General features: G+C 39.4%; 3 protein-coding genes and 1 pseudogene across 4 annotated transcripts in view; all 4 read left to right on the top strand.

Annotated features, from left to right (window-relative positions):
- The first annotated feature begins 1,987 nt into the window (after window positions 1-1,987).
- On the top strand, window positions 1,988-7,979 carry LOC121799787 (ATP-citrate synthase beta chain protein 2-like). Its single transcript, XM_042199258.1, has 17 exons — window positions 1,988-2,140; window positions 3,097-3,215; window positions 3,310-3,412; window positions 4,089-4,154; window positions 4,237-4,360; window positions 4,460-4,594; window positions 4,832-4,892; window positions 4,984-5,060; window positions 5,282-5,437; window positions 5,536-5,664; window positions 5,756-5,888; window positions 5,971-6,098; window positions 6,223-6,328; window positions 6,451-6,527; window positions 6,653-6,723; window positions 6,833-7,117; window positions 7,562-7,979. The coding sequence occupies exons 2-17, from the start codon at window positions 3,116-3,118 to the stop codon at window positions 7,635-7,637; spliced, it is 1,827 nt and encodes a 608-aa protein (XP_042055192.1). The 5' UTR covers window positions 1,988-2,140; window positions 3,097-3,115; the 3' UTR covers window positions 7,638-7,979.
- A 5,396-nt stretch (window positions 7,980-13,375) lies between these two features.
- LOC121799786 (phytochrome B-like) lies at window positions 13,376-19,014 on the top strand. 2 transcript variants are annotated; one of them, XM_042199256.1, is made up of 4 exons: window positions 13,376-15,719; window positions 16,369-17,176; window positions 17,441-17,734; window positions 18,412-19,014. In XM_042199256.1, the coding sequence occupies exons 1-4, from the start codon at window positions 13,625-13,627 to the stop codon at window positions 18,629-18,631; spliced, it is 3,417 nt and encodes a 1,138-aa protein (XP_042055190.1). In that variant the 5' UTR covers window positions 13,376-13,624; the 3' UTR covers window positions 18,632-19,014. The 2 variants fall into 2 exon arrangements, with proteins under 2 accessions (XP_042055190.1, XP_042055191.1); XM_042199257.1 differs by lacking the exons at window positions 17,441-17,734; window positions 18,412-19,014 and having other exon boundaries at window positions 16,369-16,836; window positions 16,920-17,166.
- Window positions 19,015-31,790: 12,776 nt separating this feature from the next.
- On the top strand, window positions 31,791-47,091 carry LOC121801084 (annotated as a pseudogene).
- Window positions 47,092-58,741: 11,650 nt separating this feature from the next.
- The window catches only part of LOC121801444 (probable enoyl-CoA hydratase 1, peroxisomal), a 2,269-nt gene continuing 62 nt past the window's right edge, over window positions 58,742-60,948 (top strand). Inside the window, exons 1-3 of the mRNA XM_042200934.1 lie at window positions 58,742-59,226; window positions 60,272-60,554; window positions 60,792-60,948. The exon at window positions 60,792-60,948 is cut by the window's right edge and continues 62 nt beyond it. Coding sequence (XP_042056868.1) covers window positions 58,745-59,226; window positions 60,272-60,554; window positions 60,792-60,896 — 870 coding nt within the window. The 5' untranslated portion in view covers window positions 58,742-58,744 and the 3' untranslated portion in view covers window positions 60,897-60,948. The remainder of the gene's footprint in view (window positions 59,227-60,271; window positions 60,555-60,791) is intronic.

Genomic DNA, 60,948 nt, shown 5'->3' with positions numbered 1-60,948 from the left:
ACATATTAGATGTCCACTAGTGAGTTTGCTAACATATTTTATGGTATGTGTAATAGAAACCTTCATGCACAAATATTTACTTAGGAACTCAACAAAGTTAAATTTAATAATAACATAGAATTTGAATCTAGTTACACATTAAATTGCATGAGTATTAAACACTAAGAACTTGAATCTCGCTATTCCCTATTCAAATTTTTGGCTAAGCTAATCAATAGAAATCAAACAACGATAAATTCATAGTTAGCTATTTAAGTTTAGGAGATTAGTAATTTGTGGTGTTGATGGGACAATATATGTTTACGTAAGAGTGTTCTTAAAATTTAAGATCTTGTTAATTTATCAAATTTATTATTTTCCATATTGGGCCCAAATTGGAAACCAAAACTATTATTAGTAATTACTCCCTCTATCTATGATCAAATGTCACATATCTGACCGACACTAGTTTTAAGAAATTGTTTAGTTTATAAGTAAATTGAGTAAAAGAAGTTAGTGGAATGTGTGATCTACTTTTATATATTGATTTTATAATAAAATGTAATTAAAATGAGTTAGTGTAATGTAAAATCCACTTATCAAATGTACTAAAAGTGAAATGAGTCATTTATGGACGGATGAACAGAAAAAGAAAAATAAGATATTTAATGATGGACATGGGGAGTGAGTATTGTAGCGATTAGATTTTTAATTTATAGAGGTATATGCGTTGTGGTTTTGTAACTTATCTTCCAGCCAAAGGGATTGGATAAGACAAATATGCCCTTCAATTTAGGTGCACAACCACTTACATGTGTCAAGTGTGCACCAATCAAGAATATTAGATGACTCTTTTACCCTCACCAAATAAAAAGCAAAGTATACATATCTTTATTTAAAATGATTAATGTGGAAAATTACTAATATACATATCTTTGTGAGGGCCGAGTGGAAAAGAAAGGGCCCTCTTTGATCACATTATATCATGAAAAAACCTAACTATTTATTTACACACATCAAATGTGACATAAAATAATTGCCTGTTGAGTGAGCTTGTGAGCAAAAAATTATACTCTTATAGAAATAAACTAATTTTTTTCATCCATCTATTTAAATAGTTCATATCTATTTATAAAAATCTTTTCTTTATATATTCTACTTTAATTATCATTCATAGGCTCTATCATGCACTATGCTATTTCAACTACTTTTTCTTATTCTCTCTTAGTTTACGCATTAAAACTTGAGGCACGCATCCAATGTTATTCATATATTGATATACCCAACTTGTAAGAGCTTTAGAGTGGATGATTTTATCAACCAAGTTAAATTTTGTCATCGCATTGCATCATAATACCGAAAAGTTTGTGGTTAAAATTCACAATAAAAAAATAAAAAGAATAATAAATCCAATTAATTAAAAGTAAATGAGCTCGAGGGTATTTAAGTAGTTACGTTAAATTTTGATACCTTATTTAACTCGTGAATTTATAATTCTATTTCCAACTCCCATGCAAGTCCAGCCCACCACTATCACCTAACTTTTCCAACCTTCCCACTCTTACAAGCATTCAATTTTAGAAAATAAATACAATAAATACATACTACTAATAGATTAAACAACTAAACACTTGAGCAACTACCCACCAACACATGTGTACATTGAAGTTTATTACACGATACAAGTCAATTAGAGGTGTGCAATAATTTAAATTTCAAACTAATAATTACAATTAGTAAAATAAAGAAACCTTAAATCATCGATTTGAACATTTAAGCTGAAATTAATAATTCAATATTTTTTAGAAAATAAATATACCAACTCGATTCATAAATTCATGTGTGAATAAGAAGTTGGCTTGCTATTTGCTGACTGCCAAATTCACATGGCGGCCACTTAATGGAAATTTGGATATCAATTTGGAAATTAAACATTGAATTTTTAGATCCAAATCAAATAAAATTATTTTATTCAACTGTTGATAGCACACCTTCTATTAACAAACTAACAACCCACTCTTCATTCCCTATATCTGTATATAAATATGTATGCATAGTCACTACAATCCAGCCACCTCCTACTCTTCTCCTACACAGTAACAGATTAGATTTTACTACTGAATCTTCGTCGTAGGCGTTGGAGTTTGATTTGACTGAAAAGGTAGCTGCATTTTCTCGATTTCATTTTTTGGTTTTGTATTTGGTGGAGTTTTGTGATTTATGCCGTTTGTGTTTGATTTTCGGATCTTGCAGATCTGTTTTTATTATATTTTGTTATTTTTATGCTGATTTGTGATTCCTGTTAATGTCCTTTGTGGATAGAGGATTTTGAATCATCGGATCTCAGTTTGATTTTTTAAGTATTATTTGTTGATGTTTTCGAGGAAATCTGTGTTGAATTTTATTTATAGTGTCATTTGAGCTGATGCTTTTTACTCAAGCTGTTTGTGGTGAATTCAGTGGATCGTATGTGTAATTGTATTGGTTTATTGATTTCATAATAGTGTTTATGCCGTTGAAGGTCGAGAATGTGTGAATTCGATTAATGATCTGAGCTGTGCCTGAGAAAGTTTGGATGGAGAGAGTTAGGAATGCATTGAATTTGTTCGAGAATGTGCTAGAATACAAGGATCGGAACAGTAAAGAAGACTTATGTAGTTAGGGAGTGATCTGCTTGAAAATCGATGTTTCTGTTGTTGGAAGTGATGATCATCGTATTAAAGTAGTGTTGGTATTCAAAATAGTGTTCTAGATCTGCTTGCTTGGGGATTTGCGATCGTTTATAGGAAATTTGTCCCATGTTTTATACATGATTGTGATCATGAAAGTAGTGTGTAGATTATTTTACCTTGATCTGTTTAGTAGTAGGACTGGTATGAAAAATGCATGTTGATGCTGCAAATTTGGCATGTTTAACCATATGATAGGATAAAAAAAATGAAACCTCGAAACTGTTTCTTCGTTTATAAGACTCGCTAGAAGGGGTTATATAATAAAAGGTTAGGGAATAGCTGCATATTTTTCCTTCTCATCACTTGGGAGGAAATTGCTGTGCAGCTTTGGTAGCGATTGATTTGGTAATTCTAGCTTGTATTCTGATGTTGTAGTTGCATGCAGGAGGTGTTTTGTCAACACCATGGCGACAGGACAGCTTTTCTCGAAAACCACTCAAGCATTGTTTTATAATTACAAGCAACTGCCGATTCAGCGGATGCTTGATTTTGATTTCCTTTGTGGTAAAAAATTAACTGAACCATTCTATGTCAACTGCTTTTGAGATAAGATGGGGTTCTTATATTAACAATAATTTCTCTTTTTTTGCGAGTTCAGGCAGGGAAACACCATCTGTTGCTGGAATTATAAATCCTGGTTCTGAGGGATTCCAGAAACTATTTTTTGGTCAAGAGGAAATTGCGATTCCAGTCCATTCTGCGTAAGTTTTGCATTCTCTTATGCAGTTTTTGCATTCATCGCCTTGGTTTTAGATGTTAAAGTGGCCTACCTAGAATTTGTATCTGATGCAATATAACAGGCATAAAGATATAATGCCCATGTTTTCAGTTTGTATGAATAAAAGCCATAGAACTTTACCTATGATTTGCTAATGATTGGCATTTGAACATTTTTAAATAAATAAATGCATGTGTATATTTTAGTATGACACCACACCATTCTCTTGATGGGATGGTTAGATAGATAAAACCTAAGCAAACCTTCTTCTACAAGATTACATTTTAGATGTAAATGGGTTTTATATACTTGAAAATGACTAACAAGATATCAATATATAAAAATGTTATACCAAATATGTCCACGTGACAGTTCCAACTCTGTTCTGCTGTAAGATTGAGTCCCTCAACCCCCCAACCCAAGGAAAACAAATAAAAAAAGGGGATTACCATGCTGTAGAGAAGACCATCTTGGCATTATTTAAGGTTTTTACATGTATCTGCAGAAACTTCCTTACCTTAATAGTGAAAATGAGGAGAGCTTCCGTTATATGAATTATTTAAGAATCTTTATGATGGGCTATATTATTGCTCCCCCCTTTTTATCCCCCCTCTCATCAAATCGTAAGACATGAGATTGACTTTACTCTTCTGTTGCAGTATCGAAGCCGCTTGTGCTGCACATCCGACAGCTGATGTTTTCATTAACTTTGCATCATTCAGAAGGTTTGTCTTGCCTATGTCAAAAGATAATGTGCAGATTTCCTGCTTATTTTGTCTTTCTGAAACTGTACTTTCCATCTTGCAGTGCTGCAGCTTCATCTATGGCTGCTCTGAAGCAGCCAACAATCAAAGTTGTGGCCATTATAGCTGAAGGTGTCCCTGAGTCTGACGCCAAGCAGTTGATTGCATATGCCAAAGCAAACAACAAGGTAAACTATTTTGTTGTCTTCCGGAGTTTATCATTTGAACTCTATTTCGTTTCTTTATTTAGAGCAGTATATATTAATTGCAAACGTGAACTTGGTTAGGTTGTCATTGGTCCAGCAACAGTCGGAGGTATTCAAGCTGGTGCATTTAAGATCGGTGATACTGCTGGGACAATTGATAATATTATACAGTGCAAGCTGTACAGGCCGGGGTCTGTTGGCTTCGTATCAAAATCTGTGCGTGACCATTGCTTAGCCTCCTTTTGCTATGATTCATATACTTTCCATCTGAAGTACAAAGATATATCTTGCATATATAGTCAACCAGTTTAATACCTAAGTTATTATCAGCCAATTACTTGATATGTTGAATCTCTTGGCATACTCCCTGCTACATCTGAATTTAAGTATCTACGATGGAAGCATGTTTCATGATATTCACTGCAGCTTCTAACTTTTATGTCTGAACTACAGGGTGGAATGTCTAATGAATTATACAACACAATTGCTCGTGTCACGGATGGGATATATGAAGGTTGGACAGTTTTCTCTACTGTATTCTAATCCCATTTAGTTGCTTTTGTTGTGTAAAATAGTCTAAATCCATGTGTATTATGACTCGATAGGTATTGCAATTGGAGGAGACGTTTTTCCTGGCTCAACACTTTCTGATCATGTCTTGCGATTCAACAACATTCCTCAGGTATTAAACACCCACACCCTGCTGCAGTTGTTTTCTTATCGTCTTGGTTTGAAGTTGCCCTTGAAGTAAAATTAATAAACAAACTCGGTTGTGCTAGTTCCTTTTGGGAATTGGTATGGTCTGAAAGATGCAGAATATGTCTTTTACATTGTCAGTCACTTTATTAGAAGTGGTCACATCTTTATACTTTGGTTTAATTCTGGTTTATTGAACAAAACTAGGTTAAAATGATAGTTGTTCTCGGGGAGCTTGGTGGACGTGATGAATATTCCCTAGTTGAAGCCCTTAAACAGGGGAAAATCAGTAAACCAGTCGTTGCATGGGTCAGTGGAACTTGTGCTACACTCTTCAAGTCAGAAGTACAATTCGGTCATGCGGTAAGCTAATACCTTAAGTTCATGCTTGTAGAGCCGTGATTTAGAGCATTCTACGACGTGGGATATATATCTCAGACTCTGTTATTATTTGTAATCAGGGGGCAAAGAGTGGTGGAGAGATGGAATCTGCACAGGCCAAGAATGAAGCACTCAGAGAAGCTGGAGCTGTTGTTCCCACTTCTTTTGAGGCATTTGAAGGTACAATCAAGGAAGCATTCGAGAAATTGGTATGTACTTGGTAATTGCTTAATGCTTAAGCTAGAAATTATTCTTCTTTCTATTCGGCATATGGCTTAAATGCTTGGTTCTTTATATTAGGCCGAGGCAGGAAAGATTTCCCAAGTAAAGGAAGTAAAACCCCCTCAAATACCGGAGGATCTTAGCAGTGCCATTAAGAGTGGAAAAGTTCGAGCTCCAACACATATTATTTCGACAATCTCTGATGATAGAGGTACGAGGGTGTTCTCTAGGGTGTACATGCTATATTACTGATATCTATTTGAGTGCCTAAACTCGACTCTTTCAAATGGCAGGTGAAGAGCCAATGTATGCTGGTGTCCCTATGTCATCCATTGTTGAACAAGGATTAGGTGTTGGTGACGTCATCTCTTTGCTGTGGTTCAAACGAAGCCTCCCACGTTACTGCACACGCTTTATTGAGGTATTCTTTACTATCTTTTGTATTGACCTGACTATCATTGCAATCAATCCCAAGAGGGGGTTTTGTTTTCCTTTTCATTTGTTGTTTGAATTTACACCTCGACTAATATACGGTTTCATGTCAGATTTGTGTCATGCTGTGTGCTGACCATGGTCCCTGCGTCTCTGGTGCTCACAACACCATTGTTACAGCCAGAGCTGGAAAAGACCTCGTTTCCAGTCTTGTCTCAGGTAGGTCGCAGATCTATCTCTGCTCAGTGCTCACATAACAAAAGAAAAATAGTCCTGTCAAAACAGCTAGGCTTTTGAGGTTTTATCTCATGGTCAATGAGTAATCTGTCGTTGCAAAACAGGTTTATTGACAATTGGACCACGATTTGGTGGTGCTATTGATGATGCTGCTCGTTACTTCAAGGATGCTTATGACAAGGTGAGTTTCCACACAAGTGACAAAAACAATAAGCTTCTCCTGTATTGTGTTTTAAGTGAGCTTGTACCTTCTCTTCCCCGACCTTTCTTGGATATGAAGCATGTTGACATGGTTTCTCCTCTCAGGGTCTTACTCCTTATGAGTTTGTCGAAAGCATGAAAAAGAAGGGCATTCGCGTTCCTGGCATTGGGCACAGGTAACATTAACAAGATCCTCGATATCTCAGTTTTGTTTTCGTGTCTTTAAGTTTTACTTTTCTCCAAATTTGACCTGGAATATAAATTACGTTTCCATGGTTTCAACAGAATCAAGAGGGGTGACAACAGAGATAAGAGAGTCGAGTTACTTCAACTCTTTGCACGCACCAACTTTCCATCTGTGAAATACATGGAATATGCAGTTGAAGTCGAAACCTACACCCTTTCAAAGGCGAACAACCTAGTCCTCAACGTCGATGGTGCCATTGGTTCCCTATTCTTGGACCTTCTTGCTGGTAGTGGCATGTTCACAAAGCAAGAAATTGATGAGATTGTTGGCATTGGCTACCTCAATGGCCTCTTCGTGCTGGCTCGTTCCATAGGTCTCATTGGGTGAGTTTTACTTCTCCATTTTTAGGAACTCTTATCTAGAGCTGTCAAACCCAATCCAGTCCAGCCTGAGCCCGTGGGGCCAAAGGTAGAATCTGGACCGGGCTGATAAAAATCCGCTGGATCTAACAAAAACATGGCCTAGCTCAACCTAAAAATCGGGCTTTTTCGGACCAAATGATATGTTTTGGACTTTCCCTATTCTGAGCCATACCTAAAAATGTGGCCTAGTCCGTCTCAAGATCAGGTCGGTCTTTCGGGCCAGCCCAGTTCTGATATGAGACTGTTTTCAGGTCATGATCCAGATCAAATATTACAAAACACCATAAAATAACAAAAATGCCATTGATTATGAGCTTAGCTTTACTTATTTGACTGCATTTCATCTTCTTCAAGCTGCAACACAACAATATTCATCTGATCATTCCGTTTTTCTCCGATTATCAGGCACACTTTTGACCAGAAGCGACTGAAACAGCCTCTCTACCGTCACCCATGGGAAGATGTGCTCTACACCAAGTAAACATACATTTCAATGCCTGCCTAGAGCAATGAGCATTACTGTTCAAAGTTTTCCTGTTGTCAATTCATTGTGTCGATTTTTCGGTTTTCGTGCTGGCCAAAATTTGCCATGGATCAGAATGTGCCGTAGGGGAGGAAACTTGCCTTTATCGGGATGTTCTTGTGCTGTAGTCATTAAGAAAATCAAATAGAAAATCATAATCTCAGGTGTGCTACTAGTTTTGATGTATCTTAACTTGGGAGTGTCTGCAGTTTATGCTTCTCTCTCCACATTGCTTATTGTTGTCACTCTTTAATAATACAATAACATCTTTGTTGGTATAATATTCTTCTATATATTCAATCTTGTCTTGTAATGATTTTACAAATTCTAGGAGCTAATGATCATATAGACATAAATAATTTCTTTCGAATAAATTTATCTTATAAATTCAGATATTCATAATTTATTTCAAATAAATTAATCTTATTCTCGAATGAATGAATGTACATATTTATTACATTGTACTCTAGTTTCAAAGTAAACTCCACTAAACTAGTACTCCTAATAAATTACTCCCTCTGTCCCGTTACAAGTGAGACGTTTCTTTCTGACCGTTGTTTTACGAAAATAATAATAAATAGTTAAATTGGAGAGAAAGGAAAGTAAGAGAGAGAATAATATAAAAGAGAGTCGTATATACAATATTATCTTATTTAGTATACTTTATCTCTAGTTTAACTATTTAGTTACTTATAACTATTACTAACAGTCTAGCTCATTAGGTTATTAATAATCTTATGCACGAGATAACAAACTAAGTAGTGTCGAAATCAATCTTGAACTGTTATATTCACGAGCTTTCACAATTAAGATTGGACGAATAATTATAAAAATAATTTCTCCAAAAAAGTTTGTAGACAAAATGGTAGGTCCATGAGAATTTAATTTCATAAATGTTGGACCTCACCTAGGACTAGGAATGGGATAAGATCACAAAAGTAAATATTTACCTTTAGCTAGAGTAAGACTTCTTGTTGTATTTTATATTTTATTTCAATATATACATAATCACAATATATTTTTTGGTTAGCTTAGCTATGCTATTTGTCATTTATAATACCTCTCAAGAAGAAAATTATTCGACCTGGTTTTTACATGGTTTTGGATTTAATGAGGGCAACCAATAATACTTCACTGCCACTCTCCCCTCATTACACACTGAACAATTTTATAAAACATGCGTCAAATTATACAAGTACCACTATTTTTTAATTTAGTTAAAAGTAAAAATTAGCTAACTTTATTTTCTCAATATGCAAACCACTTGACTTGAAAATGTATAAATGTCCTTTATTTAAAATAATTTTCTTTTTAATTATTTTTTTTTCTTTTTATATCTTGTCGATCTTGTTGTCACAGCAACCACAATTGTCAATACTCTCTTTTAACACTTGTGTTTTGTAGCTTCGAATGTGCTTGCACCCAAATCATAAATTCTAATCATGTATACCCAACTTGTTAGCAACTGTCCTCGATATTGCACGCACGTGTTTAATATAACGATATGAATTAACTGATCTTATACCAACGTACTGAACTTGCATGAAGCTGCCCTCAATAGTGCTTGCCTATGTTGATATGTATGATATGAATTCGACCAATTCATAGTGTTGCCTTTCTAGTTTCTATGATGAAGTTTTATCCTTGTTGGGAACTCAGTTTTCGAATACACCTTTAGGCCATGTTTGGTTGGCGGGAAAGTAAAGTTGGCAGGGAAAATTATTCTTGGGAAAATGAATCCCGGGAATATGATTTCTAATAACTTTACTTTCCCGTGTTTGGAAAATATCAAGATTTGAAAGTATATATTTGATTTAAACACTAAACTAAAAATATACTTATCATTTTTTATTTATAAAAAATAATAATATATATTATTTAATAAATTATTAATTACAAATGATTATAATTATATTATTTTATTTATTATTACGATGAATAGTTTAAATATGGATTATACATCATAATATATAATAATATAATAATAAATAAGATTATTATTATTATCATTATATTTACTTAATTTTTAATTGAATAAATTTTATAATTTAAAATTTCACTACAATTTTATTGTTAATTACTAATTTATAAATGAATAATTATTATATTATTATATAATTATAATTATATTTAATTATTTAATAAATTATTATTATTATTATGATAATAAAAATAAAAATAAATATTAATAATATAGTTATAATTATGATAATTTGAATTATAATTATTTATTATCCTGAAATTAAGTATGGTTTATACTTTTAAATTATTTTTAAAACATTGTAATAAATAATAACAATAATAATGATGATGATAATAATAATAATGATAATAATAATAATAATAACAACAATAATAATAATAACAACAATAATAATAACAATAATAATAATAACAATAATAATAATAATAATAATAATAATAAACTGTACTATATTGCATTAAATATGTAAGAATCCTAAAACTGGGAAAAAGAATACCTAAGAAAAGTTAGGATTTAGAATCCTAGAAAGTTGTACTAACTTTCCTTGTTTCATGATTTTGATTACTTTCCCAACTTGATTAAAAATGGAAACAAACACAGGAATTTAAAATTTAAAAAATCAGATTACTTTCTCAGACAGAATCCTGGCAACCAAACATGGCCTTAGGGTATTCACTATAAGCCGGACACTTCCAATAGCCCCGTCACTTTTTTTTGTCCACAGTCCCAGTTTATTTATCGGCGCCCACAAAAAAAAAGTGTCCGCAGCTATCAGTGGCGTATCCAGGATTTTGGATTCGGGGGTACGAAGAAATATCTGAACAATCTTTTTCCTTGTCTTAAATACAAATGTCTTGTATAGACGCGAATATAACGACTAAACAAGAAATTATATAGTTTAGAACTAAATTTTTTGGACATAAAATATTTGAGAAGTTTAAATCACTTTTTATAAGATAATAGTAGTACTAGTTTTTAGAAGTGAACCTTGTGAAAATAAATAATTTAAGCAAAATATCTATAATTTTAGAAAATAAAAATATAGATATTTTATTAGGTATAAAATTTTCATATAGATATGAATATAATTGCTACACCATAGTGTATAAGTAATTTTTTTTATTAGTTGAGAATTTGATCAAGAAGTATATAAACTTATTATTTCTATTGTTTTAGCAAACAAAAAAAAGTAGATCTATTCTTTCAATTGTTTGAAAAAACTAAAAAAAAGTAAATCCATTATTTTAAAGAAGAAAAAGGTTATAGAAATTTTAATTATTTGAATATAATAAAACATGAAAAAAAGTAAACAAATTGTATTTTAACAAAACAGAAAAAGATTTGAAATAAGTAAAATGATATAGAAACTTTAATCGTTAGAATAAATGAATCGAGAAAAAAAGGTATAGAAATCAAAACATAAAAGAATTGAGAAAAAAAGGTGTTAGAATAAATGAATCGAGAAAAAAAGGTATAGAAATCAAAACATAAAAGAATTGAGAAAAAAAGGTATAGAAATCAAAGAATGAAGGAAAAAAGGCGCAGAAATCAAAACAAAAAATATGAGTTAAGCAACTATGGGGATTTGAACTCAAACCCTAAGCTTTGAAAATGGAAAGCACAACCACTTGGCCAAAGAAGCCTTTTAAATAAATTATCTCAATAAAAGGTATTAGTATTCGAATTTGGGGGTACAGTTGTAACCCCTTGTTCCAAGGTGGATACGCCACTGGCAGCTATAAGCCGGACACTTCCAATAGCCCGCCAATTTTTTAGCCACTTTTCATTTTATTTCATTTTCGTTTATTTTAAATCAATTGTAATTAAAATTATCGGAATGTAAATAATTAGAAAGCGAGGTAATACTGAAATGTAAAAAAAGTATTGAGACCAAGTATTCCATAATACAATGAATATTTGGTCCCAATACTTTTTTTACATTTTAGTATTATCTCTGTTTCTAATTGTTTACATTTCGATAATTTTAATTACAATTGATTTAAAATAAACGAAAAATGAAATAAAATGAAAAGTGGCTAAAAAAGTGGCGGGCTATTGGAAGTGTCCGGCTTATAGCTACGGACACTTTTTTTTGGAAGTGTCCGGCTTATAGCTGCGGACATTTTTTTTAGAGTAGTGCTAAATGGCCACATTATGGCCAGCCATAATATTAAAAAATTATTAAAATTATGTGTAATTAATACAGTTCATGAAATTTATGCATCTAGAGAGTAGCAATTTTTTAAAGACTAATATACCCTTAAATATTAAATACTACTTATGTAGAAGTAAAATAAATTTTAAGGACATTATATTTATAAATATTATTAAGTGACACAATATACTTCTACGACAAAATTGCAAGGAGGCTTTATGTTATAAACAAATTCTCAAATTCAAATTCTCTTTTTTTCAATTTACATTAACTGAATTAATCCCAAAATGATAATTACGAAAAATAAATTTATAATTTTAATCAATTTCAACTACACTAGTAATATTTAATTCTAACAACATAATCTATCGTAATTAAAGACATGCATTGATAATGAAATTTACGCAACAACAATTATTTAATCTTCCCATAATTGGATAAATTCTTTTAATTAATAACTAAAAATTTAATTTTAACTAATTTTTTATTTAAAATACATTTAATCATAATATTCAAGTAACGTATAAATATTAGTATTAATAAAAATATTATTTAATATTTTTCGAAGAAGTGTACTTCAATATTAAAAATTTAATGTCATATTTCGATACTATAAATTAATTTATTATATATGTATAATATTTATAATTTATAGTATATAAATTTATAATATAATTTATTGTACATAAATATTATAATAGATTTTTGTAATACTTCATGATATAGAGGTGTATATATACTATTTAGTGTATACATTGTAGTATTGCTAGTTAAGAAATATATTCTACTATAAATTCAAATGTTGTGTTTTTTATTCATTTTTAGTTATAGAAAAAATGGACAAAAATGACGTTTGACTTTTAAGCAACTTATTAAAGTAATGAGTCCTGTAACTTTTACCAGGGAAGTTTTGATTGATCTCTTATTAAATCAATTTATTCTTAATTCAATTTTCTATGTGAAGATTAAATTGAGTTGATATTCAAATGTTGGATCGATACATAGTTAAAATAGATGTTTTAATTAATTTTATATTGAATTGATAGTTTCAAATAACCTTAAATTTTTGAAAAAAGTATAAAAAAATTTTAAGCATATTACTACTATAGTATTAGATAACTTCATCATTATCTTATTGATTATATATTATGGAGTATAGTAATAACTAAATTAAAATAACTATTACTCCATTAAGATGATACAATTATAATAAAAATAAAAATAAAGTAGTAAAAAAGTTGAGTAACAAATTACTCTAAAAAGAATGGAATAAATGAATTAAAAAGAAACTACAATTAAAGACTAAGGCTAAGGGTAATATTGTCAATTGAATTAAGCATTAAATGAGACAATTAAATTATTAATATCCAAAAATACATATATTTACTTAAATGTCATTTATGGCCAGCCACATTATGGTCACATAGCTTTATCTTTATTTTATGGGTGCGGACAAATAAACTGGGGCGGTGGAAAAAAAAATGATGGGGCTATTGGAAGCGTCGGGCTTGGCTTATAGTGGACACCTGCGACTGTTAACGGCACGGAAAACAAGAAGCTGCATCAAAACAAAACCCACTCGAGAAAAAAATTCCTTGAAAATATGATCTATCCCATGATTCCTTTCCCCTTTATTCTGCAATCCTCAATCCATAATTTCTCGACTACGAAAAAGAGCTGATCCCAAAGATTTCGACAAAATGAATGGCAAGCAAGCACGGTCACATGTATATGATCTAGACTGATCGCCCAATTCAGCTCAATTTCTCCTGAATTCGAGCATCTGAACACAAGGTGTTTGATGAAATGTCTACCTCAGAAAGCAAGGAGATTAACCGAAATCAGAGCTCCGCAGCTCAATCCTCAGCTGCAGGAGAGCAGCGCCGCAATTCCCCCACGAATAAGGGTAAGGGCGGCGATTCAGTCAGCAAGGCTATGGCGCAGTACACCGTGGACGCGAGGCTGCACTCGGTTTTCGAGCAATCCGGTGAGTCTGGGAGATCCTTTGATTACACTCAAAGCTTTAGAACCGGCAATCAATCCGTCTCCGAGCAGCAGATCACAGCTTATTTCTCGAAAATTCAGCGCGGAGGTCACATTCAGCCGTTTGGCTGTATGATAGCCGTCGATGAACGGAGTTTTCGCGTCATTGCTTACTCGGCAAATGCCTGCGAAATGCTGTCCTTGATGCCTCAGTCAGTTCCAAGTCTTGAAAAGCTCGAAACTCTGACAATTGGCACTGATGTCAGGAGCTTCTTCACTCCTTCGAGCTCGGTTCTGCTCGAGAGGGCGTTTGGGGCGCGGGAGATCACTTTATTGAATCCAGTCTGGATTCATTCCAAGAACTCCGGGAAGCCCTTTTACGCGATTTTGCATAGGATAGATGTAGGGATAGTGATAGATTTAGAGCCTGCTAGGAAAGAGGACCCTGCTCTTTCCATAGCTGGAGCTGTACAGTCTCAGAAGCTTGCTGTGAGAGCCATTTCACATTTGCAGTCTCTCCCTGGTGGGGACATTAAGCTTTTGTGTGACACGGTAGTTGAGTGTTTGAGGGAGCTAACGGGGTTTGATCGGGTTATGGTTTATAAGTTTCATGAGGATGAGCATGGTGAGGTTGTGGCGGAGTGTAAGAGAGCTGATTTGGATCCATATCTTGGATTGCATTATCCCTCAACGGACATTCCTCAGGCTTCGAGGTTTCTTTTTAAGCAGAATAGAGTTAGGTTGATTGTAGATTGTTCAGCTAAGCCGGTCACAGTTATTCAGGACGAGGCATTGATGCAGCCTTTGTGCTTGGTAGGTTCAACACTGAGGGCGCCTCATGGTTGCCATGCTCAGTACATGGCGAATATGGGGTCGGTTGCTTCTTTAACTTTGTCCGTTGTTATCAACGGAAACGACAAAGATGGTGTTGGAGGGAGAAACACAATGAGGCTATGGGGATTGGTTGTTGGTCATCACTCTTCTGCTCGCTATATCCCATTCCCTCTTCGTTATGCTTGTGAGTTCCTAATGCAGGCTTTCGGACTTCAACTGAACATGGAGCTACAGTTGGCATCACAGTTTTCGGAGAAGCGTGTTTTAAGGACGCAGACTTTGTTGTGTGATATGCTGCTTCGAGATTCTCCTAGTGGGATTGTTACACAGAGCCCTAGCATTATGGATCTCGTGAAATGTGATGGGGCAGCTCTTTACTACCAAGGGAGGTATCACCCTTTGGGAGTCACACCTACTGAGGTGCAGATTAAGGATATTCTGCAATGGTTGCTGGCGTCTCACGAGGGTTCGACTGGTTTGAGCACGGTTAGTTTAGCTGATGCAGGGTATCCTGGGGCTGCCTCTTTAGGCAATGCTGTGTGTGGAATGGCTGTTGCATATATCACTTCACGGGATTGCTTGTTCTGGTTTCGTTCCCATACTGCGACGGAGATGAAATGGGGCGGAGCAAAGCATCATCCGCAGGATAAAGATGACGGCTTGAGAATGCATCCTCGCTCCTCATTCAATGCGTTTCTAGAAGTTGTTAAGAGCCGGAGTCTTCCATGGGAGAATGGGGAGATGGATGCAATTCACTCTCTCCAACTAATTTTGAGAGAGTCATTTCAAGATGGCTACGGAAGCAATTCTAAGGCGGTTGTAGCGAGACAGGGAGAGGACTTGGAGTTACAAGGGATTGAGGAGATTAGTTCTGTAGCCAGGGAAATGGTTAGGTTGATAGAGACTGCAACGACTCCTATATTTGCCGTTGACTGTGAAGGCCGCATAAATGGGTGGAATGCAAAAGTTGCTGAGTTAACCGGACTATCCGTTGAGGAAGCAATGGGGAAGTCCTTGGTTCACGATCTTGTTCATGAAGAATCCGAAGAAGTGGCTGACAAATTTCTGTTTCATGCTCTTAGAGGTAATCATCAGTAACTCTTTTTTAGCTTTGATCCATAGGATGTTCCCCTTTTTTATTACTAATTACTAAATTATCCTTAAAACATAAAAGCAAGCTTATAATAGATGGGAAATGATATGTTGCATACCTTATGTGAGCACCAAGCTCGTTTTAGCCACGTTTAGTGTTGTTTGATTTGTTTTATACATTTCGTTTACTTTCAATATATTTCATAAAAATCAAAGCTTAATTTGTCATCTATTCATTTATTTGAAGTTATAGATAAAACAAACTAATCGTGCTTTGATTTTATAAAATTGCAAAATAAAAAATGTCAATACTAATTTTTAATACATTAGAATCAAACTAAATGTATAAAACAAAACAAACAATGCTAAACGTGCCTTAAACGAGCATGGTGCTCACGGATGATGCCCACTCAAGGTATGTATCATATCATTTCCCTAGAATAGATATAATCAAAAAAATTAAGCATAGAGAGTTTACGATGGAAAGAGATGAGTGTGATATAGTAACATGCTATTACACTATCGCCCTTTAGATCAAATACATAATAGGGATATAATAGGCAAATCAACTTTTGTAAATAGGGCTCATATATGATAGGTATAGGTTTTGTCGTAATGCTCTTATACCATAAGTAATGCAGGCAAGGAAGAAAAGAATGTAGAATTAAAGTTGAGGACATATGGTACTGAAACAAGCAAGAAGGCTATATATTTGGTGGTCAATGCTTGTTCTAGCAGGGATTATACAGACAAGATAGTTGGTGTGTGCTTTGTTGGTCAGGATGTCACGGGTCAGAAACTGGTGGTCGATAAGTTTATCAATATTCAAGGCGATTACAAGGCAATTATACACAACCCGAACACTCTAATTCCACCTATATTTGCTTCGGATGAGAACACATCTTGCTATGAGTGGAACACCGCTATGCAGAAGCTGACCGGGTGGAGTAGGGAGGACATCATTGGAAAGATGTTGGTCGGGGAGATATTTGGGAGTTGTTGTCGGCTCAAGGGACCGGATACGTTGACAAAATTCATGATTGTCTTGCACAAAGCACTCGGAGGTCAGGATACGGACGAGTTCCCGTTTTCCTTTTTTGACCGAAGTGGTAAGTATGTAAATGCTCTGTTGACTGCCAACAAGAGGGTGAATGCAGAGGACCATATTGTCGGAGCCGTTTGTTTCTTGCAGATTGCAAGTCCCGAGCTGGAACATTCCATCAGAGTCCAGAGGCAAAAGGAAAAGAACAGTGTTTCAAAGATGAAAGAGCTCGCTTACATTTGTCAGGAAATTAGAAATCCATTAAGTGGTATACGTTTTGCTAATTCGGTTCTGGAAAGCACGAATTTGACAGAAGACCAGAAACAGTTTCTTGAGACCAGTGCTGCGTGTGAGAGGCAGTTATTAAAGATTATGAAGGATGTTGAACTTGAAAAAATTGAGGATGGGTACGTTTCTTAGAATGTTTGTGTTGAGTTTTGATTTTAGTCTTAAACTCAGGCATAAGAGAGCATAGAATTTACTAAATATTTTCCTTATCACTGATGGCTTCATAGATTTTGAAAAAAAAATTAACGATTATTTTGTTATTTTGGGTAAAAGCTTATCTTTCTATTTTTGTTGCTGATAGACTTGTTTCTTTTGACTTTTATTGAAGCTTGTTATAGTTTTTGTCTTCTTGGTTGTGTTGAACTGGACTCATCTTTTGTTAGTTCAATGGAGCTCGAGAAAACTGAGTTTCTACTTGGGAGTGTAATCGATGCTGTTGTTAGCCAAGCAATGTTTTTGCTTAGAGAAAGAGGTCTGCAGTTGATCCACGATATACCAGAGGAAGTCAAGACACTCGGAGTGTATGGTGATCAATTTAGAATTCAACAAATCTTTGCTGATTTCTTACTGAACATGGTACGGTATGCACCAACCTCAAAAGGTTGGATAGAAATGCAACTCAGTCCAAACTTGAAGCAAATTTCTGAATCAATTGCCACTGTGCACATTGAATTTAGGTAATGACAACTTTTCGTTGCTAATCTCGTTTATTATCATCTTCTCAGCATTTTACTCACATGAAATCACTTTTTTACTTTTATTCAAGTATCCTCCCTGGTATTGGCACATTAGGTAGCCCAGCTGTTTCCTGACAGTCACTATTCGAGATAATTATTAGTTGCGAGTATAACCTCTATGTCTTAAGATGTGTGGCTTGGTCTGATATATTCAATTTGATGAACTTTTGAAGTAAATAAAAATTCCAGAAAATATGAATTCATGTGGATGTAGGTTATGATAACAGTTTGGATTTTGGGATGTTTAGGTTGGTATAATTGAATATCACAATTCACAACGCCTTCAACATGACACAAGTACTCAAATATTACCATGGTGGTTGATATATGAAATTGTGTAGTTTCTACCTAGGAAATTTGAACCTTGGCCTGTTTTCTGATTAGCATGAACTATATTCACCATAATGAGTGAACTGTATGCTGCATCTTGTTTTGAAATTGTTTTGAGTTTTCATAGTTTGACAGAACTTAGTCCGACGTTTGACTTCCTCGTTGGATAGCATTTTGGTGCCATAGATTTGACAATCTCCTTCACAACCTTTGAGTGATTGGCAATACATATTGATTGTACATTTGACTCAAGTTTTCATTATCTTAATTTTCTTTATATGGTGAAGGATAACGTGCCCTGGCGAAGGTCTTCCTCCTGAACTCGTCCAAGACATGTTCCAAAACGGGCGATGGGCAACTCAGGAAGGCCTAGGATTGAGCATGTGCAAGAAACTCTTGAAGCTTATGAATGGAGAAGTTCAATATATCAGAGAATCAGACAAATCTTTTTTTCTCATCGTACTCGATCTTCCTATGTCCAGCAGGGCCTTAATGTGTATCGACTGATTTGGAACGATGGCATCCCACACTCAACCTCTGAGACTTTGCACGCCGGGCTCTTGAGGAGACGCATTGTCGAGCTTTCACCTTCCAGGTCATTTTTGCCAACTTCAAAATTTTGTTGATACACACCGAATATGAGAGGGGAGGCAAAAGATGATCGCATGTGTGATGTGTGTGTATATATATAATAATATATTTTGCTTTTATTGTGAAGAGGTAGAGTAATATGCTAAATGTTGGCTATACCTATACATTGATAAATGTTGGCTATACCTATAGCATCTTTGTAAGAATTAGTGGTGTTCCTTTTTTTCCATGAGACCTAAATGTTATATTTTCGTTATATTCATATTTTTAATTCGTAACATCTATTAATATTTGGGGCATGTACTACTATTACAAATACACACCAAGGAATGGAAGGTCAAGAAAAACAATGCTTTTTTATTGGTTGTGCTTGGTTAGTGAATTAGAAACATTTTGATTTTATATAGTATATTGTCGGGCTATGATTCATCCTTATATAATGGGTTGAACTAGTTTTCTTTGTGAATGTTATTTTGATGCTAAACGAATTTCATAGTATAAGAATTGGGATATATGGTTGTATTATAAGCACTATCTGGATATCTATAATTCAATTTCAAATGAGGTATAAACACATCAAAATGAAATTAAAATTCCAAAATTATTATATTTTGCATGTTCTCCCGTGAAAGGATAGAGTCAAGTATCGACATGAAGCACTTGTTTTTACAGCAATAAATGTGTGGAGCTACATACCACAAAACTTTTGGCTTTCCAAATGCATGTGAACCATATTAATGAAGTTTTTTCTTGTTATACTCAGTGTAATATCTCATAGGTACAGCCTTTCTGCATATTAGAAAAAATATCGTTTTATAAAGGTTTATGGCTTAGATTCACAATTATATCTTTACCTCTTCTAGTTTTTCTTAAAATTTACTTTTAATTATAAAATCACATGTAGTGAAAAAAGACATTGAATAGAATTCACACGCTAGGGATGATGATTTTCCGAATTGTGACGATCATGGCGCTCCGATTAGTTAGATATGATTGTTGTGGAAGACAAAATAGGGCACATGTTTTTCAATGGTGCGGAATTGCACCCGAATTTCACTGAAGATTCTGAAGAAGGAGGTTTGAAACAAACAATTTCGTTTGTAAATTTTTGGCCAAAACATTTTTAATCCAAAAAGATTGAAACATTAGGTGTTCTTTGCAAATATCCTTAGGATGAGAAATTTTCATTTAAACTCTAAAACCTTGAAACAAAATTTTATATTTTCCTATTTGTTTTTTATTTTTGCATAAGTACGAATAATAATTTAATACTCCTTGTTAAATAAATACTACCAATAATAATTATAATTAATAATAGTGATAATCATACAAAAAACTATTTTAGTATTATTATAATGAGTATTAATAATAAAATTCATGTTAATAATATAATATAATCATATAACAACAATATTAAATAATTAGAAAAAAAAATAAATAATTCTGATAATAGTATTACAAAAATAGCTACAGTAATAGTAAACACTAATCAACTAATTCAAATGACACAAACGTTAAATAATAATTATTCAAAATTATATTTTTATTTTACTATTATTGTTATTGATGGATCCGCGAATTTTTGATGTTAGCAAATGCTGGTAGAGAATGAAAATACAGACACAAAGAATTTACGTGGTTCGATTTACTGAAGTAAATCTACGTCCACGGGAAAAAGGGAGGGCAAGATTGTATTGCTTGATCTGTTTTCTACAGCTTACAAATACAAACTTGCTATTTGCTATATGGTGTTTTATCTCTAGAGAGCTTAACCTCCTCATATCAGATCTAAGTTCCATTTATATCTTGGACTAAGATCGTGGCTTGCATCACCACCCTAAGTCGTGGATGTCGTGTAGGTCATGGCCTAAGATCGTGGATGTAGCGTAGGTCATGGCCTACGATCGTGGCCTGAGTTGACACCACGTGGTAGTGGGTGTGTTGGACATCCTGTATGGGTCCACTAACTCCTTGTTCGGTCGAATACTGAGACCGAACTGCTTTGGTTGCCGATCTGAGAGTAGAGCTTGATGCCGACCTGAGAGCAGAGCTTGATTGGTTGGCTTTTACCGAGCTGTAGGCTGAGGCCGAACTCTTTGGTAATGCCGAACTCATACTCCTGCTTGGGCTTTGGGCTGATGGGCCGTCATTGCTGTTGGGCTTGTTTAGTACGCACCCCATCACTACCCCCCCCGAAAAGCGAAGTGAATCACTTCGGCGAAGCGAGTCACTTCGGCATTCTGGAATACGGGGGGAGGCTGAAGTCGGGGGACGTGCCCTGCGCGTGACTGCATTAAATGCGGCATTAAATGCGACAGTAAAATCTGGCCGTCGAATCCTGAAAAGGTGGGATATGAAACGGTGCGATGATTTGAAATCTTTTCCAAATCTGATAAATACCGCCTTTCTTCATCATTTGAACACCTTTGCTATTGGCTTCTTCTGCACTCTCTATCTTTTGCGTGAAAAATTTCCTTCCGCTTTCAAAAATTTCTTCAGGATTTCTTCAAACTTTCAAAGAGTAAGAACCATGTCTGCTTCTTCTTCGTCTGAGTCTGGTAGCGGTAGAAAAGGGGGTAAGGGGTCTTCTAGCCGGAAAGAATCCGGGGAGAAGACCGTAGAGTATTTTCACAGTATCTTGAGTAAGGATACTGTGATATCCCTTTACGAAAAATACTCTTTTCCTGGGGGGAAGGCGGTGGTTCCCGACGATGATCATAGGGCTAACGATCCGCCGGAGGGTTATGCCACCGTTTACGAAGCCTGCTTAGAATGCGGGCTTCGTTTCCCTCTTCCCCCACCTTTTGTAGAGTTTCTTGATTTTTTTCAACTCCCTTTAGGTCAGGTGACTCCGAATTCTTGGAGGCACTTGTCGGCTTTTGCTGCCGAACTCCGTAGGTTAGATAAGGATCTGTCTCTGCGGGCAATCCTTAATTTTTTCCAATTTAAAAGGAAGGGATCTTGGTTTTACTTGATCCCCTTACAGCCTTTTAGGGCATTCTGCAAAACCAAGTGGCCGAAATGGCAAAACCGCTTCTTTTTTTATAATAGGACAGCGGCTCCGGGCTTCCCCTGGAGAGGGCCGAAGTCCGTGATTCCTCACCCTCGGTTAGAACCATTGGCCGAGCTCGATGACGAGCTCAACAAGATTCCCATAGTTAGGAAACAATACACGGAGTCTGAGCTCGTCAAGGGCGACGTCGTGTTCGACATCTCGTCTTCGGACGAAGAGGCCGAGGGTGAGGATTTCTCTTTACCTTTATGTTCTACTGCTTTAACGAAGAAAACTAACCTTGCTTTCTTGCTTTTTGGCAGTGTACATGCTGAACAAGGCTACCCGAAAATCTTCGGAGTCCAAGGAGCCGGAGAGGCCGAAAACCGCCAGCTCGGCGTCTGATGCCGAGAGGACTCCGAAAAGGCAAAAAACCTCTTCGGATCCGAAGAAGCCGGAGTCAACTTCGGCAAAGGGGAGGGGGAAGGCCCAGAAGCCCCCGAGAGCGCCAGAGAAAGACGCGGTCTTGGCGCCTCCTTCGGAACATATCTGTGAGCCGTTTTTATGGCCCACGGACTTCGCCGAGGTGAATTCTCTTCTTGATTTTCTGGCCTTGCTTTTTTTTTTCTGTATTTTTTGTGGTCCCTTTGTTGACTTTTTTCTTTATTCATTTTCAGAGGAACGATATGCTCTCCAAGCTCGTCGCCGTCGAACTCTCCAAAGCGTCCAATGACTATGCCGAGATGCAGAGGAAGTTGGCAGCTGCTTGTCATCGGGCCGAACAGGCTGAGGCTAACTTTGAGAAGGCCAGAGCTGCTAGGATTTCGGCCCAGGATGAAGCTCAGTTTGCCAAAAACCAGCTCGTCATCCAGCGAGAGCAGGCGAAGCGGAGCGATGCTGCTGCCGTGGTTGCCCAAGGGGAGGCTCTCCGTGTTTACACGGAGAAACTCTTTTTGAGCAGCCAGTTCTCGGCCTTTGTCGGTAGCCTGGTAAGGCTAATTGCCGATAAGGGCGAGCAGGGGGCCGACGTCGTGCTGCCTCTGTACAGCCGAGAGATAGCAGCTCGGCTTCAGAATCTGCCGCTCCTTGAGGAGCTCGCTTCATCTTCGGTCCTGCTTTCTGCAGACCGAGTCCGGAGTTGTCGAGCTGATCGGGACGAGAACCTGGAGGCTATCTTTGCCTCCGTGGGACCCGTTTCACCCGCTTCGACTTACAACGGAGAGGGTGAGGCCGAGCCGCTGGAGCGGGAGGCCGAAGTCGATCAGGCCGGGCATCCGGAGAAGGAGGCCGATCAGGAGGCGGAGGCGAGGCCGGCAGGAGGCGAGGCCGAGGCTGAGGTAGCCCAGGAGAAGGAAGCTGTACCAGACCGAGGAGCCGGAGACGAAGCAGGCGGAGTATGATTTCGTCTCCCTTCTCTTAGTCTAGTTTCTTCCTTGTAAAATGGCCTTGAAGCCCTAGTGTAAAAAATTTTCCTTGTGAATGAAAAATTCTCTACATTTGTCTTCGTATAGCTTTTCGTACTCGCCTTTATTCCTGTTGTATTTTACTATCTGCTCGGTATAGCTGCCGAACTAATATAGCTGCTTTGTACCCAAGGAGATGGAGATACTTCACTGGAAACGGCTGTACTCTTCGGCTTTGGACGAAGCTGAGAGAAGAGCTATAGCCGATCAGACGAAGAATGACGAGCTTCTGGCTCGTTTAGTGAAGCTGGAGGCCGATATCAAGGACTTAGAGTCCGATAAGAAAGATCTGGAGGCCGAGCTGAATACGGCCATTGCTGAGAGGACTGCGTATGAGGATTACATCCGTGTGCGCGGGGGAATGACCATATCAGAAGTTCAGGAACGAGTTGACGAACTGTGGGAGGAGTATAATGTACTCCGGAGGAACAATGCGCTGGAGAGCTCGGCTTGCCAACAAGTCGTGAAATCATTGCGGCGCTGGGCTTCTCGGTACGACATTGTTCTTGCCCGGCGTCCCTCAATTGAGAGATTCCTCCGGCATATCGCGCCAACAGATGCTCGCACTCCAGATCAAACCTCTGGTTCCCTTGTTCAAAATCCTACTCCCAGCCAACAACGAACTCCGGAACAGCCGGAAACGTCAAGACGAGAACGGGCTCAGGAGCAACCGGAATCGTCAAGACGGGGACGGACTGAAATTCGCCGAGGAGTTGTGACTATGAGCGAGCAAGATCAGCAGATGCTTATTGCAGAGACTCTTCATCGCCGAGGTGTTAGGACTTCTCGGGCTCGGGGAAGAGGCGTTGGGTCGAGGATAGCATCTCGTCGACCTGCTTATTCTTCATCTGCTCGGAACAACCGAACTCGGCTTCCAGAGGATTTTGCAGATAGGTGGCTTAACTTCAGCAACCCTGGACAGTAGAATAGTCCTTTGTAATAGCGTAACGCCATTTTGTAGGGTAGCGGAGTTGTATGCTGAACAAGATTTGATAAATGAAATTTTGTTTTCGCTTCTAACACTGTATTTACAGCTTAGCGAAAAAATTTCATCGTACTTGTCCTCGGTCTTATGAAGTAAATTTCTTTGACCGGACTTGGTCCTTGGTCTGATGAAATAAACATCTTTGACCGGACTCGTCTTTGGTCTGATGAAATAAACATCTTCGACCGGACTCGTCTTTGGTCTGATGAAATAAACATCTTTGACCGGACTTGGTTTGTGTTCTAATTTGGCGATTTTTGTCGCCGGGATCGAACTTTCCCTTGTCCTAATTCGGCGAGTTTTATCGCGTGGATCGGACTTTCCCAGTTAACCGAAGTGGTCTTATGCAGTAAACCTCTTTGACTAGACATGGTCGTCCCCGGTCTTATGAGGTAAACTTCTTTGACCGAACTTGGTCGTCCTAATTCGGCGAGGTTTATCGCGTGGATCGGACTTTCCCTAATTGCAGTTCGTTTCAGACGAAGTGCTTATTAAGCTGAATTGCGGTCTTGTATCCTCCTTGGAAGCTTGGACTCACAATAGTCTTTAATAATCGATCTAAAAAGGGGATCAGTCTTTAAAGAACGATATACCTTGGTACCATTTGTAAGAGACGACAAGCACATAGAGACAAAACACATAGGGAAAAAATGAAAAAGACGAAGGAAAAAAACTTTAAACCTTTTTTTTTTAAAACGACAAGTAAAAGGTACAAGTAAAAAACAAACAAATAAAAACACATACCCCTATGACCGAACTAGACACGAGACGGACTGACCGGACTTTGTCTCTTACAAGTGGAACTTCTTGAGGTTGGAGACGTGCCATGTTCGGGGTACTTGTTCTCCTGACATGTGAGTCAATTTATAAGACCCTTTGCCGAGGACTTCGGACACCCGATATGGACCCTCCCATGTGGGTTCGAGTTTGCCCAGCTTTTCTGCTCGGCTTACTTCGTTGTTTCTCAAGACGAGATCTCCCACTTGAAATTGAAGCTTTTTCACCCTTTGGTTATAATACCGGGCTACTTGCTCCTTATACTTGGCTGCTTTTATGCACGCCAATTCTCTTCTTTCTTCGGCGAGATCTAGTTCTGCTCTCAGTCCGTCGTCATTCATTTCTGAGGAGAAATTTAGGGTTCGGGGACTGGGTACGCCGATCTCCACCGGAATTACGGCTTCAGTGCCGTACACCAGGCTATACGGAGTTTCACCGTTGGAGGTTTTGGGTGTAGTTCGGTAGGACCATAGGACTTGAGGGAGATTTTCTACCCATTGTCCTTTGGCTTGTTCTAACCGAGCTTTTAACCCTTTCACCAGAATCCGGTTCGTTACTTCCGTTTGTCCGTTTGCTTGGGGATGGGAGACCGAAGTGAACCGCTGTTGAATGTTCAGCTCTTGGCACCAATTCTTGAACGTCTTGTCGGTGAACTGAGTCCCATTATCCGAGATGAGGATGTGGGGTATGCCAAATCGGCACACTATGTTCTTCCAGACGAAGTCCAATGCCTTTGAGCTCGTTATCGTAGCTAATGGTTCAGCCTCCACCCACTTCGTGAAGTAGTCCACGGCAACGATAAGGAATTTCATTTGCCGAGGAGCTTGAGGAAGTGGTCCCACTATGTCTATGCCCCATTGCATGAAAGGCCAAGGGCTTTGCATAGTGTATAGATCGGTCTGCGGCATCCTTGGGACATTTGCATGAATTTGGCACTTCGTACACTTCTTGACGAGCTGCACTGCCTCTTGTACCATGGTTGGCCAATAATATCCCCATCTCAGAACTTTTTTAGCTAAAGCTCTGGCTCCGATGTGGCTACCGCACGATCCTTCATGAACTTCTCTGAGGATGTAGTCCGTCTCTTCTGGTCCTACGCACCGCAATAACGGCTGGAGGTAAGACTTTCTAAAGAGGACTCCTTCATGAAGTTCGTACCGAAGAGCTCGGCACGTGATCTTCCGAGCTTCTCTCTTATCCTCGGGCAATTGTCCTTGATCCAGATACTGCAAGATCGGCGTCATCCAGTTCGGCGAGCTGGATACAGAATGTACCTCGGCTTCATCAATGCTTCGATGCATTAATTCTTCCGCCTTTGAGCTCGGATCTGAGGCCAACTTACTTAAGGTATCTGCTCGGCTATTTTCCGCTCTGGGAATGCGGATTATCCGAAAATAGGAGAAACTTCGGCTGATGCTTTGCGCTTTGTCCAAATACTTCTTCATTCTCTCGTCACGGGCTTCACTTGTACCCAACATGTGATTTACTATGACTTGTGAATCACAATGGACTTTGAGAGATTTGACGAGTAGACTTTGCGCTAACTGGAGTCCGGCCAGGAGGGCTTCGTACTCGGCTTCATTATTAGTAGTGGGGAATAGGAAACGAAGTGAGTAGGTTACCTCGTGTCCGTCGGGAGCGACAAGTAAAATACCAGCTCCACTTCCCATCTTGTTTGAAGCTCCATCTACGAATCCGCTCCAGCAGTCCGGCGGCTCTACTTCGGATTCCAAGGGCTGTGCTAGTTCGGCATTGGCAGAATTCTTCTGTTCGGCAATAATAGGAATTGCTTGATCGAACTTCGCTTCTGCAAGAAAATCTGCCAAGGCTTGTCCCTTGATGGCTTTCCGAGGTAGATATTCAATTGTGTGCTCTCCCAACTCTATAGCCCACTTGGCGATTCTGCCCGATGCTTCTGGCTTGGTCAAAACTTGCCGAAGAGGTAGATCGGTTAAGACGCATACCTTGTGAGCATAGAAGTATGGCCGCAGTCTCCTTGCTGCATTTACTAACGCCAGAGCAATTTTTTCCAGAGGTTGATACCTTGTTTCTGGACCTCTTAATGCTCGGCTTGTAAAGTAGATGGGAAACTGCTTTAGGCCTTCTTCTCGTACAAGCACCGCGCTGATGGTTTGATCCGATGCCGCTAAGTATAAGAATAGTACTTCGGCTTCGGCTGGAGCAGAGAGAATAGGAAGCTCGGCTAGATAACTTTTGAGCTCGTCAAAGGCCTTTTTCTGCTCGGCTCCCCACTCGAATTTTGGTGCCTTTTTCAACACCTTGAAGAACGGCAGTTGCTTTTCGGCTGCTTGGGAAAGGAATCGACTCAGTGCGGCTAGACATCCGGTTAGCCTTTGCACGTCATGTATGGACTTCGGCATTGCCATGTTCTGAACGACTTGAACTTTTGAGGGGTTTGCCTTGAGTCCGTCTTTTGAAACCCAACAACCCAGAAACTTTCCCGAATCTACCAAAAAGGTACACTTTTGGGGATTAAGTTTGAGGTTGGCTTTCTTGAGCACGTTGAGAGTGGACTTGAGGTTGTGCTCGTACTCCGAGGTGCTTTTGCTCTTGACGACTATATCGTCAACATATACTTCGACTTCCTTTCCAATCAGGTGCCGAAAAAGCTTGTCTACCATCCTTTGATAAGTGGCTCCGGCATTCTTTAAACCGAATGGCATCTTTTTATAAGCGAAAATGCCGAAATCAGTAATGAAGGCCGTTTTTGAAGCGTCAATCTCATCCATTAAAACCTGATGGTATCCTTTGTATAGATCAAGAAAACAAAAAATTTCAAAGCCTATCAGAGCTTCTACTTTTTTATCTATGTTCGGAAGGGGATAGCAATCTTTGGGACAGTGCTTATTTAGACCGGTGAAATCTATGCACATCCGCCATCCTCCTTCCTTTTTCTTGATCATGACAGGATTGGCCACCCACGAAGGATACTTCACTTCGAATAACACATCCGCCTTCAATAATTGACGGACTTCGTCATGGATGACTTGACTTCGTTCTGCCGCAAAGAGTCTTTGCTTCTGTTTTATCGGCCGGACCGAAGGATCAATATTTAAACGATGAGTGATTACCTCGGGGGGCACTCCGGTCATGTCCAACGGAGACCATGCAAAGACGTCTTTGTACTCCTTGAGGAGCTGGATGGTTTTTTCCCGAAGTAGAGGCGTTCCCGCGAAGCCGATCTTAACCGTTCTGGATGGATCGTCTTCGTACAGCTGAACTGTCATCGAGTTCGGCTCCGGTATGACTTCGGTCATCGCCTCTGACTCCGGCTGCTGTGATTGCTATGCTTGGTGGTGCCGATCTGACTGCTCGGCACTTCTAAGCGCAATTTGCAGGCATTCCTTTGCTCTTTTTTGGTCACCTCGGATGACCGCTATCCCTCCTTTAGTAGGGATCTTGATGGTGAGGTGATAGGTGGAGCAAACGGCCCGAACTGTGTTGAGCCAGTCTCTTCCCAGGATGACGTTGTACGGGGACCGAGCTTTTACCACGAAAAACTCAATCATCGTACTGGAGCTAGTAGGCGCTTTCCCCACCGTGATCGGAAGGCTGATAATACCTTCAGGGCGGGTGTCCTCCTGGGCGAAGCTCTTCAGGGGAAGCGGAGCCGGGCTGAGCCGAGCTGGGTCCACTTCTAGTTTGTCGAAGCACTCTTTAAAAAGAATGCTGACTGACGCTCCTGTATCCACAAACACCCTGTGGATCAGTTTGTTTGCCACTCCGGCTTGGATGACAATGGCGTCTTGGTGAGGAGAGATGGCCGGGACGGGATCAGCATCCGAGAACGTAATCACTTCGTCCTGCTTCAGCCTTTTATGCGTTGGCTCCTCTCGATTGGAGCCCCTGCGCTCTGACTTCAGGGACGACTTGGTCTTCCCGGCAGGGAGAGCGTCAATAGTCAGGATTACTCCATCATATTGCGGCTCGTCATCGTCTTCGGGATCCGGCTGCCTTTTCGGATCCTGAGGAGCGCAGTTCGCACCTCTCTGCTTCTTATTCTTCTTTGACTGCTTGCTTTGGTATTTTTTCAATGTCCCTGCCCTCACAAGAACATCGATACCTGCAGCCAAGTTTCTGCACTCCTCGGTATCGTGACCGTGGTCTTGATGGTAGGAGCAGTAGTTATCCTGGGGTCGGCGCGCGGCAGATTTCGTCATCCGCTTTGGCTTTTCGAACAGGTCGGAGTGTAGTTCGAAAATTTCCGCTCTCGGCTTGTTCAGCGGTACGAACTGAGCGGGCGGCTTCTCGGGATTGAGACGGGGTCCCAATCTGTCTTGCACCGGAGTCCTTTGAATCCTTTCAAAAGGAGTTCGGCGAGGATGTCCCTGATCGCCAAAAGGAGTTCGGCGAGGATGTCCCTGATCGCTATGATCGGGCTTCCTCCTGTCTCCTCGGGACGATGAGCTGTCTAACGACCGTTTGCGACGGTCTGCCTCATCGGCCCGGGAGTACTGGTCCGCAATGTCCCACATTTCCTGAGCTGTCTGCGGACCGCACTCAACGAGCTTCCTGTAGAGAGCTCCGGGCAGGATTCCATTTTGGAATGCCGAGATGACAAGCAGATCGTTGAGATCGTCTACTTGCAGGCATTCCTTGTGGAATCTTGTCATAAAGTCGCTGATTTTTTCGTCGCGACCTTGACGAATGGAAAGCAGCTGAGCCGAAGTGATTCGGGCTTCCGCTTTCTGAAAGAACCTCCTGTGGAAGGCATCCATTAGATCTCGGTAAGATCTGATGCTGCCCTGGGGGAGGCTATCGAACCACCTTCTCGCGTTCCCGATGAGCAGCTCGGGAAACAGCTTGCACATGTGGACCTCGTTGAGACCCTGGTTCGCCATGTTATACTGATAGCGCCCCAAGAAATCGTGAGGGTCCACGAGCCCGTCGTAAGTCATCGACGGAGTTCGGTAGTTCTGCGGTAGGGGAGTTCGGGTGATGTCGTCCGAGAACGGAGTCTTCAGTGCTCCGTACACGGCGAATCCGATATCTCGTCGGTATGGAGGAGATTGAGTTCTCCTGTGATTCCGGTACCGAGGAAGAGCAGGAATATGTCGGGGTTGAGGATTCTTCTTCCTGGAAGACACGGCACTACTGCGGTAGTGACTTTCATGTCTGGATGAGGAAGGAGAATCCTCCGCTTTCGTCTTCGGCTCTTGGCTCTTTTGCAGGAAGGCTAAGAACTCATCCTGCTTCTCAGCCAAGAACAGCTTGACAGCCTCATTCAAATCAGGCTGCTGGGAAGACTCAGTGGGACGATTTTTGGAGCGGCCTGTTCCTTCGCCATGAGAACTGGTGGTGGATTTATCCCTAGGCTGTTTTCCAGACCTATGGGATGGATTGGCTTCCTCCTGGTTCTCACGGGCAGGAATACGGGTACTCTGCGATCTGGTATGCATTTTTGGGTGGAAAAAAATGGATCAAAAATTCGCTTTATCACAAATTTTGTTCTCTGTTTCCCACAGACGGCGCCAGTGATGGATCCGCGAATTTTTGATGTTAGCAAATGCTGGTAGAGAATGAAAATACAGACACAAAGAATTTACGTGGTTCGATTTACTGAAGTAAATCTACGTCCACGGGAAAAAGGGAGGGCAAGATTGTATTGCTTGATCTGTTTTCTACAGCTTACAAATACAAACTTGCTATTTGCTATATGGTGTTTTATCTCTAGAGAGCTTAACCTCCTCATATCAGATCTAAGTTCCATTTATATCTTGGACTAAGATCGTGGCTTGCATCACCACCCTAAGTCGTGGATGTCGTGTAGGTCATGGCCTAAGATCGTGGATGTAGCGTAGGTCATGGCCTACGATCGTGGCCTGAGTTGACACCACGTGGTAGTGGGTGTGTTGGACATCCTGTATGGGTCCACTAACTCCTTGTTCGGTCGAATACTGAGACCGAACTGCTTTGGTTGCCGATCTGAGAGTAGAGCTTGATGCCGACCTGAGAGCAGAGCTTGATTGGTTGGCTTTTACCGAGCTGTAGGCTGAGGCCGAACTCTTTGGTAATGCCGAACTCATACTCCTGCTTGGGCTTTGGGCTGATGGGCCGTCATTGCTGTTGGGCTTGTTTAGTACGCACCCCATCAGTTATATTATTCGACTTTCAACTTCATTCCGTTGTTATCAAAATCCATTTTTGCATACCACGATGACTATTTAGGGGTTAATTATTTGTAGGAAATAATAACTAATAGGAAAAGCATATCAAGATGACTCTGTACAACATAACATCATTTTCTTTTATTGATCCTATAAAATCAAGAAACTATTGTAGTAGCAAGCATGAGGTACAATCTATGGCTGCTGCCGTCTAATCTAAACAACACTCTATCCAATTTCACTCCTCGTGTATTTATGGTGCGCATATATAAGTACAGATTAATATGGTTGAATTAATGTTAATACCAAAAAAGAACATTTAGCAATTTCAACATTATTTCACATTTGGATCATGAATTAGCACTAAAACTTACTTCACTACGTACCAATTATTGTTATTACTAACTAGCTAAAGGTAAAGTAAGCATTAATCTGAATCATTAATACTTTTATATGCTATTATCATTATTATTGTCATAATACATATTTTGGACCTCCTAAGCTTCATAGATTGAGACCTCTCTTCCAGCTACAAGATCTCGAAGACGTACAACTATAAAAATTTAATGTTTGTTTTTTCAAGTAGAGTTAGCTATATTGACGTTGACAGCCTAGTGAAGAATTGTACTATTTAAGTATTCCACATGCATGTAGAGATGATATAACAAATTTTGAAGGGGGAAAAATAAATATGGATATGAAATTATTAATGTTTTGTGCAAGTATAGTTATGTTAGGGTTAGAGTGTGAGGGTGCAGGAAGATTGTCCCTTGATTTCTACAAAGAATCATGCCCACAAGTTGAGAATATTGTCCGAGAAGGAGTGCATTCTGCCTCGTTCTTCGATCCCACCACCTCCGCCTAGGTGTGCACAAACCGAACCGGCCCGGCGGTTAACCGCCGGTTCGGGCCCGCCGGTTCATGAACCGGAACCGGAACCGGAACCGGCGGTTTGAACCGTCCGGCGGGTTGCCGGTTCCAACGGGCCGGTTCAGGGTCAGGGCCTTCTTGAACCGTGAACCGGCGGTTCAAAACCGGCGGTTCGCCGGTTTGAACCGCCGGTTCAACCGAATTTAAAAAAAATATTATTTATAAAAATTGTTTTTATATTTAAAAACAATTTTAACAAATAAATGAATACTAGAAATTCATAATTGCCCATATATATTTGATGGGCTTACGAATTTATGAAACTATTCTTGGTTGTTTCTCTTTTATAGAGACATCCTAGAATGTTTTATGTTTCACTTTCGATGTGGGACAAAATCATTCTTGGTTGTTTCTCTTTTATAGAGACATCCTTGAATGTTTTATGTTTCACTTTCGATGTGGGACAAAATCATTCTTGGTTGTTTCTCTTTTATAGAGACAACCTTGAATGTTTTATGTTTCACTTTCGATGTGGGACAAAATATGTTGAAGTATTTTCTTTTATAACTACATGTTTAGAGCATTCATTCATCTTTTTCCAATGTGGGATACACAACTTTCTTTTGTCTTCTACTTTCTTCATGTTTTGTGTGATGTATATAAACAAAATTATAATTCAAATATATTCTTGATTGATAAAAATAAAGAATTATTGAGAAATATGATTTGTACATATAAAATATTTATTTGTATAATAATTATTGTTAGGTTTATACAATTTGTATAAGAATTATTCTTTTAATGTGTATAATATTATTTATTAGTTAACATATACATAAATTTATAAACATAAACAAATCATTAATGATAAATAACTAATGAATAATAGTTTATGTAATAATATTTGTTATTAATTTATAATAATAGATGATAGAGTATTAATATAGACGAAAAATGATGGACGATCTATCATATACTTATAAATAATGACTTTTATTCCACATTGAAAGAAAGAGTAACACATCCAAGAATGTGTAACTATAAAAAAGAATAATCCAATACACTCTCCTCCAATTTAAATGCTCAAGTCCAATATTAAGTATTGATATTTTAAAAATCAAAAGGTTTAACTTTAAGTAGTGTGTATTAATTTTTATAAATAAAATATATTCATTATAAGTTGTAATTTTTAGTCTTATTCAAATTTATTATCAATAAAATTGTAATTTTTCACCTTATTGTTTGAAATTTGTTTAAGCACATTTTATACATAATAAAGACTAAAAAGACAAAAAAAATACTCCATACTTAAAGTTGGATTTGATTTTTAAATGTCAATACTTGGATGAGAGTATATTGGATTTGATTTAATTTGGAAGATAGTATATTGTATTATTCTCTTTTATAGTTACACATTCTTGGATGTGTTACTATTTCTTTCAATGTGGAATAAAAGTCATTATTTGTAAGTTTATAATAGATCGTCCATCATTTTTCGTCTATATTAATACTCTATCTTCTATTATTATAACTTAACAACAAATATTATTTCATAAACTATTATTCATTAGTTCTTTATCATTAATGATTTGCTTATGTTTATAAATTTATGTATATGTTAACTAATAAATAATATTATACATTGAAAGAATAATTCTTATACAAATTGTATAAACCTAACAATAATTATTATACAAATAAATATTTTCTATGTACAAATCATATTTCTCAATAATTCTTTATTTTTATCAATCAAGAATATATTTGAATTATAATTTTGTTTATATACATCACACAAAACATGAAGAAAGTAGAAGACAAAAGAAAGTTGTGTATCCCACATTGGAAAAAGATGAATGAATGCTCTAAACATGTAGTTATAAAAGAAAATACTTCAACATATTTTGTCCCACATCGAAAGTGAAACATAAAACATTCAAGGTTGTCTCTATAAAAGAGAAACAACCAAGAATGATTTTGTCCCACATCGAAAGTGAAACATAAAACATTCAAGGATGTCTCTATAAAAGAGAAACAACCAAGAATGATTTTGTCCCACATCGAAAGTGAAACATAAAACATTCTAGGATGTCTCTATAAAAGAGAAACAACTAAGAATGGTTTCATAAATTCGTAAGCCCATCAAAAATATATGGGCAATTATGAATTTCTAGTATTCATTTATTTGTAAAAATTGTTTTTAAATATAAAAATCAATTTTTATAAATAATTTTTTTTTTAAAATTTCGGTTGAACCGCCGGTTCATGAACCGGAACCGGCGGTTCAGGCAAAAAACCGGCGGTTTTGAACCGCCTCATGAACCGGCGGTTTTTTGAACCTGAACCGGAACCGCCGGGAGCTAGGCGGGCCGGTTCAGGTTCAAGCATTTCTTGAACCTTGAACCGCCGGTTCATGAACCGGAACCGGCGGTTCATGACCCTTGTGCATGCCTACCTCCGCCTCTCTTGTAATATCCGAGATCTTGTGGTTTTTGGTTCTTTAAATTAATGAATGTCTTATGTGTTGTGCTTGATATATGGTGTGGAAATATTAATTGCTTTACACTATTGTTGCGGATGGGGTGTTTTTACCTAGCATTAAAAGTGATTAACTAATTAAGCTAGAATTAAAATCCTAAATAACGAATTAAATCCCTCCCTCCCTAATTCTCTCGTCTTTTCAAAAAAAACCCCTCCCCCTTTCCCCACTAATTTCTCAACCTCCCCCACTCCCTCTTAACCGATTCCTTTCCCCTTTCCAATCTCTTTCCCTCTTCGGTCTCTCTCATTCTCTCGCTCGCTCTCTCTCTCGCAAAGTTACTCTCTCTCTGGTAAGTCTCCCTTCTTCTCCCTCTCGGTTTTTACCTTCCCTCTTACTCCCTCTCATTGATTCCTGATTTCATTAAGGTAGCAAACTCTCGCGTACCGTTTTGAAATCGGAATAGGAAAGCTTTGACCTACGTTTCGAACTATTCGGAGAAAGGTAACCCCTAACCCTTGTTAATTTCGAAACCTCATGCATATAGGACGTTTTGGAGGGTTTAGGTGCTGAATAGGTTGTGGGATGATGTGTCTGTGTGAAGCATGTCTTTGTTGGTAACTGACAGTGGGTTCCGACCCCTTTTTGACTGAGCAAACGATCTCCTTTCGGTACGATTTTTTTAACTGTATAATCTTGGATGTGTTTTCTGTGTGGTGTGTAATTTTCAGCCCCTTTGGATGTCGTATGAATTTATTATGATTTTTGCAAGTAATCTGCGCAGCTTCGCGAGTTGTATGTTTTTGGGAGATGTTTTCTTGTGCTTTTGGCGTGTTTCTGAATGCTATGTTTTTGTGAAGTATGTGGGCGTGTTTGGCCAAGAGATGGCTCGGGGAAATCTGTGTTTGGCTCAAGGGTTTTGTGTGGGTTGGCCGAGAGATCTAGGGTCCGGCCTAGGGCAGGCTGGTGGGAAGTTTTGAAGGGATGATCCCAGGTGTTTGGGTGTGTTTTGGGACGTAGAATGCGTGGTGGGAATGTCGTATAGGGTTTGAGAATCGGAAGTTGAAGGAAAGTGAGTGTACACGGGACCGCGCCAGGCGCCGCACCACAGCTGAGACGGTACCGTGCCGAAGTGCCGAACAGACGGCCGAGGTGCCGAACCAGCGGCCGAGGTGCCGAACAGATGGCCGAGATGCCGAGTAGGCGGCCGAGGTGCCGAGCATAAGATGCCGAGGAGCCGAGCCAACGGCCGAGGTGCCGAGCATAAGATGCCGAGGAGCCGAGCCAACGGCCGAGGCGCCGAGCATAAGATGCCGAGGAGCCGAGCCAACGACCGAGGTGCCGAACCAGTGGCCGAGGTGCCGAACCAGCGGCCGAGGTGCCGAACAGACGGCCGAGGTGCCGAACCAGCGGCCGAGGTGCCGAACCGACGGCCGAGATGTCGAGTAGGCGGCCGAGGTGCCGAGCCAGCGGCCGAGGTACCGAGCCAGGTGGCCGACGTGCCGAGCCAGGCGACCGAGGCACCGAGCCATGTCAAGACGCCGGTCTTTTTTTTCCGAGTTGTCCCGAACCTTGTCCGAGCCAAGTGAGCCGTTTGCACAGTAAGGGTATGCCAGGACTTGGAGTGCTGTGTTCGTGTGTCGTGTGCGCGTTTTGGGTACGTCGTTTGCGTGCGGGGTGTGTTTCGAACGTGTGACTTTGTGTGTTTGTTTTGTAACATGTGGTTAAGTGTATGTACGTGTATCGTGCTAGATGTTGAAGTCGTCCACGTAGGAATCATGCATTGTCGTTTAAACCTCGTTTACCCTGACTCTAATCATGATATTATTTATCTTTCAAAAGGGTGATCGTTTACGAGGAAAGTGTGGTTGAAGAGAGTTATTTTAAAAGCTAAGCAATCGAGGTGGGCTTTCCTATCCTAATATACTGTGGGATATCTTTAATACGGACTTTGTTCCGGAAATGTTTTTATGGAGGTGAACTGTTTGTCTTGCCAACTGTTTTACTTTGAAACCTATCTGAAGTGGTTTACCACATATGTTTAATCGAATTCGGGTCTGTTGGGCTGCGAACCCTCAGGCTAGTGTACACGAGACTGGGTGCCATCTGAGAGCAAGTTGGCCGGTCTAGATGACCTGGGGTGTGGCCACGCCCCTTGTCATGGTTTGGATCAGATAGTGTATGATTGAGGGAATAAGGGTGGCAATATCGGAAAATGACTGCGCAGTCGAATTTATGAAATGTATTTTGTGTACTTGGGTTATTTTCATTATACTCAAAACCCCAATGTTACACTGTTATGGCATGACAAACTATGTTTTTGGCGTGTGTCCACTGAGTGCAATAAGTACTCAGCCCTGCATGTTGTTTTCTTAATGTGCAGGTTGAGCGGCGATGGGGAGGACGGATGTTGAGCAGTTAAAGCCAAAGTGTGTATTTATCTTTTGGATGGTGTCGTGTCGTCATACCCGGCATCATCTGTCTTTTGGTCTTTTCCGCTGCTTGTAAACCGTCACGATGTTTTCATTTAAAACTCTGAATACTTTAACTCAAGAATGTCGTCACAGTACTTTGTTTTGAATTGAATTTCCTTTTATTAAATGTTTTCGGGTCAAATATTCTCGTTCCCCCTTTCTTCCCCGCTTCTTTACTCCTCCCCTAGTCGCGGTCCACCGTACTTCCTATCCTTAGGAAATGCGGGCGTGACAGAGTGGTATCAGAGCCTAGGTTTTCTCTTTCTGCTCTGGACCCAAAAAAAAAATTCTTTTTCTGACTGGAGTAAGTTTTCAAAAGTGTCATTGGCTCAACATCCGACTCATCGCACTCAACCTGAAATGAGGTAATGAAAATTTCGAAATTTTGGAAAGTATATGGAAGTGGAGGAAATTGTGATTTTGGTGTTGAAAATGATTTTTATGTAAAGTTTAAGTAAATGTTGAGACATGTGGAAGGGTACAACGTGATGTGGAAAAGTTGGAAATTATTTGAGTTATGAACTGTTATGGTGTTATGAACTGTTGATGTATGATGAACTTATATGAAAGCATGTGGCTGATGTGTGATGATTTGATGACGTGAATGTTGATGTGAGCTTTTATGTGAGTATGTGTTGGCCTTTTGAATGTTTGAACTTAGACGTGATAGAATTTCACTAGTGCTTCTTGGACCTATGATAGATAAGAGCTTTTGGCCTTTGAACACCAGCGGGTTTGGGTTAGAACAGCGATACGTGCATACACTCTCTCTCTCTCTCTCTCTTCTTCAGTTATGTACTCTGTTTTTATACGCGAGGCGGTTGTTTCTGTTTTTTTCTATAGATGGCGCGTATGTTCCGAACCCCGCGACGGAGTGATCGCGATAGACTTAGGGCACAGAGGGTGCTCAGGGATTATAGAGTGTACCGGAAGAAGGATCATGTACCGTTGATCGAGTTCGTGGCACACTTCGACACCCTCTGGAGGGCAGCTCAGGAGTTCGGAGTGACAGAGCATGACGGCATTGAGAAGCTAATAGATTTGCTTCCCGATAGCTGGAAGGAGTGGGCCGAAAGAACGGCGAGGAGGTACACGTGGCATGAGCCCGCTACCGATGACATGGTGGGTGACATGGCTGGCTTTCGGAAAGCCGTGTATTGTGCACTGGTGGACTCTCGAGAGGAGCAGCCCCCACAGGAGGTGGAAGAGAGGGTCGTGTATCAGGACAAGTATGTGAGCATGTACGAGGGTGAACAAGGGTATGAGGATGTTTATGAGGAGGCTCTGCCAGGGAACTCCGAGGAGGACGACGACGAAGACCCGGAGGAAGGGCCTATGGATGAGGATGATAGAGTCGTAGTCTAGAATTAGAATAGTTCGTTGTCTTTTCAGTTTTTGCTTTCAGTACGATCTACTCTTGGGAACAATGTTGGCCTTCTTTCTTTTAATGAGAATTTGGATTTTGATATATATATCCTATGTGTTGCATCTTATACTACATGAAGATTTTATAAGAAAATTTTGAGAAAGTGGTAATTTTGGATGAGAATTGTAGTAACACTTTTTGGATATTGAATCAGAATGCCGCCAAGACGTGCACGCCAACCACGACAAGGACCCAACGTGGAGGCACCACCTCCACCACCACCGCCACCACCACCTCCACCCCCGCCTCAACAAGAAAGATTTATAGTTACGTTCTCAAGGCAGAATCCCCCAAAATTTGACGGACAAGGAGACCCATCCAAAGCGGAAGAGTGGATACGCGGCCTCGAGCGTATCTTCAGGGTCATGGAGTGCACAGATAGGGAGCGCATTGCTGGTGCTACCTTTCAACTGTCAGGTGCTGCCGATTACTGGTGGGAGACTCGGCAAAGAACTATGAATCCTGCCCGACTGGAGGCGCTAACATGGGAGGAGTTTAAAGTAGATATCGATAACAAGTATGTTCCAAAGACGTACAGACGAGCCAAGGTGGTAGAGTTCCACACACTAAGCCAAGGCCGAATGACTGTAACCGAGTATGACCGAGCCCTCGCGCAGATGGCACGATATGCGCCCGAGTTGATGGACACCGATGAGAAATGGGCGGTGAAGTTCCGGGCCGGGCTCAGAGATGAGATAAAGGCCGCATTGGCCTGTCGAGGAGAACTCTCCTACTCGGAGATCTTGACTTGTGCACTGGACGTGGAAGATGCACTCCCTAAGCCAAGAGTTGTGGCAACAACAAACGCGACACCTCTACAAGCTCAGCCGGGCCACCAAGAGAAGAGGAGGTGGGATGGTGACCAGGCTCAGTATGGTGGTAAGAGGCCACAACACATGAGGAACCCACCCTACAATGGCGGGAGACAGAATACTTTCCAACCGAGGGCAAACTTTTCGCCGAGGAACCCTCAATGTGGAAGGTGCTTCAAGTACCACGCCGGGGAGTGTCGAGACCCTAGGTGCTTCAACTGTGGTGGGAGTGGCCACTACATCCGAAATTGCCCAAACAAGCACATGGGAACGGGAACGAGACAGAACCAGCTAGGTTTCCGTCCACAATCCCAGGCACTACCTGCACCTCCACCGCAACAACGCCGCCAAGGATTACCATCGCAAGCAAGGGCCTACGCCTTGAAGGGGAAACAGCCGGCAAACGGGAAAGAAACCTTTGAGCAAGGAAACTTGGCAGGTATGGGCACACTTCTCAATATGCCTATAGTTGTCTTGTTTGATACGGGTGCGTCGCATTCCTTTATATCAACGTCTTGTGTGGATACTTTGGAATTACCTACTGTTAAGACCGAACCCACTATGAGTGTGACCTCACCGGTAGGCGGGGCTATAGATATATCCCGATCTTGTGCATGTGTGAACTTTGGAATAGGTGAACTCAGTTTAGTGGCTTATAATTTGCAAGTAATGACGATGGGTAGCGTAGACATAATCTTGGGTATGGATTGGTTAGCGGAGAACCACGTTACCCTTCATTGTAGAGAAAGGAAAATTTCGTTTGAAACCCCCGGAAAAGAGCCGATGAAGTTTCACGGAGTCCCAATGAGCCGACGCAAGTCCATTATCTCTGCGCTGCAAGCCACTACAATGATGAGGAAGGGATGTCCAGCGTACCTTGTTTATTTGAATGGGGAGGAGAAGAAAGACAGGAAGATAGAAGATGTGGCGATAGTGAGTGAATATCCCGATGTCTTCCCCGATGCATTGCCGGGACCCCCACCCGACAGGCAAGTAGAATTCACGATCGATCTGGAGCCCGGATCGGCACCAATATCAAAAGCACCTTATAGAATGGCACCAAAAGAGTTGGAGGAGCTTAAGGTGCAACTGCAAGAGCTATTGGAATTGGGATTCATTAGACCTAGCGTGTCACCATGGGGAGCACCAGTGTTGTTCGTAAAGAAGAAGGATGGAACGATGAGGATGTGCATCGACTATCGGGAGCTAAACAAACTAACGCTGAAGAACAAGTATCCACTACCAAGGATAGACGACTTGTTTGACCAACTTCGAGGGGCAGGAGTCTTCTCTAAGATGGATTTGAGGTCTGGGTACCATCAGCTGAGGGTTCGGCGAGAAGATGTACCCAAGACAGCTTTTCGAACAAGATATGGTCATTATGAGTTCGTTGTAATGCCTTTTGGACTGACGAACGCCCCGGCAGTGTTCATGGACCTTATGAACCGCGTGTTCCATCCATTTCTGGATCGGTTTGTCCTGGTTTTCATCGATGACGTGCTTGTTTACTCAAAGAACGAGGAGGAGCACAAAGAGCACTTGAGAACCGTCCTAGCAACTCTAAGGGACGAGAAACTATATGCCAAGTTCAGTAAATGCGAGTTTTGGCTCAAGGAAGTAAATTTTCTTGGACATGTAGTAACTTCAGATGGAATTCGTGTAGATCCGGCCAAGGTAGAAGCGGTGCAGGAGTGGAAGTCACCTTCTACACAAAACGAAATCCGAAGCTTTTTAGGACTGGCGGGCTATTATCGAAGATTCATCGAGGGATTCTCGAAGATAGCAAGGCCAATGACGCAACAACTGAAAAAGGGAGTCAAGATGATTTGGACGCCAGAATGTGAGGCGAGCTTTCAGTTGTTGAAGGAGAAATTGACCACCGCACCAATCCTAGCTGTGCCGGAGCCAGAGACTGACTATGCGGTATATACGGATGCGTCGAAGGTGGGACTGGGATGTGTGCTTATGCAGAAGGGGAAAGTGATTGCATATGCATCGAGACAATTGAAGCCCCATGAACTGAATTATCCGACGCATGACTTGGAACTGGCAGCTGTGGTACATGCTTTGAAGATCTGGAGACATCATCTTTATGGAGTCCGTTGTGAGATATACACGGACCATAAGAGTCTAAAGTACTTCTTTGAGCAAAAGGAGTTGAACATGCGCCAACGTAGGTGGCTCGAGTTGGTAAAGGACTACGATTGTGGTATAAATTACCATCCGGGAAAAGCAAACGTAGTGGCCGATGCTCTTAGTAGGAAGTCTCAATCTCAGCTGGCCACCTTTCTTACTATCGAGGAGAGTATAATCCAAGAGTTCAGTAAGATGCGCTTGGAAGTGGTGAGAATGCCCGAGACTGTGGAAGGGATAGTAGCCACGTTGGTGATGGAACCCGACTTAAGAGCCAGAATTGTAGAAGCTCAACGGCGAGATACGTTACTAGAAAAGATTCGCTCAGAAGTGAGGACGGGTGAACTCGGAAATTTTCGTGAGGCAGCGGATAATGGTCTCACATACAAGGGAAGGTTGTGTGTGCCTAAGGATGAAGGCCTGAGGATGGAAATCATGAGAGAAGCACATGAAACCCCATACGCTGCTCATCCAGGGAGCACCAAAATGTATCAAGACTTGAAAAGACAGTTTTGGTGGAACGGTATGAAAAAGCATGTTGCGGCATTTGTGGAGAGATGCCTAGCATGTCAACAAGTAAAGGCGCTACACCAACGGCCCTATGGGAAATTGCAACCCCTCGAGATTCCGGAATGGAAGTGGGAACATATTGCAATGGACTTTGTGGTAGGACTGCCAAAATCCCAGCGAGGGAACACGGTGATTTGGGTGATTATAGATCGCCTCACCAAATCTGCCCATTTTGTGCCGGTTCGTGCCACTTATGGATCCGATCAGTTGGCTAAGGTATATGTACGGGAAATTATACGCTTGCATGGAGTTCCAGCGACAATCACATCTGATCGTGATGCTAAATTCACTTCTAGATTTTGGACAAGCCTGCAGCGCGAGTTGGGGACTAAGTTGAATTTCAGTACAGCGTTCCACCCGCAAACCGACGGGCAGTCGGAGAGAACGATACAAGCATTGGAGGACATGCTACGAGCCGTGGTGCTAGATCGAGGCGTAGGTTGGGAAGAAGTGTTGCCCTTGGTAGAGTTCGCTTACAATAATAGTTACCAGGCGACTATCAAGATGGCCCCATATGAGGCCTTGTATGGAAAGAAGTGTAGATCGCCACTTTATTGGGATGAAGTGGGTGAGAGAAGAATTCTCGGACCAGACTCTGTAGAAGAAATGATAGAGATTGTCCGACAAATCCGTGGGAGGATCAAGGAGGCACAAGATCGACAGAAATCTTATGCGGATGTTCGAAGGACCGATTTACAGTTCGAGGTCGGGGAAAAGGTCTTTTTGAAAGTTTCCCCTTCTAAGGGAATAACTCGTTTTGGAGTGAAAGGAAAGCTGAGACCCCGATTTATCGGTCCATACGAGATTTTGGATAGAGTCGGCGCGGTAGCATACAGATTGGCCCTACCACCAAGCTTCGGAAATGTGCACAACGTCTTCCATGTGTCACAATTGAGGAAGTATGTGTATGACCCCACACACATCGTTCACCAAGAAGAAATGATGGTCCTAAATCCCGATCTAAGCTATGAGGAGAAGCCCGAGGCCATTGTGGATCGAAGAGTGCAAGAATTGAGGAATAAGTCAATCGCTTCGGTGAAAGTACGGTGGAGGAATCATGGAATCGAAGAAGCAACATGGGAATTAGAAGATAAGATGAGAGAGAAGTTTCCAGAGCTGTTTGAGTGATCTAACAAATTTCGGGACGAAATTTTGTTAAGGTGGGAGGAATGTAATATCCGAGATCTTGTGGTTTTTGGTTCTTTAAATTAATGAATGTCTTATGTGTTGTGCTTGATATATGGTGTGGAAATATTAATTGCTTTACACTATTGTTGCGGATGGGGTGTTTTTACCTAGCATTAAAAGTGATTAACTAATTAAGCTAGAATTAAAATCCTAAATAACGAATTAAATCCCTCCCTCCCTAATTCTCTCGTCTTTTCAAAAAAAACCCCTCCCCCTCTCCCCACTAATTTCTCAACCTCCCCCACTCCCTCTTAACCGATTCCTTTCCCCTTTCCAATCTCTTTCCCTCTTCGGTCTCTCTCATTCTCTCGCTCGCTCTCTCTCTCGCAAAGTTACTCTCTCTCTGGTAAGTCTCCCTTCTTCTCCCTCTCGGTTTTTACCTTCCCTCTTACTCCCTCTCATTGATTCCTGATTTCATTAAGGTAGCAAACTCTCGCGTACCGTTTTGAAATCGGAATAGGAAAGCTTTGACCTACGTTTCGAACTATTCGGAGAAAGGTAACCCCTAACCCTTGTTAATTTCGAAACCTCATGCATATAGGACGTTTTGGAGGGTTTAGGTGCTGAATAGGTTGTGGGATGATGTGTCTGTGTGAAGCATGTCTTTGTTGGTAACTGACAGTGGGTTCCGACCCCTTTTTGACTGAGCAAACGATCTCCTTTCGGTACGATTTTTTTAACTGTATAATCTTGGATGTGTTTTCTGTGTGGTGTGTAATTTTCAGCCCCTTTGGATGTCGTATGAATTTATTATGATTTTTGCAAGTAATCTGCGCAGCTTCGCGAGTTGTATGTTTTTGGGAGATGTTTTCTTGTGCTTTTGGCGTGTTTCTGAATGCTATGTTTTTGTGAAGTATGTGGGCGTGTTTGGCCAAGAGATGGCTCGGGGAAATCTGTGTTTGGCTCAAGGGTTTTGTGTGGGTTGGCCGAGAGATCTAGGGTCCGGCCTAGGGCAGGCTGGTGGGAAGTTTTGAAGGGATGATCCCAGGTGTTTGGGTGTGTTTTGGGACGTAGAATGCGTGGTGGGAATGTCGTATAGGGTTTGAGAATCGGAAGTTGAAGGAAAGTGAGTGTACACGGGACCGCGCCAGGCGCCGCACCACAGCTGAGACGGTACCGTGCCGAAGTGCCGAACAGACGGCCGAGGTGCCGAACCAGCGGCCGAGGTGCCGAACAGATGGCCGAGATGCCGAGTAGGCGGCCGAGGTGCCGAGCATAAGATGCCGAGGAGCCGAGCCAACGGCCGAGGTGCCGAGCATAAGATGCCGAGGAGCCGAGCCAACGGCCGAGGCGCCGAGCATAAGATGCCGAGGAGCCGAGCCAACGACCGAGGTGCCGAACCAGTGGCCGAGGTGCCGAACCAGCGGCCGAGGTGCCGAACAGACGGCCGAGGTGCCGAACCAGCGGCCGAGGTGCCGAACCGACGGCCGAGATGTCGAGTAGGCGGCCGAGGTGCCGAGCCAGCGGCCGAGGTACCGAGCCAGGTGGCCGACGTGCCGAGCCAGGCGACCGAGGCACCGAGCCATGTCAAGACGCCGGTCTTTTTTTTCCGAGTTGTCCCGAACCTTGTCCGAGCCAAGTGAGCCGTTTGCACAGTAAGGGTATGCCAGGACTTGGAGTGCTGTGTTCGTGTGTCGTGTGCGCGTTTTGGGTACGTCGTTTGCGTGCGGGGTGTGTTTCGAACGTGTGACTTTGTGTGTTTGTTTTGTAACATGTGGTTAAGTGTATGTACGTGTATCGTGCTAGATGTTGAAGTCGTCCACGTAGGAATCATGCATTGTCGTTTAAACCTCGTTTACCCTGACTCTAATCATGATATTATTTATCTTTCAAAAGGGTGATCGTTTACGAGGAAAGTGTGGTTGAAGAGAGTTATTTTAAAAGCTAAGCAATCGAGGTGGGCTTTCCTATCCTAATATACTGTGGGATATCTTTAATACGGACTTTGTTCCGGAAATGTTTTTATGGAGGTGAACTGTTTGTCTTGCCAACTGTTTTACTTTGAAACCTATCTGAAGTGGTTTACCACATATGTTTAATCGAATTCGGGTCTGTTGGGCTGCGAACCCTCAGGCTAGTGTACACGAGACTGGGTGCCATCTGAGAGCAAGTTGGCCGGTCTAGATGACCTGGGGTGTGGCCACGCCCCTTGTCATGGTTTGGATCAGATAGTGTATGATTGAGGGAATAAGGGTGGCAATATCGGAAAATGACTGCGCAGTCGAATTTATGAAATGTATTTTGTGTACTTGGGTTATTTTCATTATACTCAAAACCCCAATGTTACACTGTTATGGCATGACAAACTATGTTTTTGGCGTGTGTCCACTGAGTGCAATAAGTACTCAGCCCTGCATGTTGTTTTCTTAATGTGCAGGTTGAGCGGCGATGGGGAGGACGGATGTTGAGCAGTTAAAGCCAAAGTGTGTATTTATCTTTTGGATGGTGTCGTGTCGTCATACCCGGCATCATCTGTCTTTTGGTCTTTTCCGCTGCTTGTAAACCGTCACGATGTTTTCATTTAAAACTCTGAATACTTTAACTCAAGAATGTCGTCACAGTACTTTGTTTTGAATTGAATTTCCTTTTATTAAATGTTTTCGGGTCAAATATTCTCGTTCCCCCTTTCTTCCCCGCTTCTTTACTCCTCCCCTAGTCGCGGTCCACCGTACTTCCTATCCTTAGGAAATGCGGGCGTGACATCTTGCGCCTTCTCTTTCACGACTGCCAAATCCAGGTCTCCCCCTCTCTCTCTCGGACAAATATATGACAGTTGTTCTGTTAGATGTTTTTTTTTTGTTTTTTATGTGTCCTTGTTGCTTTCTTTTTATGGTTCTCTAATTGTATCGAACATCTTTTCTTAACCTTTTTATCTATTTAAAAATGACATGATATGACAAGGTTGTGATGCCTCGATCCTTCTCGGTGCACGGACCGAGCCATCTGAGGTAGCCTCGTCAAAAAATTTTGGGATTAGAAAGAGAATCATTATCGACCTTATAAAAGCATCATTGGAACAAGTATGCCGAGACAGGTTTCATGTGCTGACATCCTAGTCTTGGCTACAAGAGACTCGGTCTCGCTATCTGGAGGACCGAGAATCGATGTTCCTTTGGGTCGCAGGGATTCTCGTGGCCCTCCAAACGTTAGGTTGGTTGATTCTTCGTTGCCACCTAACGATATTGAGCTCGAGGCCACCCTCAAGCTTTTCTCCAAAAAGGGCATGACCGTTGAAGAGACGGTTGCCATTTTAGGTAAGCAATAATAATGATGTATGAATAAAGTTGCCAAAATAACAGTATCACCGTGCCAATGTAGTCTACCTACTAAATCTAAATTGCATGTCCTAATATTTGTGAAGATAATACTTGAAGTAATAAATAAGGTTAAAATAGAATAATTGCATGTAAAATATATTTTCGAATGAATATGAAATGTATTTTTTTATGAGGAAAGAGCATAGAAATGGACTATGTTGATGGAATATAGAGAGTACACGAAAGGACAATTAAAGACATTTATGCCCTTAGTTAACATCACGAATATACTTATATGACTACCCACATGGATTAGTGTATCGAGATTTTTATTTAAAATGGTAGTCATAAAAAACACATTTTCGATTATAGGTACTAAAATATAAACATAATGGGCAATTCTGACATTTCACTGTGACCACAGGGGCTCTTACCCTTGGAATCACACATTGTTTCAGCCTTAGGAGCCGTTTATACAAGCCCGGCAATGCAATAAATGCCGGGTTTGTAAACACATTGAAGTTGAAGTGCCCACCTCATGAGGGCAACACAACTTCGAAAATCAAGTTCGTTGTAAATGACCTGACGCCCATACAGTTTGACAACGAGTACTTTGTGAACACGATGCGAGGCCGAGGAGTGCTGAAGATAGACGCTGCATTGCCTTTGGATTCAAGAACTAGGCCATATGTTGAGAAGTTTGCTAGTGATCACAATGCATTTTATAGAGCTTTTTCATCGGCTTTTGTTAAGCTCTCTTCTTCAAATGTTCTAATAGGAAATCAAGGTGTGATTAGAAGCAGTTGTAATCGATTTGATTAATTGATGTTGAGAAGAAATTTTCAATAGATTATTAGGTTCTTATGTTCTAATAGGAAATCAAGGTACGATTAGCTGGAGGAGTTGTAATCGATTTTATTGAAGTTGAGAAGGAATTTTCAATACGTTTTTACTTAGTAATATTGGAAAATTATCACTTGATCAATTTTACATACACTTTAGACTAAAGTCCATTTTTGGTCCTTAACATATAGCGATTTTTTGATTTTGGTCCAAAACATTATCTTTTGAATTATTCGGTCCCTCACAAATAAAAACGGGTCACATTTGGTCCATTTTGGACGGAACCGTCAAATTTTTGACGGTTTTAATTACCGGGTCACTAATCCGTCACTAATTAGGAGAAACTGATCCGTCACTAATCTCCACCACTAAACTCCGGCCCCTTTCTCTTCGATTCCCTGTACAAATTCTTCAGCTCGATCAATTTCTGCAGAATCGAAACGATGGACTTATCAGCTTCCTCGAGGGCGGCTTGGTCGATATCCGCCGCTTGAAATTGCAAATACGAAGCTTCAAACGATGAGAGGGTGGCGAAGAGAGAGGGAATTAAAGGCCGAATCAATTCCGCATCCGAATTATCCGAGTCCGGTTTGATGACGACGACCGTCTGGTGGGGGATGAACTCCTCGGCGGAGTCGAGGAGGAGGGTGACGTCGCAATCGGAGTCCACGGCGGCGTAGTCGTCTTCCTCGGCGATGAGCTCGTAGGTTTTGGTCTTGAACGCGAGCGCGAATTTCTGGAACATGTCGGAAATCGGCGGCGGCGGCTGCTCCGACGACGGAGCACCGTCTATTTCCGCCATCTCTCGGAATCTATACATTCAACGAATTTGAAGAATTTTTTAGCCTTCTATTTTGGCGAATTTCCCGAAATTTTGTGCTTTGAAATTTAGTGGGAATATTGCAATTGGGAGAAAGTGGCAGAGTTTAGTGGTGGAGTTTAGTGACGGAGATTAGTGACAAAGATTAGTGACGGATCAGTTTCTCCCAATTAGTGATGGATTAGTGACGGATTTGTGACCCGGTAATTAAAACCGTCAAAAATTTGACGGTTCCGTCCAAAATGGACCAAATGTGACCCGTTTTTATTTATGAGGGACCGAATAATTCAAAAGATAATGTTTTAGACCAAAATCAAAAAATCGCTATATGTTAAGGACCAAAAAGGGACTTTAGTCTACACTTTATATCCTACTATAACTTTATTTTTCTTTCTATTTATGAACTTGGTACACTGATCCACTATATCAGTTTTATGGATTATTCTTTTTAAAACCAATTGATATTACGATACCTCCTGGATTTCTAACTCAGTAAGCGGATAGTTGGTCTTGGTTGCCATGATCTCCAAAGTAGAACAACACCTCGTTTCACCTGAATCATTTGTGGCTGCCATGATTTCAAGATTCAGAACTCAACTAATGGTTACATTTTTTTCCTATTCCAAAAAGTGTTTCATCTTACATTTTTGCATTATATAAATATACATACAACAAATTAATGCTAATTAGTGTATAGGGAAAAAGAGGTTTAAAGCCTATGTAGTGGAGAGAGTGGATAATATTTGTGTAATAAAAAAATCATACATATGATGTAATAACTCTTACTTATATGTAAGTAGTATGCTATTATATTGATGTATACACTATACAGAGAAGTTGGAAAGAAAAACATTTTTGGGTTAAACCCAAATTTACGAAAATATGAGATTTTGAACTGAGGTTACAATAATTTATTTATTTTCAGCGACTTAAGAGCATGGGTGCAAGAAAAATAATTGTGGCAAATGTTGGGCCAATTGGGTGCATCCCATATCAGAGACATCAAATTGGGCATGTTGTAACTAAACATATGATTATTTTTATAGGATTTGAGAATGCAAATTGGGCATGTTGCCGGACCTCCTACCGATGCTGCTAATTCTGTTATAGCAATGCGCCGGACCTACTCATATTTGTCCCATTATTATTACTGACTTACTAAAAAATTGAAAATATGTTTTTTTTTTGGTGGCAACATTTACTAGTGTTCTTAACAAATACAGAATACTCATACTAATATTATTTACTAGACAAGTAGAGATGGGCACTATTGAAATTTCAATAAGATGCTGAATCTTACAATACTAACACCAAATGCGTTTCATTTGTTATATTGTGCCTGCTAATTGCTATATTTCTTACTCCCCCGTTCACAAAAAATAGTTCAATTTGTGGACAACACGGGTTTTAATAAGGAAATAATAAAGTAAGAGAGAAAAGTGGACAACAGAGATTTGGAGAAAAAAGTAAGAGAGTAGAAGAAGTCTGAAATGATATTATTTTATTGGACATTTAAAAATGACAAAATGAGACTAGGGAGTATAACTTAACGAAAAATGAAGTGTGGTGTTGTGACGCGACGCCCTTAAAAGCTATGGGAACGGAGTTGTAGTGACCCTCAGTGAAAATTGAACTCGTGAGATCGGACACAGTGAATAATATTAGGTATCGTTGAATCAAAGCTCTTTATAATTGATTATCTCAAATTTGTGAGATTTTGAGTAAAAATGAATCTACTGCCTCCTACCGTAATGTGAATTAGGAAAAACGTTTTTTTAGTAGAGAAATGTGTGATTGAAAAAAGTTGTGTGACTGTGATCCTTTTACTAATATACAAAAAGTGTGATCCTTATTCAAATTGAGTTTTATAAAAATAGTGTTTTTTTTTTTTCTTTTTGTCTATTTACAATTACAATAATATAAAGCGACACATATATGAAGCCTGAAGGCGACGTCTCCAGGGTGATTGCGAGCCTAGTGTTAATGGTTTTGCCCAAGTTAGCTCGTGAGATCAAATTACATATACAGAAAATATTGATAGCAAGATTTATCATATTAACTCTAGAATAAGCATAAATAGGTTATTAATTAGATAGATCTGCCTCTTTTTAAAAAAATGCAGTTTTATCTATTTAGGTTGTGTTTGCCTAAACTCTATTACACCAATTTAATAAGTTTATTTTCAGCCGATTAAAGCACTAAATATATTTAATAGTTTCCGAGCGTTTAAACGATATGTATTAGACTAAACTTCATTACACGTATTAATTAGCTTATTTTATAGCCAATTAATGCAATATATATGTATATATGGAGTATATCGATAAGTAATTGACGGAGTGTTTAAACTTTAAGGCCCTACTTGGTATATGATCAATGACGGATCGAGGTGGGGTCGCGCGGGGTCGGCCGACCCCACCGTCGGTCCACGAATACTGAAATATTCTACTGTATTCAGAGTTACGAGCTGTCGTCGACCCCACGCGAAGCGTCGCCCTGCGCGATTCCAACTGAAGTTGCAAAGTCCAAAAACTCAAATAAATTTGTAATCTTGTAATATCCCAATAAATCAACAACTCATTAATCTCACATAGTAGAGATACTAATGGCACGCATGAGATATTTTCCTTTTCTCGGTTTCTCCTTGAAGACTGAACTTCCATTTTCCCTTTTTTACATACATTTTCCATCATTTTTAAAGACTTTTCTTCTCATCTTGTGCTTATCTAATACACAAGGCAAGAAATTAATATAAAATCAAACTAGCTTAGATCTCTGTACTGTTTGCATAACTATTAGAATTTGTACTGTTTTACACTTGCTTTGCACTCTTCTTCTTTAATTATATTTATAACTTGAAACAAGTTAGGATATTAAGGTGAATTGTTGTTTCGTTAGTAAATTGTTAATTTTTTTTAACTTATTGATTTTTATTGTCTTTATGGATTGTGTATTATGGGTTCCTTTTATTAATTGATTGCTTACTGTGATTTTGAACCGTGATTTTTAGTTTTAATATATATGAATTGTGAACAGATATCCATCGAGAAAAAAAATATAAATCTCTGACAGATTTGTGAATAGTTTTTGATAGGCGTAAATGAATATCCACAATAGCGCATAATTGGAACCATTAAACTCAAATGTACTACTAGTACTTTTTTAAGCGAAGGCTTCTTTTTGAGCACGAGATTTAAGAAATTGATATTTAAATAGTTAAAGTGGAGAGAGTATCAGGATTACATCCGAGAGAGAACCATGCACGACCATGCAAGCTCCCATGAAGTCGATCACATACAAGACCTCCCCATGCAAGACGTTAGTTAGTTGTTTGTTAGTTGATTGACAGCTGGAGTTAGTTGTTGTTAGTTAAGCAGTTAATCAAGTAGTTAGTCGAGCTAGCTAGTAGAATAGCTAGTATATAAAGGCTGCTTTGTATGTTTTCATAATTCAATCAATAATATACAAACTTTCTCTCATTCATTCCAGCTTGAATCTGTTTCATTATCTTGTTATGGTATCAGAGCAGAAAATGCTTCCGCCTCCTTCTCCTCATATCTTCAAATCTTCAAATCTTCAAATCTTCAAAACTTCAAAGTTCCGATTCCTTTCATCTCTGATCCTCCAGTTTTCCACTTCTGGTTTTCTCAATGGCTAATCGAAATAATCGTGCGGCTCAGCTTCCAACCGAGGACACATCCAGTCCATACTTTCTCCATCCAGAGTGACAATCCTGGAATTAATCTAGTTCCTCAACAACTCACTGGATCAAACTATGCTTCATGGAGCAGATCGTTCACCACTGCTCTCCTTGCCAAAAACAAGCTCGTGTTTGTTGATGGATCCATTCTTCGCCCTGCTCGTGATGATCTCCTATATCAACCATGGATTCGATGTAATAGTATAAGACAGAGAAAAATAGAGGAGTGAAGAGAGAATAAAGTAGGTGGAGAATAAAGTAAAGGAGTGAATTTTTTGCTAAAAAGAAAAATGACTCACTTATAGTGAGACTTACAAAAAGAAATACTACTCACTTATATTGGGAACATTTTTTGTGAATTTGTTCGACCCCACCATAAATATTTTCTAGACCCGTCATTGGGTATGATGGAATGGAATGGGGAATGGAATGACATTCCTACCTCCATTAGGAGATCCTTTTCTCTTAATTTAAATTTTACCAAAATTTTACTACATATTATATTTTATTTCAGTATCATCTTAATTTATAATTTTTAAATTTTATAATAATTTTGGAATTTTAAATTATTGAAAAAAATTCCAAAATACTACACACACTACACACAATATTCAATATTTATTGATACGAGACAGTTTTTATTTTTTATAAAGTAATTCAAAATATTTCTATATTTACCAAATTATAGCAAAAAAATTAATCTAACCTAATTAAAAATATTATTTTGAAATTTAGGCAAAATATATTATTAAAGCTTCAAAAAATACTCCTACTAATATAAAAAAAAAAGATATTGGCCAGTAAAATAATGAGCCCATGTCACTTCACGTACAAACCTACTCTATCAATCTGAACTCATTATTCTGGTTTGAGGGGCGTCGATGGAAGAGTGAACTTGAATTCCACAATCTCTACCGTCGTCTCTTTCCCTCCCCAGGTGAGTTCACATTATTGATTTCTTTTTAGTTGCTTTAGGTGTAATTTGGCAATGATTTTGGAATAAATTTAAGATTTGATTATTTACAATAATAGGTAACTAATAATGATTAATTAAAAACTGAAATTAAAATTTAAAATAATTAATTGTTTATATTTCATTCCATTCCTATATTATTGGTAGTAGTATCTAGGGGTGGGAATACGGATATCGGGTATTGGGTTTACCCGTACCCGACCCGATACCGTCGGGTACTGGGTATCCAATATCCACTTTTATGGGATTGGGTATGAGATTGGGTATTGAAATTTAAGATAATTCGGGTATTGGGTAACCCGAATGGGTATCGGGAATTACCCGAATACCCAATTTATTATTTTAAGTATTTTTATAAATTTGGTTTAGTCATTCGGGCTTCAAGAGCCGGGCTAATTTATTTACTAATTATAAGTTTCTCTAAACTTATAGCATAAATAAGTCAATCTCTCTTACTCTAGATTACTGCTTCTACATTTTAATTAAATGTGTAACTTTTACTGTTTTACTTACATAACCAATCCTCATTAATTAAATATGTAACTTTTACTGTTTTACTTAAAATAAAAGTGACCCATTTTTTTTATAATTTTATACTACAAAATAAATGCAACATTAAAGATATTAGTCTATTTAAATATTTTCTATAGTTATATAAATATAATTATAATTTGAAATTTTTTTACGGAGTATTAGTTATTAACACATGTAAAGAGTCAGGTATTTTGGTACCCGATTCGTCGGGTTTGGATACCCGGGGCGGGTATTGGATTACCCGAAAATATATCGGGTCGGGTATCAGGTGGACATTTTAGATGATTTTCGGGTTTGGATACCCGTTTTTTTCCAGTCAGGTATCCATGGATACTCGTATTCCCACCCCAACTATCAAGCATATGAATGGAATCAATCAAGGAATATCAATTCCATTCCATTTGTAAACCTTACATTCACCAAGCACAAGAATGGTTCCATTCCCACCTTCATTCCATTCCATCATACCAAGAAGGGCCTAAATGATCGAGCCTATGAATCTATGGTATTGCTATAGCTTCCTAGCAATAACAAATTCATACATGCATTATAAGTTTGCAAGTACTACATCCTCCATCTCACCCTAAGTGACACAATTTTATCTTTGTGATATCTTATTTTTACATTTTTAAAAATGAAAACATCATTTTCTCTATTTTTTCTCCCTTCTTTTTACTTATCGTCTCCACTTAATTAAAACAAACACTAGATAAAATTTTATATCGAAAAAAGAAATGTTCCACTAATAGGACGTTGTACATTGAGAGAACCAAAACTTAAATAATTCGTTGATGAAATTTCATCAAGTACTAATTCAATGCATTTCATTTTTGTTACGTTTCTTTACATCTACTTTGTGTCTGCTCTGCTATATTTCTTCTAACTCTAACGACGGCAGGACGGTGTGGCACAACGCCCTTGTAATATCTAGGAATGGCAAGATCCTGAGATCAAAGACAGTGAATAATTAACGATAAATATAATTAAAAAATACGTTACAATTATACGTTAAAGTCAATATTGATGTATACATTTTATTTTACAATTAAATCGGTGATAATTAATCAATTATTAAATTAGTAACTGATTACTTTTTAATAAATCAGTTCATATTTAAACTAAAATATTTATAAACAAAGTTACTGTATTTATTTTATTTTTGTTTGAGAATGCTACCTTGACCAGAAAAGATGGACTCATTACACCCATTACAATCTACAAGAGATAAATGGAATGAATAGATTTTTTAATGTAGTAGTTTGTAATTTGGTGTTGTTTGAGAAATGAAAAAAAAAGTATAATGCAAACTAATGTAGAGTAACTACCCCATATTAGTAATCTAGGAGTATTAATTTGGGTTCATTATAAAAATATATACTCCATTATTTATTGGACAAATACGTTGTCTAATGCAAACTACCTTGTTGACTTGTTCTCACTAACTTTTACAACAATATACTAGGGGTTGTGCATTCGGGTTTCGGTTCGGTTTTTTGCTAAAATCGAACCAAAACCAAATTTAGTTCAAAATCCAAACTGAACCGAACCCGAAAAACCAAACTTAAAAAACTGAAAACCCGAAAAATTAAATATAATATATATATATATATATATATATATATATATATATATAAAATTTATTTCATTTTATATATACTAATAGAATATTTATATATAATATAAAATTAATAATACATATAATATGTATTATATAGTAGAATATATTAAAAGAATATATATTATATATAATATAATATATTAAATTAATAGAATATATATATAATTCGATTTTTTGATTTTTTGGTTTTTTTCTTCGTCCGAACCGAACCTAACCGAAAAATCAAAATTTTTGTATTTTCAAAACCGAACCAAACCGAATTTCAAATTTTCGGTTTGGATCGGTTCGGATATTCGGTTTCCGGGTTTTTTGCTCACCCCTACAATATACTAATACACATTCAAATTCAAAAGTCTTATTTTTAATTTGAATAAATACTACTACTAAATTATTTACATCAAATACTAATGAATTGCAAATATTTTGAAATTAGAATTTAAGTCATCCACAATTCGGTCCTAAAATATGTCAAAGAGAATGATTGCATCTCAAATGGCTTTCCATAGCAATGGTACCACACCACACTCCCTTCGGTGTGATCAGAATTAGCAGTTGTGTTGCGTTGTGTATGCCTCCGAAAGTGTAATGAATGTATAATTGGTAACCAAAATAAAGAGAACCAGTGATTAAGTTTAGGGCTGGGAAAATATACCAAAAAAATACCAAAAATATCGAATTTTCGGTATACCGTACCGACAGTTTTAGGTACGGTAAAGGTATGCATTTTGTATATACCGCGTTATACCGCAATTGCGGTATATACCGCAAATTTACGGTATACCGCAAATACGGTATATACCGCAATTGCGGTATACCGGAAATCACGGTATACCGCGGTATACTGCATATTGCGGTATACCGAAATCATGGTACGGTATACCGACAAAAGCGGTACGGTAACGATATCTAAATTTTGGTATACCGACTTTTCGGTATACCGCAATTGCGGTATACCGACAAAAGCGGTACGGTAAAGGTATGGTTTTTGGTCATACCGCACGGTACGGTATGCGGTATGACCATTTCGGTGCGGTATACCGTACCGTTCCAACCCTATTGTTTGTACTACGAGCTAGTATCACCAACCAATATGAAATGCATAATCAATTTTAGATTTTGGCATATATAGTAATGTGAATACCTAAATGCCCTAAGTGAAATAGGATTAGGGTAGGCTCGACCAAACTAGTTAGAGCATCTACAGTAGCGGACGTCCACTATTGGAGCCGGTGAACGGATGGCGGAAGAGCACGACGGACGAGAGGTTGTCCGTGGTGGGGAGGCATTAGCCGGTCGCTCATCCGCTATTGTGGTCAGCCGACGGACGAGAGCATTTTTTAAATTTTTTTTTCAAAACTCTATATATTCGTGTCGAAATTTTAATTTCGTATTTGTGAATTTTTGAATTTATTTTATTGGTTATTATTGTGCTAGTCTATTGGTAGTCCTAGTGCTAGACTAATATTTTGCAGTGGGATATCCTAGTAATATGGCAGTGCAGTGCAATGTCCTAGTGACATGGCAGAAGGTGTTTTTAGAACGTCCTAATGCTATGCTATTGGGATGTTCACACTATTGTGGATGCTCTTAGGATACATGTAAACCAATAGCTTGAGGTTAGGTTGTTGTACTCAGTCTTTATATCTTTCTAAGCTCCATTTTATAATCATTAAAATAGTTACTAAATTTATATTTAATACATACTCTATTATTTACATAAAATTTAAGAAATTGATATAAAGTACAAGAGTTAGGTGCTTAAAATAAGAGAAAGTAAAATAAAACATTTTAAAATAAAATAAAAAAGAATAATTATATTAGTATACTCCATTTTAATACAAATAAAATAAAATGACTCAGGATTCAAAAAAGAATACGATTTGCTAGAGAAATATTTATTGTCATTCATCTCTCTCTAATTTTAGCATGGTTAAAAGTAAAAAAAAAACAACTACTGATATTCATACTATCCGTCACTTCGTCGATAAGGCCATCCACTACGATATCTCTATACCGTCCCTTAACTACTATTTGACCACTATTTGAGGGTCCCACTGTCCTTTTTTCCTCAATCCCTTAACTAAGGGACGGAACCTGCAACGCTCCGTCCCTTAACCCCCCTTATTCCGTCCCTTAATTACTATTCATTCAATTTCATTTTTTATTTTTTTTTCCAACCCAATTCAATTAAAACAAACACACTTTATTAAAAAATACACAACATAAAAAAGCACACAACATAATTTAAAATACAAATTTAAAGAATAGATGTGTAGTTGTGTGTGAAATGAGGATGGGTTTAGGAGTATTTATAGAGTAAAAAAATTAATTAAAAATCAAAAAAAAAAAACAAAAAGACGGTATTATTACCGTTAGAAAAAAAATTCTTTTATTTATTTTTTATTTTTTTAAAATTTGAATTTTTTTAAAAAAAATTATTTATTGCGTCAGCACGTGACGACGCTCACTCGCGGGCCGGGGAGTGGGCGTCACCCACGACGCCGGGTCGCGCCACGTCGCCTAGGCGCGTGGCGAGACAGCCCGTCTCTTGGCTCGACGGACGCGACGCGGGACGGGACGGCGAGCTGCAACGCGTCGCACCGGGGTCCCGTCTCTCCGGGACGGGACGCGAGACGCTAGCGAGACCCGTAGTGGATGGTCTAAGGCTATGTTTGACACGCATTTCAACAACTATACATACCCGTTATTATATATACGCAACACTATCCAACTCAATCATGCACAAATCCAACGAGGAAATCGGGTTTCTAGGCTAGTTTGCCTTTAAAATAACGTAAATGTACCCATTTTGTTATCTGTTCCATAAATAGGAAAAACGCCACTCTCGTTGGCGTGTTTTAAGTGAAAACGCCACCCGTATTGGCGTTTTACAACGTATGTGTCGTCGTATTGCACGTACGTTGAAAAACGCCGACGTGGTTGGCGTTTGAACTAAAAACGCCAATCGCACTGGCGTGTTATGAAAAACGCCAATTCGGGTGGCGTTTTTCATGTTGCCTTCCGCCGTGAAAAAAGCCCAAAAATTCTCCCAAGTTATACACGCCACACGCCAGTGGGATTGGCGTTTTTCGTCAAAAATGCCAATCCCACTGGCGTTTTTAAGTGAATTTTGAGTTAAAACGAAATGCACCCCAAGTGTTTGATGAAATGCCTCAAAGCGGATTCTGTCCTTGTCTTTTACATAGCATACCAAGTGTTTGATGGAATGTTTAAGTGAGCTCCAACCAGCTTTTTACATCCTAAACTTCGATGAAAACGCCAATCCCACTGGCGTTTTTTGAAACACGCCATTTGGTATCCTTTTCAAAATCAGCTCTCATTTTTCAATTTTATCATTATTTTGTTATTCGCTAATTTTACATAAAAATAGAAAAGAAGTTTCTACTGTCAAATTAATAATCATATTAAATGATTTTGGAGTGTTTATCCATCCATTTGCAGTCGAATTCAAAATGAGATAGCCGAATTAAATTTGTTTTGTTGAACAATTATTTAGAATGCTCCAAATTGAAAAACAAAGACAGATTCTTGAGAAAAGGTGGATATAAGATAAAGAGTTCATCTCACATCAGAAGGTTGAATGTTGTTGCCGTGTAACAGCCAGAACTATTGTTGCCGTGTAACAGCCAGAACTCCAGATTCAGTGTAGCCATTCACAGCAAACACGCCAATCCTATTGGCGTGTATAACTTGGAGAATTTTTGGCCATTTTTTTCCACGCCAATCCCATTCACAGCAAACACGCCAATCCCATTGGCGTGTATAGACTCGCCGACGGAGATGGCGTTTTGTGAAACACGCCAGTGAGATTGGCGTTTTTAGTTCAAGCGCCAACCACGTCCGCCTTTTTCAACGTACGTGCAATACGACGACACATACGTTGTAAAACGCCAATACGGGTGGCGTTTTCACTTAAAACATGCCAACGAGGGTGGCGTTTTTCCCATTTATGGAATAGATAACTAAATGGGTACATTTAAGGGCAAAGTGCCCTACAAACCTGATTTCCTCCGAATCCAACACACCGTACCAATGGAGATCCCTTCGCCGCCTTCGGAAAAGCTGATTTTCGTCCACCGCGAGCCGAGCGGCGTTGCTTTCGTGCTCATCAACCGCCCCAAGGCCCTCAATTCACTCACCCGCCCTATGATGGAAGACATGGCCCGCGCGATCAGGAGCTTGGCCTCGGACGATTCGGTTCGGGTTATCATCCTGTCCGGGTCGGGTCGGGCGTTCTGCTCCGGCGTCGACCTGACGGCGGCGGAGGACGTGTTCAAGGGGGATGTGAAGGATGCGGATGTCGATCCGGTTGTGCAAATGGAGCTGTGTAAGAAGCCGATAATCGGAGCGATTAACGGTTTTGCGGTGACGGCGGGTTTTGAGATTGCGCTGGCTTGTGATTTTCTGGTGGCGTCCAAGGAAGCCAAGTTCATGGATACTCATGCTAGGTTCCCCTCTTTTTTGATTTGTTAGGTTTTTTTGAGTGTTTGACTTGGGGGTTTAATTGGGTTTTGTAGATGTGCATATTGCGTGATTCTCGATTGCTAATGTTTATATGGATGTGATTGAATTAATTTGGGGTTCGAATTTGATTAGCTGTTTAAGGTCAACAGTAGGCTTGGATTGATGAATTCCGAGCTTGTTAGGGGTTTTGTTAATTTGCAATTAGACCTTGAGTAGATCAGATCACTATTGCCCTTTGGATTATATGATAATTTTTGTGAGGATGAAATCTTTGTGATTCTGGAACGATTAAATCTTGATTGGAGGGGCTTGAGTTTCAGTTCCTTTAAGCGATAATCAACGGATCATCTAATGTTTGAGGCTTGTAATGTTGTTGATTTTCTTCTTCAGCTTGATTGTATGGGATGACTATTGATTTAGATGGATTAGATGAGCTTTAGTTAGGAATGAGAATGACTTAAATTAGTATGATTCAAGAATGTGTTCATCTCAATTTAGATGGATTAGACGAACTTTAGATAGGATGACTTATAATATGATTCAAGAATGAGTTCTTCTTGATTGAGAGCTAAACACTCGGTTTGAATTTTAGTCTCTTCATGTTGTGATCAAATACTGGTCTAGAGGTTTGAGCTTGATTTACTGATAGATGTAACCACTGGTGCTTGAATTTTGTCTCGTCATGTTAAGAGTGAATGATCAATAGGAACTTTGTTAAGTTTGTTGATTGTTATATGTAGCTATATTGACTGAGATCACTATTGCTTTGGACTTGATGACAAATTTTAGTGAAGGACAATTTCTTCAAAGGAATTGGTATACTTGCATAAGTATTTGATTCATCAGTTTCATATCATCGTTTTCACAAGAAATAGTTCAACTGCTTTGGATGAATCTTATTTTAGTTTTTCGGGATCAGTTGTTACCAAAGTTATACTCCATGTGTATATATTTTATGACAGATTGGTTTAAGTTCTTCGGGATCAATACTCGTTCTTGGCTTGCCTCAATGTGTTCCTGATTTGGCAGGTTTGGAATATTTCCTTCTTGGGGTCTATCTCAGAAGCTTTCGCGCATAATTGGACCCAGTCGAGCTCGGGAAGTCTCCTTCACTGCAGCGCCTGTAACGGCTGAGCAAGCTGAAAGGTGGGGTTTGGTTAATCATGTAGTTGAGGGACGCGAGCTTTTGAAGAAAGCTCGACAGATTGCTGAAGCCATGATCAGGAATGATCGGGACCTTGTGCAGATGTACAAAGCAGTCATAAATGATGGATTCAAACTAGATCTTGGTCATGGACTTGCGTTGGAGAAGGTAAAATAAGCCTTTTCCCCTTTGCTAATACACTTAACTACTGATTTTCTGTTATTTGATGAGTAAAATATTGAATGGCCTATAATTGGGTAACAAAATGTGGGGGCGAATACGGGTGTGTTCATCCTAAATATGAGACAAAAAGAGTCTAGGTTCGGGATAACAAAATCTGCAAATTGAATATGGGTGTAGTCGAATTCGGAATATTAATTCAAAGTTCCTCTCTATCCCTTGTAGGAAAGGGGTCATGCGTATTATGCAGGAATGACTAAGGAGCAGTTCAAGAAAATGCAAGAATTCATAGCAAGTCGACGCTCAAATAAACCTCCTTCAAAACTGTAATTTCTTTTTCTTTTCTTCAGTTCTTGTTCAAAGAAGACTATGCATTGTGTAT

This window comes from Salvia splendens, chromosome 4 (assembly GCF_004379255.2).
Source record: "Salvia splendens isolate huo1 chromosome 4, SspV2, whole genome shotgun sequence".
NCBI lineage: Eukaryota > Viridiplantae > Streptophyta > Magnoliopsida > Lamiales > Lamiaceae > Salvia > Salvia splendens.
Note: the sequence above shows the minus strand (reverse complement) of the source record. Positions and strands in the feature narration are given on the sequence as shown.

What these genes read in the sequence shown, in the direction of transcription:
- LOC121799787 (XM_042199258.1), top strand. Translation starts at nt 3,116, where the DNA reads ATGGCGACAGGACAGCTTTTCTCGAAAACCACTCAAGCATTGTTTTAT. An exon ending in CACGGATGGGATATATGAAG is followed by an intron (nt 4,893 to 4,983) that starts GTTGGACAGTTT and finishes ATGACTCGATAG; the next exon opens with GTATTGCAATTGGAGGAGAC. An exon ending in ACTGCACACGCTTTATTGAG is followed by an intron (nt 6,099 to 6,222) that starts GTATTCTTTACT and finishes GTTTCATGTCAG; the next exon opens with ATTTGTGTCATGCTGTGTGC.
- LOC121799786 (XM_042199256.1), top strand. Translation starts at nt 13,625, where the DNA reads ATGTCTACCTCAGAAAGCAAGGAGATTAACCGAAATCAGAGCTCCGCA. An exon ending in TCTGTTTCATGCTCTTAGAG is followed by an intron (nt 15,720 to 16,368) that starts GTAATCATCAGT and finishes TAAGTAATGCAG; the next exon opens with GCAAGGAAGAAAAGAATGTA. An exon ending in CTTGAAAAAATTGAGGATGG is followed by an intron (nt 17,177 to 17,440) that starts GTACGTTTCTTA and finishes ATCTTTTGTTAG; the next exon opens with TTCAATGGAGCTCGAGAAAA.